Genomic DNA, 72,089 nt, shown 5'->3' on the forward strand with positions numbered 1-72,089 from the left:
CAGACAACATTTCGTAACATGGCATAACATGTGACAGTGAATATTACGTGACATGACATACATGTAACAAATAGCATACATAATGTGACCCACTTGCAACAGATAGTAACATGAGACAAAATATATTGTGCAACAGATAAATATTTCATGACAGAATAATTCGTGTAATAGATAAACATGTGATGACATGTGATGACGTGGAATATATAACAACATATGAACAGAAACTTTAGTTCCCTTACCCATCACACATACACATTAAACTGATAGTAAGTTAAAAGCTAACTTACCTCAATCGTCGCGTTCTACGAGAATAAAATGCGAAACACGAGAAATTGTAAGAGGGTATTCTAAAAGTTAAAAATTTAATTACTAACAATTAGAAAAGTGAAAATGAACAATTTAGAGTAAAATTACCATTTTACCCTCTACATGTGAAAAAATGATCATTTTACCTCTAACTTAAGGATTTCACATCCTAATTCAAAAAATTACCAAAATTCATATTCCTCATGTAAATTTTGTCCTAGACTTAAATATCAACTCAAAAAAATTTAAAACCATTCACAACTATGGAAAACTTATAATGATCGAAACATTCATAGGTCATTTCTCTTGATTTTGGTTGCAATATCTTTCGTCTTCAAAACCCATGATTAAAACAAAATTTTGTAACAAAGATCTTCCTATCCTACGTTTAAAAATACACTTAAAATATCCATTAAGAAAAATCCAGTCATCAACACCAAACTTTTTGTAAAATGACCCAAACGTTTTAACAAAAAGTAAACCTTTAAATCACAAGTTTTGACCTTAATAAAAATATCTCCAAGAATTCCAAAAAAATTAAATCTTACTTCTAACATATTTATAACATCATACTAAGATCAACCATGCTTTAAATCATCAAATAAAAGTACCAAAAATCACAAAACAACACTTGGAGTTTTTGGTTTTACACTTAGTCCAAAACAGAAACTTTTCTCTCAACTAACTGTGATCAATCTCTTGATCCATTGCTTAAAGACATGTGATCTTCAAACTAAAATATCTCATGGTTTAAAAATGTGTCCTAAAGAAGATCCACCCATCAATCTTAAAATCACATGGCTAAAACTTAATAAAACATGGATCTAACCCAGAAACGTTAAATCTTAGGCCTAACCGAAATCGTCTTACATAGAAAAATCACATCCTTAAAACTAATACTGAATATCTTCAAAATAACATCATAACATGTATGTAAGAGGCTTAGGATCATCATATAAAAATATCAATGCCTTGGGAATAAGATCAAACCACGAAATATTAAAACTTTCCCAAAACAAAAATTGTGTTTCCAATTCTAATTTTCAAGTTTCTAAATCCAAGGAAATCTATCATCAAAAGCTTTATACATGCAACAAAACCTCAATAAACATTCATAAACACATGCTAACAACACTCCATAAAAGTTTCAGACCAAGATATGTCCATTAACTTGGTCAAAAATTCCAAAACATAACATACTCTCCAGTTTCACTCCTAGAATGACCTTTCCATAGTTAAAAATATTTTTTACTAATAAAATGAGCATGGAATGAGACTAATAAGATATCCATGGAAACTAAACTCAAAGACCAACAACTTTCATGAATGAGTAATTGTGCGAAAATACTTACAAGGGGTTGAAACTTGCCACCAAAAACGAAGTGATGAATGTGAGTGAATTGTGTCTGAATTGTGTCTTGCATGACTTTAGACTTCTAGAGGGGGAAGTTATGGGCTTGAATGACCCTTGATTGGAGGTGGCTATATGACATAAAGTGGAGAATAGTGAGGGTTAAGGACTGCCTATAGCTGCTGTGAGAGATAGAGGTAAATGGGGTGGATTTCTCCTTCACATCAAGGCACTATTGGGTGCAGCCAATGACAGTAGATGGTCTGCCATGTGGGGGAGGAACTTCTTCAAGAAGCTTTGCCAAGGTGGCCAAATTCGTGGGCCTTGGTGGGCTCCAACCAAGTGGATTCAATTTGGGGTTTAAAAGGGGTTTGGTTAGGGTTTGAGATGCTATCAAGCCCAAAGCCAATTTTTCTTAACCCAATCAAATTTCTAAGATTTAAAAGGTTGGATAATGATATCATAATAAGGATTTGATTAATTAATAGTATGTGAAAGTGATTTAATCAAGTGATTAAACATAATGCTAGAAATCGGGTTAGAAAGGGTTTGGAGGCCAACTTTAGGGTTTCCGTTTTAACCAAACTTTTGGGGTTTCAATTGGATCCCAACCATTTAGGGTTTCGCTAGAATTGAAACCATCTTTGGTCTGGCATAAAGTGGTTGATCAGATGAAACAAAATTTTTCTTAGGTGGCATGATCTCACACCTTGACTTCCTTCACAAATCCATCTAATGGTTCTTCATGGTGTCAAGTGTTTAATACCATTCACTATGTTTACTATTCACTCCAAAAAAAGTATAGTAAACTTAGTATTGAAAAATTCTAAATATTCATATTAACCTATAGTGAAAATCGTTTATCGAAATTTAATCCCGAAGTGCCCCTAAAAATAATTTCACAATTTCGAACAGGCATTTCGTCTGGAATTATGAAAATTGGCTATTGCGCCATAAAATCATGAATAATCAAATGAGTCTAATGGTGTAGACCATAATGCATTCTGACACTTCTAACTACCTCAAATAATTAAACTCATAATTCTAGCACTATAGTGAGTGATAACACTGACTATGTTGACAAACTAAAACTTGTGCAATTGGTCGATTCGTAAAAACTTAGGGATTTTCACGAGGTTCCTAAAATCAATAGAAATTTCACCAGTGAATTTCTAACAGGTTGTTACATCCTTCTCTCCTAAAAAAAAGATTTCGTCCTTGAAATCAATGCAAGTATAAACATAAAACACGATCAAAAGAAGATGTTGCTTACCAACCTACTGTCTATCATCGGATGCCTCATCACTCTCATGGGGCAAGTAACGTTCTTCTTGAGGTAACGCCTTCCTCTCGTAGTCAACACTATTCTTACCTAGAACTATCACATGGTTACACAAAATAACTACCACTATAACATAAGAGTATAACACTCCCAAAGGTTATTGCCTAAACTTAATGACTTCTAGGCTGACATTCTAGGATACTGAATTCTTGCTTAAATGAAATCACTATTCTCCTTACTATTCAAAGAATTATCCACAACGTATATATATCTACCATTCTTAACTCTCTCTCTCTCAAATCATATCATTTTGTATTAGAATCCTTCCACAAAGTAGGTCAAGTCGTACCAGAATACTCTCTAAATCTAAAACTTCAAGTATTCACGTAGTTTAATTTGGAAGAATTTAATCCATACACAACATAATTCACTTTCTGTATTTCCTCAAGGAATTCTATCTGCCTAGGACTACCTTACTCCTTCATAATCACAACGAATCGTTCTTCCTCCTAGGTGGTATCTCGATAAGCGATCAGCTATTAACCTCAACTCAAGACTTTCTCTCTTATGATTGGCGTAGCTCTTCTGTCTACCATAAGGTGCCACTTATTCTGACTCTAATCAAAAGAATATGTTCCTACTGTTCACGTAAATCCTTAAGACCAAGATTTACTACCCATATAAAAGTCTCCAATATAATGGTGATCTACGTTTTCCACAAACACAATGCTTTGCCAAAAACAGTTAATGGTAGTTGGATAAAACTACCATCATAAGTGAATCCTACTACGGCTAAAGCATCTCCCAAACACTTTACTCTTCCGAACACAAATTCCTTTGGATCCTCAAAAACAAAACAACTCCAAATATGCGGAATACTAATTTATCAACCTTCAATATCCTTCCTCCAACTACTAAAGTGTATTCTATATCTACATTGATATGAACAATAATACTCTTAATGAGAATTGCTACTCTTACCACTTGGATAACAATTCGGCTTCCGAACTAAACTCTCGGATAATACCACAATCACTAAAAACAGGGACTCACTTGAATCAATAGCGTACAAGTTACAAACTTCAATGACTTGACATTCCCCAAAATAGCAATAATGCAACAAGACAATTAATTGCAATCAAATCAACCTTACATAAGCTTAACAATACCTAGGTCTTAGAAAAATACCAGTGACGGTGCTAGCTTCTTCAATTCCTGGGGCGTCAGCATCTGTGTCCCCCTCAGTGACAGCATACACTCTCATGGGCACGTGCTGCCTCGGCTTTGGTTTGTAGCCACTGATAAGAGAAATCCCCTTTCTTTCATTCCTCAAAGCAACACTAGGATAGTCTTTGATCATATGACCCAGTGGCCACACCTAAAACAAGTTCCCAATGCGATTCTGCACTTGCCTCCTTGGTGTTTACCACACTCTCTACAAGGTGGAAATGTAATCGACATTGAGCTCCCAGTCTCAATGCCTTTTCCTTTATCTAATCCAGTAAACATCTTCTTCATGTCTGAACTTTCTTTAGCAGCATATGATGAAGTCTTCTTTCTTTCCGAAATGATCAGGGTAGTCAACCCTTCTGCTCTGTCTCTGCTATCGCGGCCACGTTTACCAACTCTTGGCAATTCTCTATTTTTAGGCAAGCTACTTGGGTACGGATCCTTGGCTGAAGTCTTGCTTGAAACTTCTGCGCCTGCATCCTTTGAGTAGAAATCAAGTGTGGTGCAAACCTTCCAAATGCCATAAACTTAGCGGCATACTGTTCTATGGTCAAACTGCCTTGAGTTAAAGTTGCAAACTCCTACGCCTTCAGCTGTTTGACAGAATCTAGGAAAAATCTATTGTCGAACTCTTCCTTGAACCTCTCCCATGTCAAAGCAGCAAGGATTCCTAGTTCCTGTATCAAAAGCTGCCTTCGGGTATCCCACCATATTCCAGCTTCTCCTTGGAATAGGTATCCAACGTATAGAACCTTCTGGTCCTCAGTACATCCATAGATCTCGTAGGTCATTTCGAGATCCATAATCCATTTCCCGGCTCTTAGTGGCTCTTCATTACCAGAAAAATTCGGGTAATGATGGATCAAGAACTTCTCATACGTACAACCCTTGACTTTGGGTCGGGGCACATGCGCTTGTTGTTGTTGCTGTTGTCTAAGCACGCCAGTCAGCAGACGTACAATTTCAGCTAATCCTTTATCCATCGGGGAATTCAAATTCTCTTGATTTGTGGCTCCCTCAGGGTTTCGAGGTATCCTATTTTGAGTCATGTGTCACTTCCTGAAACACATGAGTACATGTATTACAACCACGTACTATCTCTCATACTTCAAAAAATTCAAGCCTAATGAAGACTAAAATTTCAAACCTAATATTTGGTGCATTTCCTAAGGACATGTGGATTTAAACTCAGAGACGTATTGCTATGATACCACCCTGTGATGCCCCCACATTCTGCTTGGGATCGGACGAACATCTGAAGCGTCGGGACATGCAACACAAGTTTACATGCCCCCGTTATGACATATAAGATGCAATGTTCCTAATATGCATATAGCATTATGCAATATTTGCAGCAGATAATTTTTTTTTTTAGCAATACTATGCACCAAATTTATAACATTCTAAATAGTTAAAACACAATTCATGCATACTTAACAAAATAAATATCCACGATTACAACACGAGTCTCAGAAGACTGTAATCTCAAAACAGCGGAAACCTGGCTTCATAATTACATTGCCAAAATACATTATAGGGCTAATTCATTAAGTAACTCGAGTAACTCGACAAACAATGCCGAAATACTATCCAAAGACCTAACTATAGAGGCTGCAAGCTCCGTTTTACGTCTACGGCGTCTAGTCAACCTCCTCCAGTCTACCAGTGTCTGCGTCCTACTCTGATCCTGTCACATCACCTATCATTCGGGAGAAACGGTAGTTGGGACTACCACGGTGAGGTTTGATTACAAATCTCAGCAAGTTAACAGAAAACCTCCACACAGGTTAATGATGCATGCATAGTAGTAAAAGCATGAATGCATAATCAAAGTCGTAAGTAAGCATACCAAAACTTGACATATAACATGGCATAAATGACATAACTTGAACTGAAATTGAAACTTAGCTTGACGGGACATGACATGTACGTGAACTCAAAACATAATATGGACTAGCAACATAGCATGAACGTGAACTCGAAACATAACATGCACTTGAAACATAGCATGAACGTGAACATACATAATTTGAACATAAACTTGAACATAACATGAACCTAAGCACAACATAACATAAACGTGAACTTGAAACATAACGTAAACGTGAACATGACATGACATAACATGAACGTGAACTTGAACATAATATGAACATGAACATAACATGACATAAACATGAACTTGAAACATATTTTTGTCTCATGAAGTCACCATGATTGAGTAATCTTATCTCATGGGGTTACCATGATTGCGTATTCTTATCTCATGGGGTTACCATGATTGAAATGAACTTGAAACTTGACATGAACGTAAACTTAAACATAACATAACTTGAACGTGCAATACATGAATTTGGAATCTTATTCAATAGACTTAATTAATAAAAGTGAGCATACGGATGCTACACGGGTTCCCTTGAGCCGTGTATCCCTGTCGATTACCGCATCACAACACATGTATCTATACCAGCTGTGAGTGCGTTCGTACGTACTCCACAGTTGCTGTGGCCCCACGTATTCTATGTGTCACAACAACTGTGTCTCACGTAGTGTATGCTCCACAGTTGTTGTGGCCCCATACTTCATGCTCCACAGTTGTTATGGGCTTGAATGACCCTTGATTGGAGGTAGCTATGTGACATAAAGTGGAGAATAGTGAGGGGCAAGGACTGCCTGTAGCAGCTCTGAGAGATGAAGGTTGATGGAGTGGATTTCTCGTTCACATCAAGGCACTATTGGGTGTAGCCAATGGCAGTGGATGGTCTGTCATGTGGGGGAGGAAACCTCTTCAAGAAATTTTACCAAGGTGGCTAAATTCGTGGATCTTGGTGGGCCCTAACCAAGTGGCTTCAATTTGTGGTTTAAATGGGGTTTGGTTAGAGTTTGAGATGCTATCAAGCCCAAAACTAATTTTTTTTGGTCCAATCAAATTTTCAAGGTTTGAAAGGTTGGATAATGATGTCATAACAAGGATTTGATTAATTAATAGCATGTGGAAGTGATTTAATCAAGTGATTAAAAACAATGCTAGAAATTGGGTTAGAAAGGGTTTGGAGGCCAACTTTAGGGTTTGGGAATCCGTTTAGGGTTTCCGTTTCATTCAAGTTTTTGGGATTTCAATTGGATCCCAACCATTTAGGGTTTCGCTAGGATTGAAACCTTCTTTGGTCTGGTACAAAGTGGTTGATCAGATGAAACAAAGCTTTGCTTAGGTGGCATGATCTCACACCTTGACTTCCTTCACAAATCCATCTAATAGTTCCTCACGGTCCCAAGTGTCTAATACCATTCACTATGTGTGGCTAAGATTTTGCCAAGTGTCTATATAAAACTTCTCTAACCTAATTTAGACATTCCACACTGTGATTTGAAAACATTACACTGGGTGCGCTTATTGAGGTTACTATTCACTCCAAAAAAAGTATAGTAAACTTAGTACTGAAAAATTCTAAATATTCATATTAACCTATAGTGAAAATCATTTACTAAAATTCAACCCCAAAGTACCCCTAAAAATAATTTCACAATTTCGAACAGGCATTTCGTCCGAAATTATGAAAATTGGCTATTGCGCCATAAAATCCTAAATAACCAACTGAGTCTAATGGCGTAGACCATAATGCATTCTGACACTTCTAACTACCTCAAATAATTAAATTCATAATTCTATCACTGTAGTGTGTGATAACACTGACTATGTTGACAAACTAAAACTTGTGCAATTGGTCGATTCGTAAAAACTTTGGAGTTTTCACGAGTTTTCTAAAGTTAATAGAAATTTCACTGGTGAATTTCTAACGGGCTATTATAGGTTCGGTCCTAAATTTTATCCAAAACTGGACCGGTTACACCCATACGTGTAACTATCTGCTTAATGATTGGAATGAGAATTGATCTTTTTCTTCTTTGGAGGTAGCCGGAGTTTGGTATTTTTTCTCCGCTGCAAAACAGAATTCCAACAACCCATGGTAAATGAGTCAATGCTTCTGAATATCCATACATTTCATACTTTTGTAATGAAGACCATCCGTGAATGACTATTTTCCAAAACAAGTTATCCTAAATGAAGATTTCATTGCATATTTTCGAGAAAAAGATAAAATAAAACCCATGAATGTTTGAAGATCCAAACCATGCATTACTATTTGGAACAATGAGAATGGGCGAAAAAGAAAAAAGACAAGCAACCATGTGGACTAGTTGTGACAAAAAGAAAATTAGGGGGCTATTAAACATTATTGATAGATGGTGATGACAAGAATATCAGTACTAGGAAAAAACACACAATAAATAGGAAAAGAAGTCATTATAATGATAATAATAACTGCGAGTATAATATTATTACTAATAATAATAGTAATAATAATGTATGATGATAATACTAATAATAATAATCGTAGAATACTAATGATGACAATATTAATAATAATTTTAGTGATAATATTACTAATAAATGCTATTGACGAGGAGGAGGAGATAATAATGATAATAATAACAAAAATAATAATAATTTTAAAAAGAATAATAATAAGAATAATTATGGTGATGAGAATAATAATGATTGTAAGGGGGTTTTTCCCCTGTTGGCCCTTAAAGCAAGCTCAAGAGGGACCACTGGGGAAGAAAGTTAGAAAGCCTAGCCAGGCCGGCAGAGTACTCAGCCCACGAGCAAAACCCACCCCCAAAGTAACCCAAGCACAGATAAAGCAGACGGTAGGGGCAGATGACGCTGGAGAGGCTTAACAGGAAATGCCTGTAAGGTAAAGTGAGTCAAAAAGTCACGCCGCATTAATGGCACCACTACTTGGACTCCACGACTGCATTAATGACGCTGCCCCAAAAGTCATGCTGCATTAAAGGATTCTGACAAATGAATCTTGAATAGAACATAAGTTCCTCAAAGTCAGGGACTGGGTGTCCCCACTCGAAACTTAGTATAAAAGTCGATCCCCGGGTTCGAAGAACTCTCTTTGATCTCTCTTAGCTTACGCACAAACTACTAAGGAGATATACTGACTTTGGCATCGGAGACTTCTCGGCCACCACCAAGGCCCATCTTTCTTCATGTTTGTTTAAGTGTGCAGGTGAAAGCCCGAAAACCCGAGTTGCTGGACAAGCGACTAAAGCCTAACGTCTTCGACAACACAACCCAGGTTTATAAATTTCGCACTCATAGATCAAGGATGAATTATACTAACTTATTTATTTTGTCCAGCGGTACATTAAACATCCCCACTCTCCCCACAACGAAGGGCATACCACATTCTTAGTCGTCCGGCAAACTACCTCCTCAGGGGAGCCAAAGGGGTGAGCTTGACCTAAGGCGTCCCGACCCCTCCCCTAGTTTCATTATTGCTTGAGATGCTTCAAGATTTTGCTTAAGCAGTGCTATGATTTGATGAGTTGTTTGATGCGGTGCCTGGTATGTAACTAGTGAGTTTAGGGGGGTTATACCCATATAGGGCTTCAAATGGGGAGAACTTAGATGAGATGTGGTAGGAGATGTTATACCACCCCTTGACCATGGGTAACCATTGGGCCCAACTCTTAGGGTTGGCCCTTGCACAACATCTCAAATACCCCTCCAGTGTTTTGTTGAGAGCCACAGTTTGTCCATCTATTTCTAGGTAGTAGGTTAAGCTATAGTTTAGAGTGTAACCTTGAAATTCAAATAGGGACATCCAGAATGAGCTGAGGAAAATGGGGTCTTGGTCTGAGACTATGACCTTAGGAAGACCATGGAATTTAAAGATTTGCCTTAAGAAAATTTAAGCCATCCCAACAGTTGTATACGGGTGAGATAGGGCCACAAAGTGACCATATTTGGTCAATCGGTCAACCACCACTAGTATCACATTGGCTCCCTGCGAGACTGGTAACCCTTCCACAAAATCAAGAGAAATCTCTTCCCAAGCTTGCCCCGGTATGGGAAGAGGCTGAAAAAGACCTGGCAATAAAATAGTTTCAGCCTTGGTAATCTAGCATATATCACACTCACACACTACCCTTTTATGTCTCTCTTCATTCCCTTAAAAAAAAAAAAAAATCTCTTTTTGCCCTTTGGTAGGTTTTAAGAAAACCTGAGTGCCCTACTTGAGGATTTTCGTGTATGAATTTAAGGACCTTATCCTTGAATGAAGACAGCGGATCCACCACAATTCAATCCCTTTTTAGAATTAGCTCTTGCTAAAGGGAAAAACCCTTTGGTACTTTCTGTTTGGCCTGAAACTTGTTCAAAATCTCCTGTAGCTCAAGTGAGGTGGCATAAGTATTCTTGAGCTCATCTATCCAAACTGAAGTGGGAAAAGTAATGACTGCTAGGAACCCTTTTGTGGACTGATCAAATTCGTTTTTTTTCTAGATAGTGCATCTACAACCTTGTTCTCCTTACCCCTTTTGTATTCAATACAAAATTCATAGCCCATGAGTTTAGTAAACCACTTTTGTTGGAAGACAACACCCACTTTCTGTTCCAGTAGGAACTTTAAGGCCTGCTGATTTGTTTTAACAGTGAAGGCTTGGCCCAATAAATAGGGCCTCCATTTTTGAACAGTTGTAACAAGAGCTAAGAGCTCTTTTTCGTATGTAGATAAATCAAGTGCCTTCCCCTTGAGAGCCTTACTTAAGAAGGCTATTGGCTGCCCCTATTGCATTAGGATAGCTTCTATGCCTCCACCACTTGTGTCACATTCTAGGGTGAAGGTATGTGAGAAATCCGGCAGTCTTAGTACTGGTGGCTTTGTCACTGTAGATTTCAGTTCACAAAATGCCTTAGCAGCCCTGTCAGTTCCGTAAGTGGTGTTGCAATAAGCCCATATCCCTTAATGAATTTACGGTAGACCCAAGAATCCCCTAAGAGATTTAGTACTTTTGGGCACTGGCCAGTCTAACATTGTTGCCACTTTCTTGGGGTCAGCTTTTGCTCCTTGTCCAGTCACAATATGCCCCAAGTACTCTACCTTAGGCACTCCAAAAAGGCACTTAAACCTCTTAGCATACAAACAATGATGGGGTGGAGTCTCCAACACTTGTTTTAAATGGCCCACATGTTCCTTCATGCTGTTGCTGCAGACAAGAATGTCATAAAAAAAAAAAAAAAAAAAAAAAAAAAAAAAAAAAAAGCTAACACTAATCTTTGCAAAAACGGCTTAAAAATTGTATTCATCAGCCTTTGGAGGCGCATTGGTAATGCCCTTTGGTAAGCCCAGAGGGCATTACCAAGAACTCGTAATGACCTTTATGGGTTCAAAATGTTGTCTTTGATACATCTTCAGGTACCACTCTGATTTGGTGATAGCTGGATCGTAAGTCCAGCTTGGAAAAAACTACTGAGCCATATAACTCTTCGAATAATTCATCAATTACTAGAATGAGAAATTTGTCCTTCACAGTTTCTTGATTAAAGGCCCAGTAATCTACGCATAAGTGCCAACTCCCATAATGTTTTTTGACTAACAATACGAGGGACAAAAAAGGGCTGGAGCTGGGTCGAATGACCCCAGCTGTGAGCAGCTCATAACATTTTTCTCTATCTTCATCTTTTGGTAATGGGGCTATCTATAGGGTCTAGTAGAAATAGGGCTAGTGCCTTCTTTCAGCACTATTTTGTAGTCATAAGACCTCTTAAGAGGTAACCCAAGAGGCTCTTGAAACACTTGTTTAAATCGTTTCAGTAGTTGAACAATTTTTGGGCAGCAAGGTAAATTAGGCTCATCATCATTAGTGGGGACTAAGTGTAAAATGAGCTCCTTCCCCTTGTTAAGTGTATTCCTCATCGATTTATCCATCCCATCAGCAAAAGTGGTCTCCCTCAACTGAATTCCCTTCGACCTCACCTTCTGACCCTTCCACTAGAAGGTCGTGTTTAAACTCGAAAAATCCCATGTAATAGGCCCAGTACTTTCAACCATTGTACTCCTAATACTACATCACAACCAACTAATGATAACACATAAAAGGAGGGACAAAAACGACTACCTTGTATTGTTGTGATCACATTGTGACAGATGCTCTTACTTTGCATGACTTCACCATTTGCCACTGTGACTTTGAGCTGTCCAGCCTCATCCATAGGTAAGTTATTTTTGGTCACAATTGAAGGATTAAGGAAATTGTGGGTACTTCCTTAATCCACCAAATAACCACCATAGTGTTACCAATTTTTTCACATAATCTCATTGTATTAGGGTAGGGAGTGCTAGTAAATGCATTAATTGAAATTTCAGGATTACCTTCAGTGACATTGTTAGGCCTTTTTTCTTCAAAATCAATCGAATCATAAAAACCTTAATTTCCTTTATCCTCTGATTTATCATCAGTGCCATGAAGAAAATAGATCTTAGGAGACTTACATATATGGGAGGGGTTTCACTTTTCCTCACAGTGGTAGCATAACCCTTTCTTCCTCTTTTCATCCATTTGCATTGAGTAATTTTTTTTTGTAGGAGCTACTGGTTTAGGAACTCGATTGAAGCCTTCAACAGAGTGTTCCCATTGACCACCATTAAATGATGATGTGCTGGCCTTGCCCCCCCCCCTCCCCCCCCCCCCCCCCCCCCCCCGCCCTCGGTTTAGTTTCTTTCCTTAAACTGATCAGGTACTCCTCTTGTATCCTTGCCAAGCCAAATGATGCATCAACCTCATTGGGTTCAGCAAGCAAAGGGGAAGCCTAATCTCATCCTTGAGGCCACTAAGGAAGCAGCTCAATTTGTGGGTGTCAGGGAGTCCCTTAAGTCTATTGGATAGAGCTTCAAACTGGCCCTTGTATATTGCTACTGTAGTGGTTTGTTTCAGCCGTGTGAGGGCTTCCATAGGGTCATCATACGCCGTGGGTCCAAATCTCATTTGGAGGGCTTTTGTGAAGGTCTGCCAGCATGTGAACTAGCACATATCCATTTCATCTTGGTACCAAATAAGGGCCTCACCATTCATGTGGTAAGAAGCCATGATTAACCTATAGGCAAGAGGTGTTTGATGAAAGTCAAAGTAGTGGGAAGCCTTGAAGATCCACTCAGCATGATGCTCTCCATCAAAGTGTGGAAAGTCAAGCTTAATTCCTCTATGCAATGGTCTCCGATTGTCTTGATGCTCTTGGTCCATGTCCCAATGTGGTTCTCAATGAAGAAATTGGTTCTGGGTAGCCATCATGGTGCACATCATGTCAGTCATCTGGCACATCTGATCACGTAGCTCCTGAATACTACGCTCATGGTGAGCAAGTGTACCTTGTTGGTGTTTGTTAGATCTTGTATTTTCAGACATTAGAATCGGTGACTCTAGATACCAATTGTAATGATACTGATCTGTGTGTAATGATGTAAATGGGATGGTTAGATGTACTGCTATGGAATGCTTGTAATAGAGAAGATGAATGGAATGAAAGGTGCTTGATAAAAAAAAAATGATATTAGGATTCTTCGTGTCAATAGTGTCAGTATTCCAGAATGTTTAGATTATTTCACTCAATGCCTTCTCTCCTTCATATCCACACAGGGATAACTGACTGGACTAATAAGCAAATAACACATGTAAAGCAAGTAACAGACTCTATGAAAATGAAATGCTACAAGGACTCAACGACAGGTAAATAAGGACTAAATGACAGGACTCAATCAACAACTAAACGAAGACCCAAACGCTACATCTCCTGCCAGTTTATTGAAACGTTGCACTGCATACTTGATCAAAGTGGTGCACTCCACAACATAATTACTTCCTCAATACGTTGCGTTTAGAGTTTCCTTCAACACATCTCCAGACCTTCACTTCCCTACTTCAACAGAACACTTTCCATCTTCCCATCTCCAAGTGCCTCCCCGTCACCTACCTTCTCCCACTTTCTCAAGAGGCCATAACAATCTCCTCATATACAATGTCATATAATTATATCCTATTTCATATTAATCCAAATTTATAAGTCAACTCAAAATTTAAATTGATTCAATATATATATATATATAAATAAAAGATATTATATTATGATAATATTCTCAAAATATATTATGAAAATATTCATTTTTTATTATTGTGAAATAATTATTATATTATATAATGTGTGCTGTTAAGTATGGATGTAGTGGGTTGCATCAGGAAGATCCTCTCTCCCCTACCTTTTCATTATTTTACAGAGGTTCTATCTAGACTGCTCAGCCATAGTGTGATGGAGAAGAGATTTGGACAGTTTTCACAGGCTGGAGGTACAACTCTCATTTCTCATCTTATGTATGCTAATGATGTGGTGATTTTTACAAATGGCAGCACGAGATCAATCCGAGAGCTTTTAACCATCTTGAATAAGTATGAGAATTGGCCAGGAAAGCAGATCAATAAAGACAAAACAACTATGTTGTTTTCTCAAAAAATTTCTCGGACTCGCAAGAGAGCTCTTAAACAATTGATGGGGTTTTCAAAAGGATCTTTTCCTTTCAAATATTTAGGGGCTCCTATTATATTGGGGAGACTAAAGCATGAGCATGTGGAGGAGATGGTAACAAAAGTCCATAATAAAATAAGTGGATGGAAGATGAAGCTCCTTTCGTCGGGAGGAAGACTCATTTTAGTAAGGCATGTTCTTTCGAGCATGCTTTGCATTTATTTGTTGTTTTACAAGTTCCTCAATCCATCATCAAATTTTTACATCGCCTGATGAGTACGCTTTTTTGGGGAGAGGCGAATGGCAAAGGGTAGAAAAAATGAGTGGCTTGGCATAACATTTGTGCACCGGTTGAGAAGGGCGGCTTGGGTTTGAGAAGCTTGGATGATATGTAACAGGCCCTACATACGAGGTTTGCTTGGAATTTAATTCTAGGTAATTCTTTATGGGCAAAATTTTTTAGGAGAAATATGTGGGTTCTAAGCCTTAGACTCTCATTGATATGAAAAAGGGTTCAAGTTTTGGAAAATGATTGTTAGAAGTCTTCATGTTGTTCTTAATAATTCAAAGTGGCTTGTTAAGGAGGGGAATATTTTCTTTTGGTATGATAAATGGAGGGATCATGGACCATTAATTGATGATCTTCCACTAGTGGGTCAACCTTTGCTTAGAGTAAAAGATTGCAAGTTGTCTAATAGTTGGGATGTGGATCTACTAGTTAGGTTCGTGGGGCAAGAAAATGTGGATGATATTTTAGAGACTTTAGCAATTTGCAAGGAGGGGTCGGATGTGTTGATTTGGACAAAAAATGAGAATGGATGCTTTTCCACAAAATCAGCTTGGGACTGTATTTGTATTAGGGGCGCAAGTTTTGAATGACATTCATGGTTTTGGCACAAGTTACTTCCGCTGAAAATTTCTATTTCAATGTGGAAGACATGGAATATAGCTTTGAGTGTTGATGATCGCGTTCACAGAATTGGTGTCTCCATTGTCTCTCGGTGTGACTGTTGTGATGAGGGTAATTATGAAGATCAAAACCATGTTCTCTTTGCAGGGTCTTTTGCTACTAAGGTATGGACATTTTGTGGTGCATTATTTGGTTTTCCCCTTGGTCGCAACTGGAAGGAGACAGTTACTATATGGTTTCGTCGTGCATCTAACTACTCTCAAGTGGGAATACTTGTGGGGATTTTACCTATAATAATTACCTGGCGCCTTTGGAGTAGAAGATGTGTTGCCCATATGCAGGGTCGTGTTGAATCATTTGATAATTTTTGGCACTCTATTCAATATTGGACGGGGCGGTTGAGTAATGATATTTATAAGGTTTTAAAATTAACTAACTTTGATATATAGGTTCTTCAGTTGTTGCACCTCAGGCCCATGGCCCTTGCACCTCGCCACTGCAAATTTGTTGCCTAGAAAAAACCAACGCACGAATGGAGTAAACTAAACATAGATGGTAGCAGTCTCGGCAATCCAGGTCCCTCCGGTGTTGGTGGTATTATTAGAGATGATCATGGAAATTTGTTACATGCTTTTGCATCTTCCATAGGTGTTGGATCAATTAACAAAGCGGAATTGCTAGCTGTTTTGCAGGGTCTAAAGGCTTGTCAAAGGCTGAGGATTATTTTTGTGGAGATTGAATTAGATCTTTGGTGGTGGTATCATGGTGGAAGAGTAGGCACTGTGGGGTGTGGTACTTGGAGGATTTTTTGGAGGAAATCATTGCCATCATGGATACTATGGTGTGTTCGGTGCAACATACTTTTAGAGAGGGAAATAAGGTGGCTGATTGGCTGGCTAAGAGTGGTGCAGTTGGTCTTAATATGACTTGGTATCGATGTGTAGAAGTGCCGCAGGTGATGAGGGGCTTAATTCGTATGGATAAGTTGGGTATGCCTTCATTGCGTATTAAATAGAGTTTGATCTTGTAGCTTTGTTTTATTTTAGCCTGCTTGAGTCTTATTTGGTTTTCTTTCCTTATTCTTATAGTCTAATGTAGTGTCATTTTTTTACAGTGAGGCCAAGAATTTTTTGGATGCCTGGGTTTGGTTTTTTTGTTCATTTGTATCCATCAGGTGTCGTCTTGTAACCATGATTTTCATTCACCACAAGTGAGTGTTTTTTAATAAAATTAGGGTACCGTCCTATTTGCTAAAAAAAAAAAAAGTAAGGATGTATGTTATTTAACTTTAGTAAACTTCAATAAATATATAGCCAAATTAAAAAGCTATGACAATTGAATGCGCAGATGAAAATCATGAAAAGAAAATTAATTTTTTAATAATGGATCCCACTCTTTTTCGAAATGACTGCACGGCGCTTGCGCATTCCACAACTATATGTAGCATTACTCTTTCCCAAGACAAAAAGCGTTCTAACTTGGTTGGAGTATCCCAAGTCCAAGATAATGTACCTATTAAGGCTTACTTAAATAGCTTTGAGCACTCAAATCCCAACAGACTTAAAGTTCAACATAGCCTAAAATAGGTGATCTTACATTCCACGCCATAATTTTGAAGGTCGGATCTTAAAGCTGGCAGTGTAAACCCATGCCATAATATATCAGTGTTGATGATTCGAGGTAAAAAATATGAAACATCTGTGTTTGGTAGTGGAAAGTGCATTGTTTCCTAAATTAAAACATGATATATTACTTGAGCCCTGTGATCTAAGTACCGAGTGAACACCCTTCATCACGGATGCCTGCATATCTAAACAATGAGAACACCATGCTTTCTATCCATGAAGCACCTACTGAATTTTGGGGTATATGTTTTCACCTGTATTTTTTTTTTCATTTTCAGGTTTTTTCTTGACGAAACAAATTAAGGGCACAACAGCTACTCAAGCAATGAGAACGCCATGATTATGCAATTCCATATATACATAATAGCAGTACAATGCGTTTCCATATTTTGGACACTTCATAAGATACCAAATACAAGTACAAGTCACCACCAAAATGCAATTTATTAGACTCAAGCAATTGAAACTCACCTAAAGCACCCATTTTTCCACAGAAGGCCAAATTCCAAACTCTGCATACCCATCTTCAGTAGCAGAAGCTCGATACATGCCTGTCGTATTAAAAGGCATTGTGACTTCTCCTTTTGCAGACACAGCAACCAAGCCAACATTGTCTCTTGGTACACGTTCCTCAACAACACAAGCTGCAGCATCCTTGAGAGAGAGACCTTTGAATTCCATGAGGGCGGCCACATCTCTTGCAACAGTGCCCCGCATTACTGCTTCGCCTCTCCCTGTGGCAGAAACTGCACAAAGATTGTTGGCATATGTCCCTGCCCCAATGATGGGCGTGTCCCCAATCCTACCAACCATCTTGTTGACAAATCCACCAGTAGAAGTTGCAGCAGCTAAGTTTCCGTCATTATCAACAGCCACACATCCAACTGTACCGATTTGGCTATCACCATCGCCAGTTGGTGTTTCTTTCTTCACATCTTTCTCAACCGGTTGTGCATAATCAATCTGTAGATTGATCACGGTAAGTTGCCAGCTTCTGATCAAAATATATTCGAGGCATAGTGGAAGTTAATACAGGTTATAGATATACAAACTTTAGACACTTGCACAATTCCCCACTTCAAATTAATTGCTAGCTTGCTCTACGTACAAAACAGTCAGAATGTTTATAGGTCCTTGACAGTAACAAGCGATAGCCAGCAATTTGCAAGTTATAGTGGTAGTGAAAAGCACTATGCAAGTGATTGAGGAAATACCATTTCACAATTCAAGAGAGACTCAAAGCACAAAATTCAGGATACTTCTCATCTACAGCCCCAAAAAGGAGGCAAAATACCTGAACTCTATTGGCTTCTTTGAATTGCTTTAGCCCCTCAATGTTTGCCGGAGTTATAAAATGGCTTGGATCTACGGTTTCAAGACCCTGGACAAATTAAGAAGTCATCATTACATAAATACTTGATGAACATAAACCATACTTTGAGTCAATCAAATTCTAATAATAAGGATAACAACAATTAAAATATCTTTTTTTTTTTCCTTTTTTTTTTCTTTTTTTAAAAAAAACCAACAATGATACTTATATTATTATTGTTGGTGTTCTTGCTATCAGTATTACTAGTGTAGACTTGCACAATATGCGGGAATAATTCAAGTAGAATAGTTAGGAGTTCAAGAAACAAAATGGGTAAACAACGATGAGTCAATAGCTACATAGATGAATAGCCTTTTTTTTTATTGGAAAAGTAATAATAAAATGATAGAAGAGTTAAGTGTATGAAAGTGGAAGAGACATGTAACGAGAAATCAATAACTACCATAAGATGAAAAGTTCGTTTTTCCTCTCTATTGAATTAGTAATCATGAATGGAAGGAAACTTTTTGTCTTCAAACTTCTCTTTTAATCTTAATGTCATAAAATGGAGAGGGTTTATTGCGGATATAAAGACAATACAATGAAAGGCCTTTTTAGCACTTAAAGGGTTGAGATAGGTCAATAAAGTAAAACAAAAGATAAAATAAATTGATGAGGTGGCTTAATAGAATACAAAGAACATGCTTCAAAAATTACTTAGGTAATAGATTGTTAGAATAATGGTAAAGTGACTCAATTCTACCTTACATTTGAAAAAGTTCAAAAATCATATAGGTTGAGCCTCACTTAGTGAGAGGGTGTCTGGGATAACAAATGATAAGGAGCATTAAAATAATGCTTCAGTGATTAAATTCACCATTTCAACTAACTTAAACTTTTAAGATGACTAGTGTTTTAACAACTAGGATAATCATCATTAATATTATTATTTATCACTTCAGATTTCAGTCAAGATAATAATCCCAAAGAAATACCAGTTTTCCTTTCATCTGAATTCAAAACTGTAAATGGATCTGAGCAGGTTTTGAGTCTTGGCCTTTCCTAGCATTTATTTGGCAGACCTACCCTCGTAATGAAACCCAAATTACACGAGGTTGAACTTGATGAGATGTACACATTCATACTGATCTACAAATGGTTCACTTACCTTCACTTACCATTTTCCTATACACTGATACAAATGTTGATAGCATGCTAAACACTGACTTCAGCATTCATATTCTCTTTGCCCCTCAGTCCCTCTTGGTTAGGCCTGAAGTCAAGGCCTTGAATTGAGCTGTTAATTCTTGTATGATCGAGTATAAGAAAAATCCAAATACTAACAAGAGTTTGAGGCCAAATTACAATGAATGTGTTATTTATGGTTCAAAGGAGGTGTTAGTGGACATCTTATGTCACCTCTAGGTCATGACCATATAGGGCTAAGACTTTTCAAAACGAGGATTTGAAGTAGGATGATATCCAGTATTGTTAGTGGCCACTTTTGGCAACAAAGAGTGATAATTGGGTTTCCTTCAAAATCAAGAGCTTGCAAAGCTTAAAAGCCAGTTTAGTTGGATATCTTGAGGGACTCTCTAGGGTCCCTAGATGAGTTGCAAAATGGTGGTGTTTAGAAGCCAGGACAAGGAGGGGTTAAGGTTTTCGGAATTGACTGCTCTGTTTAGGGTCAGGATCCCCCATATTTCTAATGTAACTTAATGGATAGATTTTATGTAAATCCCAATCACTTCTTTCAAATCCAATGGTAGGAATTTTCCCACATCAACATTGATCATTAAAATCCTGAACCATTAATGTTTGCACATAAAAAAGGATGAACCATTAATTTTCCCACATCAAAATTCATTATTAAAATCCTGAACCATTAATGGTATTAATGTTTGCACATCAACTTTCCTTTATTTTTCCTTTTTCACAACCCAAATTCGGGGTGAAAATAAGGATGTTGACTGTAGTAACAGTACAGCAACTAAATTGGGTTCTTACAATCAGTGGAAACAGAAGACTCAAAATGCATGTCATACTCAATTGTCTTGAAAACCAAGAACACACACAGAGAGAGAGAGAGAGGGACAAAAGATGGATTCAGTGCATGCCAGTGTTGTAATGAACTGTGGCCAAGCACACAGAATAGATGCTGTAAGAACAGCAGATTCTACATTTTTTGGAAGTAATATCTGTCAGCACGATGCATTATTATTTTTTCTGGATAAGAAAATCATAAAATCCATAGACATTTCAGTCACAAACATGTCTAAGGAAACTTACAGAAATTTGATTTCAATTCGAAATGAAAAGTAGAGTTACAATATAATATGCTCAAGAATAATAAATATGATCAGTAGTATGATTTTCACTCACTTGTTCCCGTGCAAATTTTTCTGCTCCATCAAAAGCAAGGTATATATGAGGAGTCTTCTCCATGACCACTCGTGCTAAAGATATGGCATTAACAACAGTAGTGAGCCCAGAGACAGCCCCACATTTTTTTGTCTTACCATCCATGATACAAGCTTCCATTTCAACCGTGCCTTCTGTTGTTAAGACAGAGCCCTTACCTGCATTGAAGTTCGGATTGTTTTCTAGTTCACGAACCTACACATGGAAAATCATCAAAAGTACAATAGTCAGTGAAATAATCGTGAACAAATTGTCCAAATCATTCACCAAGAACAGAAATAGCAAGGCAAGCATTTATCCATAGATTCTCCACTTCAACGAGCTTCCTTGAAGACAAAAAAATGGGAACTCTTCCTCAGAATCAACACAAAGTACAGATCCGAAGGGTTATATGCCCATGCAAAAGTGATCATAGCACTCTGTAATATAATTATGAACTGACAGTTGCATTTTAGATGTTCATTTATAACCAATCTCTCTCTCTCTCTCTCTCTCTCTATATATATATATATATATGTATCTTTTAACATTCTCTTCTACATCTGGTTCATTCATCACCTGATACAGCGACATTGTATCAGAAAAACTAGATTTGGGTCCACCTCAGTGTACTGAGTATTTGATTGTCTTAAAAAAAGGGTTCCCCGGAGCATCATTTGAGGCAATTCCTCGAATAGGGTCAAAGAGGACCATCGTTACATTTCTAATCAACAACAGAACCATTTAATTTAACATAGAACTAGTATAAGGTAGATAAAAACGACCTATCAAAAAAAAATAAGGTAGATAAAAACGAAAGAAATTGCCAACATCGGACACTATAGTGAGCTAATCGAAGTAAATGGATAACCGAGTTACATAGTAACATAAATCCAACCACTGATATAGTTAAACAAACAGAGAAAAACGAGAACACAACATGTTCCAAACAAACGCACAAGTATTACTTGAACTGAGATGTATATAAAAGTTTGAAAAGTGGAGTGGGGTCATGTTGGGTACGTACCACAAGTTCGACGACGTCGAGGGGGGACTTTTTGGCCTTGAGAGCATCAACTCCGATCTGAAGGCAGTGTCGCAGGGCGGCTTCACGGGGTTGGCGACGCTCCGGCGGAATTTCAGGTGCGATGTCGCCGGCGCCCCCGTGTAGAGCTATAGCCCAGCCCATTTCCACCCACTGTCTGTCACACTCTTCAACTCGGGGAAGGGTGGAGGAAGAACTTGAAGTAGTAAGTAGCTTCTCAGTCTTAAGGCAGTGTCTTCTTCTTCCCCTTATTTACAGCGGAGAGACAGTTGGATTGAGCTTCGTCTGCAGTAGTGAAGTGTAAAGTGCTCGCTGGCCAGCATCAATCTGGAACCATGCTTTATTTCGACCTGTCCTAGGAAGTACTGCATTTTTATACCAACTGCATATACGTACATCGAATCCTATAAAATATACGTTTTTCAAACGGGTTTAAAAATACGGCAAGCTACTATGTCACCCAGTATTTATCTACTTTTTGATTTTTTTTTTATATTTTTTAAATATTTTTTAATATTTTTAAAAAATAAAAAAAATATATAAATACATTTAAAATCACTTCCTTAATCACTAAGTAAAAAAAAAAAAATTGACCGGCTGTCAACTAGGACGGTACAATTGTGAGGCTAGAGTAGTATTTTCCCTAAAGAAAAAATGTTATTTTAAGCTTCTACGTAGGGGTGTATTTGGTCCGATCTGATCCAGTTTTTTATCAAATTTAGAACTAAATTAGTATGTTCTAGTTTTACATTTTCGAAAATCGATTACGCACTAATTACCCTTCTAAATCAGTACCTCTGGTTTTACTAGTTCCGATCTAATTCAATCTGATTTTTTGATTTTAATAGTATTAATATAGGGTATAAAAAGTAATTAATATATTAATAAATATTAGTATACTAATTAATTAAAGTGAAATGTAATTAATAATTAATATATATTAGTATTACTAATATATTATGTATTTATCAAAATGAATATATCGAGAATTTATCAGATTATTAAATGTTATTAATATATATTTTATGTTTAAAACATTCGATCAAATAAATTTTCATGTTTAAGATTAAAATTTTATGTTATAAATTATAATAGCATTATCTTATATATAATTTATAATTTATAATTTATATTATTATATATATTATATAAAAAATTATATATAATATTAAAAAAAAATTAAAATATATAATATAATGAAGAGTTCCGGTCAAGTCCAAAAAAGTATAAAACTTGAACCGAACTGGTACGGCCAGTTTTGAAATTAAGAGAATTGGCTCCGGACCGGTGGAACCGGTCAAAGTAGATTTTTCGATTTTTTAATAAATTTTTACACCCTACTTCTACGTCGTTTGTAACATTTAAAATTTATTTTTAAATTAAATTATTCATTAACTAAAGGTAATGATACACATATAATATTTTTATAATTTTTATGTAATCATATTTTAAATTGAGGATATTTCTTCAAAATGATTTTATTTTTATAAATTATTTTATAAAAATATATTTTATTTAAAATCAAATTATATAAAAAATTATGAAAATGATTCTGTATATAATTTTTCTTTAATAAGAATTTAAGAAAAAAAGGGGAATCCCGATAAACACCTGTCACCCATAAATTTATTATTTATACAACCTCAATAAATTGATTTCTATGATAAAAGGAGGAGTCGTCATTTATGTTTTTACTTTTTAGTACAATTAAACTTGTTTACGTTCGGATATTAAAATTATTTGAATTAATTTTCAATTAATTATTGATAAAATTTATTATTTTTTTAATTTTTTAATAAAAAATTAAATTAAGCTCAACATATTTTATATATTCAAATACATATTTTAATTTATTTATATTCAAAAAGATCTCAATAAAACTCATAAAATATTATTATTTATATATCAATACAGATCATCTAAAATCAACTTAGCATTTAAACCCAACGTAAATTGCCATGATCAAGAGCCGCGGGGATTGGAGGGGTGTCGCGTTTTATTATTTTTGAGTTAATTGATGGAAATTTCTACTTTCTCTTCTTAATTTGTTGATTAGAAAAGCGAAAACGACTCTTAAGTAATGGCCGACAGCCAAATACAAGTGGGTGTGGGGAGTATGGGTAGATGGTGACGTGTGTGTGTGTGAGAGAGAGCACGCACGGATGGATATATATTGTTCAATACAAAAGTTGAAGAGACAACGAATATTTAATAAAAAAATAATCTTCTCGTCGGTAAATATTATTTATCATGAATAATATTGTAGACAATTATAGAATACGTAAATATCATACAGTCATTTTAAAAAAAAAAAAATTACTATTAAAAAATTAATTTTTTTCATACGGTCTCGCTTTTATTCATTTTTTTCTAAGTGATTGTACAATGCTTACATACTTACGACTGCAACTATCATTTCTCATGTATTACTCAACATCTCGTATTTTATGAAAAATACCCTTACATTCTATGAAAAATACTCCCACATTTTATGAAAAAATATATAAATATAAAATATAAAAATAAATAATGACTGATTCATAAAATTCTTCACAACTAAATTATGCAATATCAGTGTTTTATTTGCACCAGGATATATTGTGTTGTACAGTATTCGATTTATTTAATCTTATAAACTACCCGCCAGCACATAATTTTTTTTTGTTTTTTTGAAAAATCATACTTCATTCCATTCATCAAATGAAGTTAGTGATACAAGAGGGAATACAGACTACATCTAAAGAAGAGGTAGATGTTTCAAGTGCGTTTCTGGCAAGCTCATGTGCTGCCTTGTTTCCCTCTCTACGTATATGGATTGCTGACCAACTTTCAAGAGTGCTAAGCTAGCACTTTACATCATCAATAATCATCCCAGTTGAAGACCAATTTTCGCCCCTTCCATTGATAGCTTGAATTACTTGAAGGGAATCCTCTTCCAGGATGATTTTGGTGAGGCCCAAGTGGTTGCAAAGCCGGGAGGCTTCCAAAGCACCTATTGCTTCTGCTAGGAATGGGTCAGGATAAAGTGATCTGTTTAGTCTTGAGGACGCCACCACTAGCCCTGAATGATCTCTCACTATAATCCCTATCCCCACTTTGCATTTCATTTTATCGATTGCTACATCCCAGTTGATCTTGGAAGTATGGAGAGGGGGTGGGGACCAGGTATCATTTTGTTGTTTCGGCCTTTGTTGTTTTGCTGACGTTTGAGTTAGCATATTACTCATGTCCCTTATGGCAGATTTTGCCAGTTCTGCTATAGAGTTTGGGTCCTTAAATTCCTGTTTGAACACAAAAGAATTTCTTCTCAACCATATTCTTTTGGCAACCACAGCTAACTCCTCCATAAGATCCTGCTGGCCAGTTGAATCGAGTGAGACCATAAGTTCATGAATAGAGTGCCACTTGGAATTTAACTTCTGGAGTTTACGGGAGCAATTGTACCAAACGTCTTGGGTAGCGGGACAGGACCATAAGGCATGGAGGACTGTCTCTTCCTCTTGCAAACATATGGGATAGAGGGGTTTGTCGAGAATCTTCTTCTTGAATAGATTAAGGTTGGTAGGTAAGGCCTCATTGCATATCCTCCACAGAAAATTCTTTTCAGCAGGATTTATCTTTAATTTCCACAGCCTTTTCCAGAACAGATCACTATGAGAGTTATTCGACCCTTGGCCTTTCTCCAATTCATCCAGCTCCCTCTAGCAAATGATATGCACTTTTTTACAGAATAAGTGCCTTGAGAGGTTCCAGTCCAGATCAGTCTATCCTCAGTTAGAAATACTGCGAGGAATCTGTTGGATAATTTCAGCCTCTTCTTGAGATAATAGTTGATTCACTAGTTGAGAATTCTACTGTCTCGAGGTCTGGTTAATGAGAGAGCTGACATTAGCCTCAGTGCTTATGCTGGTCAAGGGGAATTGAACTCTGAAAGTAGTAGGCCTCGGGATCCATTTATCTTGGAGAATGTTAATGCTTGCGCCATTGCCAACTCTCCATCTAGTCCCTTTTTCTATCAAACCTCTAGCTGCCATAATGCTTCTCCAGATATAAGAGGGTTTATAACCTAGTTTGGCTTTCAAGAACTGACCGTGAGGGAAATATTTTGCTTTTAGGACTTTGGAAACAAGGGCTTGAGGATATTGGATTAACCTTCATCCTTGTTTAGCTAGCATGGCAAGGTTGAAGCTATGAAGTTCTCGAAAACCCATTCCCCCTATTGCTTTTGCCCTGCCCATGTTCTTTCATGAGATCCAATGGATATTTTTTTCGTTTTCAACCTGCCCCCACCAAAAATTCCTCATCAGCTTGTTTATTTCCTTTAGAAGTGTCCCTGGGAGGTTAAAAACTGCCATACTATAAGTTGGCATAGCTTGGACTACTGATTTAATGAAAACCTCCTTGCTTGCCTGTGAGAGCAATCGAACTTTGTGACTGCTGAGCTTCATTCTAATCCTGTCCAGGATTGACTTGAAAGATTTAGTTCTTGATCTGCCATTAACGCTGGAAGGCCTAAGTATCTTTCATATGTTTGAGTTGAATTTACCCCTGCTATACTCAAAATCAGCTCCTTATTTTCTTGGGAGGTGTTTCTGCTGAAGTGGATTGAAGTTTTATCTTTGTTGAGTCGTTGGCCAGAAGCTTTTTCATAGGTATTGAGGACGTGCAGCATCCTGCTCCATTCCAGAGAATTTGACTTGCAAAATAAGATGCTGTCATCCGCGAACAACAGATGGTTAATGGTAATTCTCCTTCGAGCAATTGGAATCCCTGTTATGGCCTTGGTTTTTTCAGCATTCTCAAGCAAAGATTAACACTTCAGCACATAAAATAAAAAGGTAGGGAGACAACGGGTCTCCCTGCCTAATGCCTCTAGTTGGTTCAAAGGGTTCCTGAGGAGAGCCATTCAGAAGGATTGAGTAAGACACTGTCTCCACACAGTTCATCACCAGCTGCACCCATTCTATTGCAAAACCCATCTTGAGCATAACTTCTTTCAGGAACTGCCACTCAATTCTATCATATGCCTTGCTCATGTCAAGCTTTAGGGCCATGAAACCCTCCTTACCTCCTAACATGTTGTGCATTGTGTGTAAAGCCTCAAAAGCAACAATGAGATTATCTGATATCAGCCTATCCGGGACAAAAGCCGATTGTGTGATTGAAATGATGTCTGGCAAAATAGACTTCAGTCTACTAGCAATTGTCTTGGACACCATTTTGTAAATGACATTACAGAGGCTAATGGGGCGATAATCTGAAACTGTTATGGGGTTTTTCTTCTTAGGAATCAATACAATTTGAGTTGCATTGATTGAATCAACCTTGCCACCAGAGTTTAAAATATATAGAACAGCTTCGCTTACCTCGTTTCCCACATGGGACCAGTGGTTTTGATAGAAAGCCGGGGGGAATCCATCTGGTCCAGGCGAGCTAAATGGATTCATGTTGAAAATTGCCTCTTCCACTTCTTGTTTTGTAAAACTTCTCCTCAGTTTTGTGTTCATTTCCTCTGTTACCGTAGGTTTGAGATGCTGCAGTGACTCTGATAAGCCTTGAGGATTTGAGGTAGAGAACAGATTCTTAAAGAAGCAATTAAATTTTTCACTAACTCCTTCAGGTGTAGAAGCTGTGGAGCCAAATTCGTCTGCTACTTTCTTGATTGTATTCTTCTTCATTCTCTGAGTTGCACACTGGTGAAAGAACCTGGTGTTTCTATCTCCCTCTAAGAGCCATTTTTGCTTGGCCCTTTGTCTCCAATGAGTATCTTCCTCTTCAAGGAGCTGATTAATCTCTCTTTTAGTGGCCTGAATCTCCTCTCTGAGGTCCCTTTTATTTGCTTTTTGGAGGGCTTGTAGCTTCTGGAACTTGTTATGGATTAACTTTGTGTCGGGTTGCACTGATTTTTTGCTCCACCTACTCAGTTTTTCTCTACTCCTCTTTAGGTTTTCTGTAACCACCATCAATTTGTTGGACATTATGTTATTTCTGTTCCAAGACTCCTCAATGACTTTTTTGCATTCCTCCTTTAAAGCCCAATTGACCTCATATCTGAAGGGTTTCTCAACTCTGGTAGCAAGCTGTTCAATAGTAGAAATCGACACCACCAGTGGGCTGTGATCTGAAATGCTAGCAGTTGCTATAGTAACTGAGGAATATCCAAATAAAATCTGCCAAGGGGAATTTGCACATGCTCTATCAAGTCTCTCTTTTGTAAATTGGAGGCCTTCCCTATTATTGCACCAAGTGAATTGGTCACCCTTATGGCCTAAGTCATGAAGGCCAGTATCCAATAGGGCTATTATGAAATCCTCCATTTGAGAGAAAGGCCTTTGACGACCCCCGAATTTTTCCCCATAGTGCAAGATTTCATTAAAGTCTCCTAAGCAAAGCCATGGGTGATTCTCAGCTGGTTGCAAGGCTCGAAGGAGGCCCCAACTTAACTTCCTCTTTCCAGGAACATGATCACCATAGAATCCAATGAGTGTCCAAGTCTGTTTATCATTTTCTAGGCTCACATTAAGGGAGATATGGTGTTGTGAATAGTTGAGCAAATTCACACTAACTGAGTCGTTCCAAATGACAGCCAGACCTCCACTAGCCCTGCTACTATCCACCACAAAGCTGTGTGCCATTCCCAGTTTTTTCTTAACTAGCTCAATCTTGTTTCTATTACATTTAGTCTCCATAAGGAAAATGAGACTAGGGAACTTGGATTTCACCAAAAGGTAAAGCTCTCGAACTATCCGAGGGTTCCCAAGCCCTCAGTAGTTCCAACTTAAACAAATCATAGTTATTGGTGGGGCTGCCTTGCAGCCTCCACCATTTCTTCTTGCTTAATAACCACTGCTTGTAACTCATCTTTTTTCTTTTTTTTTTAATGTCTGCACTGAATTGATGACAATCCCCCCTTCTTTTCAAAGGTAACTCATCACTACTCATAACTAGGTCCTCCTTCTCGTTTTCTCTTACATTTTGAGTCTGCTCTCTTGCTCTTCTTTTCCAAGTGGTCTTGTTAGGGGTATTAAGAATTTTAATCTGTGACTCTAGGAAAAGGTTAAGAGAACTAACCTGATTAGCAATGGATGGGTCTGGTCTAATAAGAGGGGCTGGGACCTACTGGGCCTTGACTTGTTGGGTCTTTGTTTTTCTGTTTCTCCCCTCTTCCACAACAATATATCCACTGCCCTTAGCAAAGCCTGGGACATCGGGGTTAGCCTGTTGCCGAGTTTCAGCAGAGTTCTATGCCTGCTTGTTTTCCAGGGTAGAGTCGAACTCCTTGGGTAGGGTAGCCTTAAAAGTAAACCCTTTTTGGTCCTGATTTAAGTCACCACTCTTTTCATGAGCAGTGTCCTTGGTACTCGTTCTATCTGCTCCCTGATTTGAGAGATTGTGTCCCTCGTGACTATGACCCGAAATAGTAACTTCTAGAGGGCTTTTTCCTCGCCAAAATGTTTCTGCCTCTCCCCTTCCTCCTCCCTCGTAACGCTTCATGGTTAAGCTATCAGGTTTTGGAGTGTTGGCCCAGAGCCAATTGCCATATTCAATTTTGTGGGAGTTATGGCTACGTCTTGCTAAGCTTGTGCATCCTTTCTTCTTGTGTTTTATGACGCCACAGTGAAAGCAAAAGGCTGGTAGTCTCTCATACCTGAATGGGAGCCAAAGAGTTTTATCTTCCATCTTCATTCCTCATAACTTCCAGCTCCATGTGGATATATCTACTAGACACAAATTAATAAGGCGTGAGTGTGAAGCTTGGCTTTGGTGGGAGATGTACTCGATCGTATAGGGTGCAAGCGCGAAGTTCTGCTTTGGCGGGAGATGTACTTGACAGCGTACGCTGCGAGCGCTGAGCTTGACTTTGGCGGGAGAGGTACTTGACCGCGTAAGGTGCAAGCGCGAAGTCCAGCTTTGGCCAGAGATGTACTTGACTGTATAAGGTGCTAGAGTGAAGCCCGGCTTTGGCGGGAGATGTACTCTACTGTATAAGGCGCGAGCATGGAGCTTGGCTTTTATGCGCTCAAGGGTGGTTGGGTAGTCAAGTGACTTGCCTGCCTATTCGGGCGCATAGGAGGCCGGGCGGTCCCTAACCTTTCCCGTCTGTTGACTCATTATGAAAGTGGTGATAAGCCGAGCAACTGAAAGATTGGACCCGTCTCCTTAGCCCTCATAGACGCGAGGGAGGTTGGGCAATTCGTAAGAATGAACTTGCCTTGTTGACCCTCATAGAAGTGAGGGGAGTCAAGCAGTTCGTTTGTATGAATGTTTATCGTTGTCAAAAAACATATATTCATTCGACGTTTTTGTTTTCGAACGCTTTGGTGAGTTTTCTTTTCCGATGTGAACTGTTGTTAACGTTTCTATTTTGCTGTTAGCGTTAGCGTTTGCTTCTAGTAACCCACACAAAGTGGTCAAGGAGCCCGTCGACCCCCTGGGCCCACCCACCTTAGGCGGTTGCCTAGCCGATCGACTAGTTCCCAAAGGTAACCAGTGCAAGCCGGTGGTGGAGCTCGGAGGCACGTTAACTTCGAAGGCTCATTCCCGAAGGTAACCTGCTGGCACAAGTGCGGACACCCGGCGCTTGCTAGTGGAGATGTTGTTTTGGGAGTAACGTCGGGCAGTACGTAAGACTGAACCCGCTTTGTTAACATGGCAGAGGTCGAGTAGTTCGTAAGACTGGACTCACCTCGTTGACCTTCGTAGACGTGAGGTAACTCAAGCAGAGATCGAGCAGTTCGTAAGACTAGACTCACCTCATTAACCCTCGTAGAAGTGAGGAAATTCAGGTGGAGGTCGAGCAATTCGTAAGAATGGACTTGCCTCATTGACCCTTGTAGATGTGAGGGAACCCAGGCGAAACTCGAGCAATTCGTAAGACTGGGCTTGCCTCATTGACCCTCATAGATGTGAGGGAGGTAAGTAGTTGGGGCGCTTGACCTTGCTATAGAAGCCAAACCGATTAGTGTAGATAATTTTCAATCACAAGCGTGAGATTCACGCACCTGAATCATCCCATTGGAGTGTGACAAAGGTTTGAGGCGTGTCAGCGAGACCCATGAGCAGTCATGTTTCGACAATGATTGAGGCTCGGGGTGCCTGCATGCATGTTAATGCCAAGAAATCGATTCCAATGGAGACATATTGGGACGTTTGAGCAGTGCCTGAGTGAGGCTATGTATCCAATGTTTCGCGCCACATTAACCAATTTTGTTAGTACAAATGGAATTTACATAAATTTAGAGAGACAAATCGAGGTGTTTTAGCTGCTGTAGCTAATTTTTGCTTGACTGAAAATTGCTTGCTACTAGTTGTTTCTTTTCTTCCTTGCTCTTTTTTTCTCATTTTTCTTTAATACTTTTATTTATTTTAAGCACTGGGGGAGTTTTCTACCTTTGAACACTTCAGTTGTGGGTCGAGCAAGCTGCGACGACCGAAGGCTTTGTTTGTTTCTGAGTAACCCCATTGTTGTGGGGTTGTTGGCCGAGAAACCTGTGTGGTCCCAGGACTTTCCTGGTTGAGTGGTGCGGATAGAAGACCCATGGCCGAGTGACCAACTCTGGCCAGGGAGAGTGGTGGCCTGAGCAACTCCAAGCTCAGGCCGAGATGCATGCATCTAAAGTGCATGTTGGACTGCATGGCCGAGATGTGTTGGCCATTTGCATGGAGTCGGCTGCCGACTTGCATATGGCGTAGCCATAACTCCTTTTCCTTCTCTCTTTGCTTTCTTTTCCTAGCATTTGACAAAATAAAAAGGCTTTTTTTTTTACTTTTTATTTATTTTTTTCCCTCGCTTTATTTTTTGAGCTATCATACATACTCCAACCCATGAGAGCCATCCAAAAAAGCTTCTACCAGGATTTTTCTTCAATTTTTTACTTCCAAAGTCACTTCTACAATTCTACTTGTGATGCATCTATCGGTGTTCTTACAGTTATCTTTCTTCCTATTCCCATCAGATTAACACGCAACCGGGCAAAATGATTAACCCCCCAAAAGCTCAAAATGTATTAGTCTAAATTCTACTTCCAATTGTCCACGTTTCTTGCCCTCACTACCTTTTGTCCATCAAAACATTCAAGAAGCAAGCATATATACATTTTGAGCTTGCATATGGCCGAGATGTAGTCCATGATGCACATGCAAGGTGGGACGGGATGCATGTCCAGGACGAGATGAATGGTTGGGATGCTGGCTACCAACTATTTGTATGTGGCCGAGCAGTCGTTGAGGAGTCGAGCAATTGCTCTTGTCGAGCACTTGAGTGAGTTAGCCGTGGGTGGCTCATGGAAGTGACACCAAGTGACTTGGCCAAGTTGTTGACAGTGGCTGAGGGGTCTCGTGGCTGGCCAGCTTGTCACAGGACCGAGGCCGAGCAACTAGGGGGTCTAAGAGAGGTGGTGCCAGCGAGTTTGCCCGCGTGCATGGCCGCGTGAGGTGATGCTTGTCACAGGTGCACAGCGAGATGGTTCCTTGCTTGTGCCCGAGGAGCTCACTAAGTCGTGGAGCACCTCGCTGGCAGTCCTGGTGGAGGCTGACGTGGCTCGCCAGCCCACAGAGGCCACTAGAAAGGAGGGTCTCCCCTTCAGGTGCACGGGGCAACGTGCACCCATTGCCCACTGTGAACGATGTGGATGACCTTCATCTTCAGGGACCACCATGGTCGCGGCAGAAAATGCTAGTGGCCCTTATGGTGGCTGCCCTTTGTTCCGTTGGGCCTACGGATAATGGGAGAGTGGTATCTCGAGTGCATGGGGCGATGCCCACTCGTTGTCCACTGTGCATGGTGTGCATGACCTTCATCCCCAGGGACAACCATGGCCGCGGCAGAAAATGCCGGCAGCCGTCATGGTTGTCGCCGTTCTCTTCCACTGGAACAAGAGATAGTGAGCGAGGAGTCACCATGCACCCGCTGGTCGTCGTTTGCTCAACCTCCTAGGTCAGAGTCTTGCACGGTGGGGACAAAAGGTGTCGGCGGTCCAAGTGGTGGCCACAGGCGTCTCAGTAGGGCCTATAGTCGGTGGGGGAAGTACCCAGGGTACGTGGTGGCATGCACCCTTCCTATCGTGCATGTCACTTTGCATGCCATGCACAATCATGTTTCCTTGGTGCACAGTAGCACTTAAGTGTATAGTGCACACTTGGTCTGTGCCCTTGTGCATATTCTGAGTCCTTATTGTAAGTGCACAATGCACATCCGAGTACTGGTTATCATCCCACTCGATGTGCTCAGGCCACTTACAGCTCAAGTGCTCAAGTGATTAATCTGCCCGACTCATTAGGTGTGTGTTTTACGCACTGTGCACTAAAGTGCACTGTACCGTTAACAACATGGGTGAAGAAGTGTTCACTAACCCGATTTTTTTTTACAGTGTTAATAAAAATAAGAGTGGAGAAGCTGAGAATTCTTATTTGGAGAAAAATTTATTTGCTCAATCTAAAATGATTTAGCATACCGGAAAATCGTCCTTATTTCACTTCCTTTCTAGAAAGTAAATAAGATCCTACAAATGGCACAAACTGTTAACGTCTAGAAATAGCACAATATCTCGAAAGGAGAGAAAGAGTCATTCCCAGCCTGCTGAGATTGTTCAGGTCTCAATCAGTGTGGTTTGGAGCCCTCGATGCTGCTGTACAGTATCCGTGCATACATCATTGACATTGAATGAAAAATATATGCAGGAAAAATAAAAAAGAGGGACATACTCATATTTACATTGTTCAGCATAATACCTACGTCCACGTGGAGTTTGGGGATGAAAATCCACTATAATATGCTTATTTTACAGTTTTTCATAGTCACTCGTCCTCATTGTACAATGGAGATAGAAGATCTATGTTCTGGGGGAGATGCTATCGCCGGAGTCCTTATCGTGAGGTTGGAGAAGCTGAAGCCATAGTACCGCCCAAAAGCCATTTGGAAGAAACCCTCCAAAAGTCCCACTCAAATCGTTTGGTATTTTCCCTTTTTCTTCTGCCCATTCCATTCTTTACGTCACATCTCCTTTCCTTCATGTCATATCTCCTCCTTTCCCTCCTGACACTTTTTCTTTTCTCAGTCTTTTGTCCTCTCCTTCATTCTCTCTTTCTTCCCTCTTGATGAGACCCCCACCTTAGGCTGGGCTTGGAAACACAGAGGTTGAGTCACAACCTCTTTCAATCGATGAAAATCTACTTGGGCCTCTTCACTCCACACCAAATTATGTTTTTTCAACATTCTAGTCAGGGGCGTTGCAATCTCTCCACAACCCCCTAATAAATCTGTGGCAGTACCCCATTCAACCCAAAAATACCCATAAGGCCTTTAAAGAACTTGGAAATAGCCACTCCTTCATAGTCGTCAGCTTTTCAAGATTTATCCGGACTCCTTCAGCCAAGATTAGTGTCCCAAATAGGCTATCTCACTGCATCCAAAGAAGAATTTGGAATGCTTTGCATATAGCTTGTGCTGCTTTAGGATCCCAAAGGTCTTTTGCAAGTGGGTTTCATGCTCCAAAAATATCTTGCTGTAAATCAAGGTATTGTCAAAGAAAACTAAAATGAACTTTCTCAAGTGAGGGTAAAATACCTCATCCATTAGGTTTTGGAACGTGGAGGGGGCATTAGTCAGCCCAAACAGCATTACTAGGAACTCATAGTGCCCCTCATGAGTCCTAAATGTTGTCTTAGGTACATTCACCGGCTTAACTCGAATTTGGTGGTAGCCGGATCTCAAATCCACCTTAGAGAATATAGTGGCCCCATGCAACTCGTACACCAACTCTTCCACCACAAGTATGGGAAATTTGTCTTAATTGTGACATTGTTCAACCCTCGGTAGTCCACACACAGCCTCCAAGTCTCATCCGCCTTTCTGACCACCTTTCTAACCAGCAACATAGGTGAGGAGTACAGGCTTTGACTAGGTTGTATGACTCTCTATTTCATCTTTTTTATAGAAGGGGTAGCAATAAGGTCTCATGGATATTGGTTTTGTCTTAGGAATGAGGTTAGTGGCATGGTCGTGAGTTCTTGGTGAGGGCAACCCTTTGGGTTTAGAAAATAGTCTTGTTAATGGAATGAGGTTAATGGCATCACTGTATTGGTGTAAAAGAGGTTGTAAGGTCAAGGGTACATCATGCCCAATCTTGTGCACATAGTCTGGTTCTCCTTGTAGCATTTGCAGAATAATCCCTTTATTTTCCAGCCCATGAAATTTGTTTACAGATCCCCTCTTCAATCAACTGAGCAGCAACTAAGCCTTTAATTTCAACTATTTTATTTCCATAAGGGAACCTTAGAGAAAGTTTCTCAAAATTCTACAAGATGGATCCCAAATTCCTTAACCATTGAACTCCTAGTACCATGTCACAGCCTGCCAATATTAGAAGCCTTAGATCCACATTGAACATTGTTCCTTGAACTTGACCCCACTGCATTTTCCCTCACTAGGGATTAATTCTCCATTGGCCAACCTCACATGAACACTGTTCGCTTGATCAAGTGGTAATTGAGCATTTCTACTAATTGTTGGGTCCAAGAAATTGTGAGTTGAACCCGAGTCAAGGCATGTAGTGTAATTTTAGGTTGTGGTGGTTGTATGGCTGGTTCATTAGCTCTTGTTTCCTCTTCCTGTCCCCTGACTCTTCCCTTGTACCTCCCATGCCTCATTTTCCAGCATCACTTCTTTAAGGAGATAAAGTCTTGACTTTTGGCATTTATGCCCAGAAACCCGTTTAGTATCACAATAATAACAAAGGCCCTAATCCCTTCTCTCCTTCATTTAGGTTTGGTTTATTTTTTGGATGGGCAATGATGGTTTTGGGGTGGCTTTTGGTTTGTCAAACAGGTGGGTGCTTGGGCATTTTAGTATTCTTGGGTCTGGTGAATATGATAAATTATTTCTATAGCTTTTCTTGGACAGGTTAAAGTTCTCTTCCATTATTTTTGCTAGGCTATAGGCAGAGGCAAGGGTGTTTGGGTTAAAAATTCTAATAGACAGTCAGATTTCATCTCGTAACCCACTTAAAAACAACTTAATTTATAATTATCCGACAATCCCCTAAACCCTATTAGACAAGGTTACAAACCTTGCTTTATACTCCTCTACTATATTGGTTTGTCTCAGCCTAGTAAGAGCCTCCTTGGGGTCGTCATGTGCATTGGGACCAAACCTAACCAATAAGGCTTTTGTAAAGAAATCTCAGTCATGGATCTATCCACTTTCCTCTAGATCCTGGAACCAAATGAGGGCTCGTCCCTCCATGTGGAAAGAGGCTAGCCTCAATTTGTGATTCGGTAGTGTATTGTGAAAATTGAAAAACTGATGGACTTTATAAACCCACCTTGCAAGGTCTTCATCATGGAAAACTGGGAAGTTTAACCTCACAGTTTTAGCGTGCAATTCATCCATATTCTACTGCTGCTGGGATAGATAGCGACATCTCTGTTCTGCACGGCATTCGAGGACTCAGCATTGCTGTCATGCTGGTGCTTTTTCTGCAGTTCCACTGTTAAAGCTACAAGCTGCATGACTATTGACTCACTTTGTTTTTTTAATGCTAGCATCTCAATTTCTAGGGTTTGATATTGTGATTCTAGTTTCTGATCTTGTGAATCAGTAGACTTATTTAGGGCATTGAGCCCATATTGCAGCTGATTTAATCTTTGTACTTTTTGTCATTACTTGTAAAAGACAATACAGAGATCGGTGTCTCTCTGATACCACTTTGTAAGACACTCACTAGAACAGAAAGGAATAGAAGAAAAGGGGTTACTCACTTCGAGGGGAGCGCCTCCAAAGAAAAAATAGGCCAAGGAAAAAAGTAGGGATTTTGCTATTCGATTTCCAGATGCTTTACAGATTATTCCTTGTTCCCAATATACTACTGATTCGTCTATGCTAGGCCCTGGGCCAAATAAACTACTGACTAAGGAAGCCCATAAAGCAAATAAAGAAATAAACGACACCATACTGGGCTATTAAAAGTCTAGCCCATTACAAGACTCAACCCAATTAAAAAAAACAAACTCAAGACTCCAAACCACTAACCGACTCAATTGAAGGCCCATGGTCCCTTAACAAACTAAATACACTGAAGTAAAAGACTTAACTAATTGACTTTGAAGTACTTCATGGAAGTTTCTGGTCTCCCTCCCGATCTCCATGTCCTCTCTGTTCTTCTTGTCGAAACCCTAGGCCATCTCCATACACAACCCAGCTTCCAACATGTTACATATTAAAACGAAGAAGACCCATTTTAAACTACCTTTGAGCCCTAGGTTTGGGGATCCAGTCTTCTAAATGTGGAGAGAGAGAGAGAGAGAGAGAGAGAGAGAGAGAGAGAGAGAGACGGGAATCAGGACACAGAGAGTGAGAAGTCAAGCCACAATTTTCGCCCGTTAAACATCGGGTTGGATGATGTCCAACCTATAGGAAAGTTTAACTCGTTCTTCTCGAGTGGGTCGGATCGAGCCTATCAAGCAGGTCGGGCCCTTCTGCACAGGCCTACTTAATTCAAGCACCATAACCAGAATTTTAAAGAGTTGGACTATGACATTGACCCGACCCGGTTTCATAGGCCATATGTAAACATAGACAATATCCCTAGACACTACTTCTCTATAAGCAAAGACTTCCCAAACTCCAACTCAGGAGCTCAAAATAAAGATATTGTTAAGCTGCGATTGAGTATCCAAATGTCAAACAGTAAAGTTGAATCAACTTACTACTAGGAAGGGCCACTCTCCATCGCAGAATTATCGATCTGTCTACATAAACACACATCATTTATCGTTATTCGTGTAGATCTCCTAAACATAATTAAATGTTCAATTTATATTGTAAAACTTATTTCTCTCTCTCTCTTCTATTCTAAACCTTAGTGTTCAGCCAAAAATTCTAGGGAACATAAATAGTATTAAATAAATAAAAAAAGGATCCAAATGGGTTGGCTCTAAATATCTACAATATTGCCCACCCTGTTCTGTTCAATCCAAGGTAGAAAATGGGGCTCAATTAGCTAGCTTATTCAGGCAAACTCTGCTCCTTTCTTTTTATAAAAGAAACTCTCCCACCTACACGAACACTTGGGATTCCATTGTGTGCGTGTGATGTAAAGGCCAAGGCCACTGTCTTGGAATACATTTCCCCAAGAAAGAATCTTACAGCTCCTCAACTGGGAAAGGGGCCCTTCATTTTATTAATATCCAACTTCTGTAAATCAGCTACCCAATAATCCTTCAAAATTTCAGAACGTAAAAAAAAATGCAAGAAAAACAAAGCAAAAGAAAAAGGACTTTCAAGTGCAGCCTAATGGATCATAATCATGGAATCAACAAACCAATGGCAGACTGAAATTAAGAATGGCCCTTTCATCAAGGCCAATGCTTTCTACACAGAAAAAAGAAAGAAGAGAAATTGAATGGTTTGAGGGTACAAACATATCAAACACTTTGGAAATGCTCATCAGCAACATCAACTTGAGAAAAGTCGGTGGAATCCCCAAAATATGATTTCTCTGCATCGAGAACACCCTGAAAAGACAGCAAATCTGGTTAAGGTCGCAATGGAAATAAAAATAGCAGGAGAGATTTGGCACTGTGAGTTTTAAGTCAGAACCTTAATGATCATAATGGCTGCATCCTTGTGTAAGACTTCATTATACTCGTGACAAGCAAAACTCTGCAACGTGCAAATAGATTTAAAAATTATTTTTAGATTGAGAAACAGAGAAAGTAAAGAGAAGAGAAAAAAGAGCCAGACCTGAACACAATTAGGGCAACCGGCATCTCCTGAGCAGTAGCAAGATGTAAGCAGTTGAAGAGCAGCGATTAACAACTCTGTGAAAAGGGGTTGAACCTGTCACAAGTTCAAACATATTATTTATATAAAAATGGAGCATAACAAGTTTGTTGCCAACAATTTTCAGCTATCCGTCCAAATAAATTGAAGTATCTTCCATCACCCCTGCAGATGATGGATATCTCTCAAAGGTTTTATATGCCATAGGACTTAGAGCAGCTCTTTTCAATCTAAGTTTGGAGTCTGCCTTATATCAGGGAACAGATAGAAACTAAAGATTAGGATTAAAACTTACTCAACAAACCTGACATCACTTTAGATAAGTGCAAAATGTCACAATTCATTATTTGTTTCTCACCTGAACTGATAGCCCGATTCCTCCAGGATGCTGATCATACAATAAAATTCTTTCGGGATAATAGCGGCTATCATGAGGATTTGGACACTCTGGAGCCATGTCAGATAAGTTGCAAATTATACGTCTACGCACCAAAACATCATAATGTAGTCAGAGGCCTCATAATAACAAATAATGACATGCTTGAATTCTTATTATCAATCCTCAACCATTTTGCAAATTAGCAAGCATAATTGTAAAGAATGTATAAAAATATATTAACCTTCCAAATACAACTGTCAGCAATTAGTATATAGGAGACTTACAAAGGCACTACATTAAGAACAGCATGTGAAGCAGCATGCAAGCCTCCACGAAAATCAAAGTTTTTCTTATTGACGGCTGCTTTTATTGATTGTGGAACTGGAATCCAAACTGCCTGTTTAGATGTAAGAACAAAATAAGCATTATTCAGAGTTCAGAAGAAAAGGAAACATTCGTATATATGCATGTATCTGTGTATTTATTATGTATATATATAACATGATCCAGAACAATGATGCCATATGAGAATAACTAAAACTTTTAGAGGATTTAAGAATGTCAATATTTTATTGAAGTGTACCTGTGAGTTATATGAATAACTAGGAAGTGAAAGTTCAACTGTATCAAAGATTTGATTGCTTCCTCTCCAGATTCGATAGAAACCAAACCAATTAGTTGTTACTTTGCAAGTATTTGCTTTGGCAGTTGTTTTCGAAAGTTGAATGTTGGAAACCCTCACTGGATAGGCCTAAAAATATAGCAAGTCATGCAGCTGTCAGCAATTAGTATATAGTATATAAACATTATTAGTATATAGCAATTCATGCAAGTATAAAATTGCTGCCCGCTTGTATACTTCCTGTATACTTGGGCTATGCCTATTTACTTGTCTTAATAAAACTTCTTATTACTTATCTAAAAAAACAATCTTGAGGAAGCAAAACCTCCAAATGCTTTAAAAGAATATAAAGAAATCTGTAACCAATTGACGATAATATCTGTAGACACAAATCACAATGGCATATACATATATTTTGCTTATTTACTCTTCTTTGTTCATATCGTACAATAGTAAACCTAAAATCCTCTGCAAAAAAAAAAAAGAAAAAAGGAAAAAACAAAGGGAAGAAACTAAGGGATAAGGCCGCAAAAATTAGATACATTTTATACATACCAAGCCGTGCCTATTCTTAACATACAACTATTTTAGAATACAGAAAATGCATAGTAATTAGTATATACCTGACAAATGTCCATATAAATGCTAAAAAATATTTCTGCCAAGCAAATGGGATGCCAAGCAAACTTTTCCTATCTCCCCCAAGTGGGAAATAGGCAATATATCTTAACCCTCCTTATCCCCAGTTCTCCTTTGTAGCTACGAGTGTCATCGAGTAGATCAGGGAGTTACAAAGAAAACTTCTTTAAGTAATGCGGATGTAACAATTATGTCTCATGCCTCAATAAAATAAAAAATGTGGATCATGCTTCACTACACGCATCCATCCACCCACCCAGCAGCCACAAACAAAAATATGAAGACGGAGCTGCCTTCTAGGGAGATTAGTGCCATTGCTGGCTAGCCTTCTCAATCTCCTCTCCTTCCTTGAAAGCATATGTATGTACATGCATATGTATTGAGAAAGCATACATACACAGTTCTATCATTCGGGGTATTACAATGATAGCCAACATGAATCGAGCATAAAAATTCAGAAACTACATTTAAGCTATTCCTGAGAACTCAATTTCAACAAGTGAAATATAAAAGCATCCCATGTCCAAGTACTAGACTAAGTTATGCAAGTTATAAGAAGCCACTTAAAGAACATCAGCTCAGAAAGTTGGCCTGACGTACAATATCACCACCATTGACATGAACATCCGTGTAATCTCGAGTTCTTGTGTAATACTTCAAATCAGCTTCTTCGCAGATAGCAGTCTTATTAGATAAATCTAACTTTTTAACCAGATAGGTCTTCCCTTGGTGCATATAAACAGCACCCTCATATACCTGGATCACACAAGAGATGATAAAATATAGACCAATCAACAACAATTTCATCAAGAAAAAAATCAATATGTGATAATCAGGGTGAAAGTCTGATTAATGTACAAAGGACTTCATAAATTTACAAGTAGCCAACCTGAAAGAAAGCCTTGCTTTCTTCAATCTCTTCAAGCACTTCATCCCTACACTGATCTGTTACTTCATATCTCACATTTTCTATTGCCCGGATACTAACTGAATGTGTAGGCATTTTCTACAACATAATGCATGGCCAAAGGTAAATTTAAAAAAGAAAAGAGCCTACAACTCCTGTAGGATTTGCTCATAGGAAATCATACTCTTAAAGTAACAAAGAAATTAACTAACCAACGGTACCGTGTAAAACAGACCACAGAACAGATAACCTACCTCATGCCCAATATAGTTCCATACTTTAGCAGAAGAATCAAATGATTGATCTGAACTCAAGTATCCTCTGGTTTTCAGAGACAGAAGGGTACCACTTAAACCAGAACCAAAATATTTTTCATCGTAAAGCAAACTCAATGGGTGTTCGTGAGCGGCACATACCAAATGCTGTTCAAGAACCTTCATGGAATAAGGCAACAAGAAAAATGAGCATTAAGTTCTGCCAATTTGTCAAACCTGGAAACATAAATCAATAAACAAAATAGTAACGATAGAAAAGTCAAAACCTGCCGGTTTTGAGCATCAATATGACAGCACTCAATTGGGCTTCCAAAGAGTTTCTTAGGATGATTCATAAAATATTGATCAAGAGGTCCTTCAAATGCGACATAAACAGCAAGAGATGATCTTTCTCTTCTGCCGGCCCTGCCAGCTTGTTGCCACAAGCTAAAAATATGCATATAAAGGAGGAAAAAATTCACTGATAAAAACAATTTAAGCTTGTAGTTAAATGTTGAAGCTAAGATGACTGGACAACCTACCTAGCAATACTACCAGGAAAGCCTAAATGCAGAGTTACATCAATATGTCCAACATCAATACCCAATTCAAGGGCATTCGTTGCAGCAATACCACGAAGCTTCCCATCAAAAAAATCTCTCTCTATTCTCCTCCTATCCTGTTCCATCATTTAGCCCATGTCAAACCCACCAAAAAATGTTGGCCAAAGTAAAATATGCTCAGAAGTTTAGCCAGTCCACAAGATGAGAAATGCATTGGAATGCAGGAGTATACAGACAGAAGACCAAGCAGCTCAGAATTACTGTGGGATAAAAGATGCTATGACATACATAAAAATGAAAACAGTAAATGATAAAAGTTGAAATCTGGGCATATAATAGATAAGTAATGCAATCTTTTACTAAGGAAATATTTAGGCACAAGTGGAAAAAATTAATAAGAATATGTTTCCCCTTTTTTTTGGGTCCAACCCAAAAAGTGAGAAATAATTTGCAAATTGATTTCTTTTCTTCCACCATTTTCTTGATTCTTGCAATGTAGTTTCACAAGTCGTCTGGCAGACTGGGGTTAAAAAACAAACAGGAATCAAGAACCAAACCGCAAAGCAATTGGTTCAGTCTCTGACCTACAATTCTTTCATCTAGAAGAAGCTGAAAAAAATTCAATCATAATAGAAAAAAGGGCTACCTCTCTCACTCAAAACCTAGATTTTCTTTCTGTAGCTCCGAAAGTCTACCACAAACAACCAACTTATCCAGGCCCAAACAAACACCAAGAATAGATCCAAGGAGTAAAACCCAGGAGATGCCATCATAAAGGCTACATCCTTTTTCTTTTCCCTTTTAATCTACGGACGGTGACAAAATTGGTGCCATGGATGGAGTTGGTCCTCCAATAGATTGCTTATCAAGTCTTTCATCACAATCAAAAGAGAAGACTTACCAAATGCTACCCAAAGCATTACAAGAGCTGATGCTCCTGCAGTAAAAATAACAAAAACAAAAAGCAAAAAATAGTAGAACCCATACTTTTCTGCCACATCTGAATTTTGGGAGTAAGGATTCTCTTCCACATTGAGCAGAAGAAAATGTAATTAATTACAAAACATGATATAATGGGGACAGCACACAACCATTTATATTAGAAAAAAAGCAATGAAGAAAAACAGTACTGACCACTGCAACATAGCCAGCACGGTAAGCACATATGGAATCCACCAAATGGGGTGCTGTATCCTGAAGAATCTCACGCCTATCATGATTTAGCAATTTAACTGAGTCTTCATCCAAGAATAAAATACACATTAAACTTTAAGCTAAACAAATACCAGGAAAAATCATTAAGAAAAAACCCAGAAGATCATAAATCATGTAATATAGCAATGATATACTGAAATCCATGATAATGATGTGACATACGTATAGCTTAAAACAACTTCACAAAGTTTACGCGATTTACAGAAAGCTATGCAACGAAGTCCATGCTGAACCATTTCCGCAAAGAGGCACGAAACATTGAAAATTGGGCTGCAAAAGTAAATAAATCATTAGGCACTAAAGTACTGATTTCACATATATAGTAATACAAAATTCATTTGCAGAGATGACTACAGGAGATTTAGTAAAACCCACATTAAAATTTAAATGTCCTTACAGTGTACAAAATAAAGGATTTTCAAACTTAGCAGATTTAGGCTGAAATCTTTCAACAATGTCTTCATTCAGATGGAAACTATTCTAAAGCATCCTCAAGAAGAGCATTAGTCCATTGAAAGTGGAAAAGAAAACCTGGGGGTGGGGGGGAAGGGAGTAATCCCACTTGTATTTAGGCCTGGCCTTACATTCTCACTGGAGGCAGGCCAACTTCTCATTGTGATGGTAACCAAGCTACGTTGACAGCAACAGAGGCTCAAAACCTCGCCTCCAGCAGATATGGGTTTTTTCTTTTTTCTTTTTTCTTTTTTAAAAAAAGGCAGGATACTGTGTATGGCATGCAAACATCTAGCCAAAGTCCCCCCGTCTCCATTTCTACAACTGTGAGAAATTGTTACCTTGAATGTCTGAAATTAGCATTTTTAACTGTAGATTCACTAGCATCCATACTACTCTGAGTTGCCTTCAACAATTGTAATTAAGTAGCGTTAGAAAGTAAATAAATATTTTTCGACCACAAGTTCTTCAAGTAGAGCACATACAGTGTTTGGAAATGCTATAGGATTCCATAGGATGAAAAGCTTTCTAGCAGAGGGACTGCCATCATTCTGAATCAGCTCCAAGGTTCGTAGATTTGCAAGTTCCTGAAGCATCAGAATTCATTTTTCAAGTCCATATATCCAAACTAATTTGTCAAAATGCCTAAAATTATTCATGAAACCTAATGCCACCAATTTTATGTCTAAATAATGAATAAATATAACATGCATTAAAAAACTCGTCAATATATATATTTTATATGCCTAAGCCCAGCCCAAAACTTATATATATAAAAAGAAATTTCGTTTCCAAGACTACGTTGTTTTGATAACGAAATTCTTTTTTTGTTTTTAAATGAATGCCGAAACAGCGTCCTTTTTTTTGTTGGGGGGGGGGGGGGGTTAACCCTATATCCCCCCCCCCCCCGGCAGAATCTCTCTCTCTCTCTCCCCTCTGTGGCCGCCACCCCCTCTCACAGTCACTGTCCTCTGCTACTAATCCTCCTCCTTAGCTCCTCCTCCTCGGTTCCTCCTCCTCTCCAAGTCCGTGAGTTTCTTTTTAGTAGTTTAGGTTTCTTTTTGTTGTTTCCAATTCAAATCATTGATTTTTTATTTTGTTTATTGTTGTGTATTGTATTGTGTGGTGGATTTGATGTGTATTGTTTATTGTTGTGGTTTTTTTGTGTTATTTTATCTTTAGTTTGAATTTTTTTTCCATTCCGGAGGTGGATGGGGGGCGGACAAACCAGGGGTGTCCTAGGATATGGTGGCGGATTCCGGGGGCAAAGCCCCCCCAAGGGCGGGGTGTGGGAAGGGGGAAATCCCCCGCTAGGGTGCGGGTAGCACCCCTACTACTAATTAAGAAAAAAGTTCAAACGAGAAACTGAATTGAAGTATAACTAAACAGAAAATCCCATAACCCAAGACCATAAATGAGCTAGCCTATGTACAGTGCTTATAAGCTACATATGTCAAGTATTCACGCCAAGTCAGCCAGTCAAAAAAGGAAGCCTCCCCCAAGCTGTTGGTTTATTTCACTCATTAAGAGTTGGGCTGATATGTTCTCGTCTCCACTCACTTTCATAAATCCTGGGCAACATGTAACCCTACAAAATCTAAGCTAGTCTACATTTCTAAAAACATTACATGTGGTGTCTGACATGATTCCTCAATCAAGCTCCTGTATCCATCTCTGGCTCCTAACTTGTAACTAGGTGTTCTATTATGTATACTTCCTGTGTACTTGGGCAGTGAACACCTAGTTACAATTTATGAACTAGAAAAAGATGCAAGAAAATCATGTACGATAGTCCCATTGAATATACAATAGCTGAAGCCCATAGAAATAAGGTGTGGAAAAAGAAACATATAATTTTGTCCAAAGAGCATTCTCCATCTTCAAAGCTTCTGCCGTTCCTTTCAAGCCAACTGCACCACATGAGACAAAAATTTCATATAGCAGCAACATGAGAGTTACCCCAAAGACCTCTGCAACAAGCAAAAAGAATCCACAACCCTCCTAGGCATCACCCATGCCAATCCATACCTTCTAAAATCTTCATCCCATAACATCCTTGCCACCTTACAATCAAGTAATGAATGATCCCCCAATTCACCACATTTTTTACACATATAACACCAATCCATAACAATAAGTTCACACTTCCTTGGGTTGTCAACTTGTACATGGATCTAAACATAAACTTCCTGTTCCTGGAGGGAATCCAAATCATCTTATCTGTCTCAACCCTGCCAATACATGTAGCACACAGCAAGCTGAACAGATCAGAAATAGCACCAATCTCCCAATCCTGCGTGATTCTAAGAATACACAGTCCACAGTGGAGATCCACATGAGATATCGGAAATATCTGCCACCGAAGCATCCTGATAATGGGTAATCTGATAGAAAGTAGGTAATGAAACCTTAAGGGTTGTATTACCACACGAGTAATGCGAGAGGCTGACTCTGGAGCCCTCACCAGTCACAAAACTAACATGACTGCCAAAATCTCCCCAACCACTCTAAATATAATTCCACAGCCCCATAACATGTACACCTCTCGCTTTTCATTAGAGAACCAACCCCTCCTAGCACTCTTATATTTGCAAACAACCACAGTCCTCCATAAAGTCTCCCTTTATAGACGGCACTGCCGTAACCATTTCCCAAGAAGGGCTATATTAAAATTCCTCAACTTGTGTACCCCAACCCTCCACAAGAAATAGGGGAACAGACCTTGTCCCAACTAACCAGATAGAACTTGACCTCCACTAGAAATAGGAAAGTGCGAAATATCATATTAATCCGATAAGCCACTCTGAAAGGTAAGGGAAAAAGGGATAGAAATATGTGGAGAGGTTGGAGAGAATGCTCTTGATAAGAGTTATTCTTCCCCCTTTTGTCAGATAAATTCTTTTTCAGCCAGGCAATCTTCTTTCAATCTTTTCAATCACCCTGTCCCATATAGCTTTTGACTTAAAAACGGCCCCCAAGGGAAGGCCAAGTATTTCATTGGCAAAGAAGATACCTTGCATCCGAAATTATGTGCCAAACTTCTAATATTGCTCACAGAATCCTTTTGGGGACTGGGTGGGGGAATGAGCCAAATGAAATTCTTGAAAACAAAGAACAGCATGAAAACTAAGAAATAGCATATAAAACATAAAGTATGCAACTATATTATAGAAATCTTTACCATACAATGCTCAAGGGGATTTGCAGAAGTTGCAGTAGAAAATACAAAAGAAGGATCACTTCCATATACTGCACATGGAAACAAACAACTGTCTGATGTCTCAATATCAACAGAAAGCTTTGAATTGTAAAAGAAGTCCTTTAAACTTTTGTGAAATATACTGGAAAAAACTTACCATGTGAACACAGTCGTCTAAGTCTCCTTATTATAAGAGCAGTATGACATCCAAATGCTCCCTTATAAGCATGAGCTTCGTCGATGACCACAAATCTAATTAATAGGAATATAACCAAATCCCCATCATAATATAATTTGTTTATCAGGGGAAAAGAAACATATAAACGAGCATCTCAATGATGCTTATAATTATCAACATAAAAAAACTTCAAAAAATTATCAAAACCACCAATTAAGGCAGAACATAAATCAACGTGGTGGGAAGAAGGGAAAAATATAATTAGTCACTTGGTAGTGGGAAGAGAGATGACAGTTCAACAAAAATACCTAAGATTTGATAAAATCCGCCTAAATCTTTCATGGTGTGGCAAGATTGATATGTGTAACATATCTGGATTTGTGATCAACTGCATGCAAGCAGACAAGAATTCCAGCATAAATTTAGGTGAGGCCAGCCAGCCCAAGAAAACTGTCCTTTAAAACCATAACTTACTAAATTACCAGCCTAGCATTATCGCGCAGCCACGTTCTGTCCTTCTGAGAAGTGTCACCATCATATATACCAATATTTAAGCTAGCATCAAATCCTTTCGTCATGTCTAACAAAGCTCTAAGTTGATCTTGAGCTAAGGCCTGCATGCATGAAATATTTCATCATCTAGTTACCAGCTAGAAGAAAAAGCAAGATGATGAATTCTGCCAGAGCATGTAGATTAATAGAGATATACAAATTGAAAAAAACCTTTGTTGGAAATAAATACAGAGCACATGATGACAAATTCTGGGACAAGACTTCAAGAACAGTGAGATTATAGCAAAGAGATTTCCCACTGGATGTCATTGTGGCAACAACAATATTCTTCCCAGCAAGGGAGGATTGTATAGATTCAGCCTGGGGATATCAAAACAGCCGAAAAACATTCAGGAAATGTTGTCTATCTGAAGGATGAAAACATAGGAAACATCCATACCTGGTGACTATACAATTTAGTAATTCCTATAGATTTAAGCGCACATCTCATGTTTTCTGAGAGTTGATTTGGGATTTCCACATACGTGGCTTTCCGGGCCTCAACATCTTCAACATGCACCATCTGCAATTAGACATGCCCACAGACATAACCAACTAGGCTAAATGGCCCGACTGATGAACAAAGCCAAAGATGAAAATAAGAAATAACACCGCCTTCATGTATATCAACATGTTAGGGTGCCAGGTCCAAAGAAGCCTGGGTGGATGGCATGTTAACATACTTCTCTTTCCACCCAAAAACAATTGTAAAATAATTATACAAGAAACCTGTCCTCTAGATCCAACTCCCCTTCGAAGATGTTCAACCATTTCCACTGGTAAAAATGGATTCGTTTCCTGTTAAGCAAAGATGTTAGAATGGTGTAGATGTCTTTGATGGGACATCCAAATTCCTCAACTTCAAAAGAAATACTGCATCATGAAGCTCCACTGAATATTAATAACAATTCACTATCTTACTTTATGAGGAGTAATGGAACCTTCTATACTAATTATACCCCCTTCACTCATCATAAAATAACTATTATCCCTAATAAGTAGTCATTCATATCATGCAAAACACAAAATAAATTGAGCGTTATGAAAAAGCACATAAAAAAGAATCATGGCGCTATGTTAGATCAATAGCATTCATTGTATTACTAACCAAATTTCAAGGACATACTAGAGCATAAACCAAGCAATTTTTTTAATTTTTTTTCTTTATCCTTTAATGTGGAGTCTGTACTTGCACCTAAATAGACGAAACAGAATAATCAAGGAAAAAAAATATCAGAGTGAAGACCTACACGACATTTTATGGGGTCTGAATCAGAACTTGAGGCCGCCCAGCTTCTCCTTGTCCTCTTTGCTTCACTTCCACTTGCAGCTGTACCATGGTCCTTCATTAATAAGAGCAAGTCCTCCAATGAAAACTCTGTGATCATCTCAACTCCATTTTTGGACTGCAAAATAAATCTCATATTATTCAATAGCCCCAAACTGTTGTTAATACTCAGCTATAGAAGTGTGTTTGCCGATTTACTATCATAATCCCAGGCAGTCTGGCTAGAAATTCTGAGTCACTAACAGCAGCAAAGAATTTATATTGTCATATAGAATATCCTTTAAAAGAGATACGTGTTTTTTCTAGAAGGGAAACAGCCAAAATCTCAGCAGAAAATGAAAGTTGCAACATAGATGTGGATTTTTTATGCATCATGACTGTGAACAACACAAGAATTCTATACCAATAAAATCGCCAGGTGATTAGAAAGAAAACAATATGAATATGCCCTTGTTCCAGTCTAAACCTGTGATATACCTTCTACAGGTTCAGATACTTACACTTCTATCATAATAATACTGACTAGTCAGTGGTAGGTGCCATGGTGCCAACTAGCTTCATCAATTACAGTTAAAAGCAGGCAGAAAATATCTCTAAACAGGAATAAATGTGTGTACATCATATGCAAAATGGTTAAGTAATGGAAGGGTATCAATAGGAAATATATCAAGAGCTACAAGTTAAATACACATACCACAAAAAACTCAACAGCCCTCAACATATTAGTTTTGAAAGCAGTTTCCCGTCTCTTCAATGCACTCACAATCTTTGGTACATACAACCGCTTACGAGCTATTGGACAGAAATATTTCACCAATGCAATCAAATTATCCAATTAAAAGCCTATAAAATTTTTAATCAAATACAAAAAGGAAAGAAAAAATATGCATATCCACAAAATTACCCTTTTTGGGATTATCATCAACTTGATCTTTCTGCTGCGTTGGACAATTGATGATAACAAGGGTATCACCCAAACTTGCCTCATCCATTTCATTTTCTGAAAAACGCACGACCTGAGAAACAAACTTAGGCTTAAAGCAGAAAATGAAACAAAATGCTGGAATTCAATGACGTGGTTCTAAGTCCTTCCAGAAATACAGCCTACTACCTTGGGACAAAGAACGGAAAGATGTTCTATGTCCTTCATACTAAGTTTGATTCCAGATTTTCCCAGTTGATTAAGCGTTTCTTCCAAATGCGTAGTGGTTATTTTCTTCTGCTGCAACTGAAGAAATGCAGAAAAAATGTTTAAGAAAGCAAATGCTTTCATGATCATCTTCAACCATTCTGGACACAAACAAGAACTACCATCCTTAGGTCCCACTCCCATGGCACCGCCGCAAAAGTTGGCTTTCCTCAGTAATAAGCAGAGCTCAAAACCTGGCGCTGATAAACAACTCACCGACTTCAAAACCTTAACAAACACTTCACGATTATGATCTTCAAGCACATCCTTGCCACGAAACTGCAATGTGCTCAGTATATGATCATATGGGAGTCCCATCCGATTATCAAAATCAAAATCCCTTTTCCGTTTAGCCTCAAAGGAACAAGAACTTGACGTTCCCGCCACAGTTTCTTTCGTATCTCCAAAACTAAAATCCCCTCCCACTGTTTCTGTTCTATCTCCAAGACTAAAAGTCCCCACCTTTTGAGTAGTTAGAGTTGCATTATCCTGTGTCGCGCGCAAATACGACAAATCTTGCATCACATTGGACCACACCGAATCGGCAAACTTAGAAATTGAGCTATTATTGAGACTGGTCGAGGAAGTCTTGTATTGTTCATAATTCTGGGTCCTACTGGGATCCTTCTTAGTAAACGGAACGAGCACAAGAAATTCACCGCGCTCAATCCGGTGAGCACTTATCCGACTCTGCAATCTCAATTTAACGCCCTGGCACACGAATTCCGTAAAAAGATGCGATACAAGTAAGAAAATGTAATCACATAAAGCCAAACAAAATCACACATTCGCAAAATCGCAAGCCAAGGTTCAAACCGCCTATGACAAACTTAAAAGCGAAAGAGCACGGCTACAATCAGTTGCTTCAAGAATGAAAAGGGATATTAAATTAATGAGTCATCGGAAAGCATTAGCTTGTCATCAATATAGAACATACGATACAAAAAGACTTAACTTCCTTGAGTTTCATCGAGAGCAAGAATCATAATGGGAACGGAAAGGTTAAAAATAGAAGCAGAGAGAGACAGAGAAAGGGGGCATGTGAGTGCTTGCCTTGAAGAAAAGGTGGAAATTGGGGGAGTTAGAGGCGGGAGGGAAAGATTGCTTGAGGAGGAGCTTGAGGTCTTCAATGGTGGTAATATGAGTCGGGACCGAGACGGAAGTGGATTCGCCAGTTATTGTACGCACTTGGATTACTCTCGGATCGCAATCTTCCATTGTTTTGTACCTTCTGAGGGTTAGTTCGTGTACTCACTCGTTGATGCTTTTAAACACAGAACAAAAACAGAAACAGGAACATGGAAAACAACAGGAATGCGTTCTATATTTTCTGTTTCAATTCTACTCTATAGAAACCTCCGTTTGGCGGTTCGCCTTTTTTTCTTTTGCATTGCAAGTTTTTATTTTCTCCTCTTTTTTTTTTTTTTTTTTTGTTTGAAGAAAAATGCTATATCGCACCACAATTATAAAATTCGAAAGGTACAAAATATGAAATGTCCAATTTATCCTCTTTTAAAACAGAATCTAATGCGATCCTTTTTTTTTTTCCTCTCTCCAGTCTCCTCCTCTGTGTTTCCGTTCTCTCTTTATTAATTTACAATGCAATGGAAGAATTTTCAGACTAAGATAAAGACTAAAATGTTTCATTTGTTGAAAATATTCATTGGTCTAAACTAGTATCCCTAATTCTGAATGTAATACCAGCAGTATACTACATATACAACACGTTAAACTCTAGCCAACAAAAAAAATAAAAGGTTGTTTGGTTGAATGACGTGAACAAATTATAAAAACATATACTACTCATCAAAGTAGAAGGAAGTTGAAAAATTGGTATAGAATCTGTGTACTCTAACCTGCCAGTGCCCCAATAGTGCAGTCAATTCATATCAGTTATGGATGGATTAACGCTTCCTTTAGATCTATAACTCCTCTCAACTCATCATTATAATTTTTTCAAATCTCAATATAAAATATAATAAATAATTCATCTCAACTCAACTCAACTCATTTCAACATCCAAACACAACCTAAATGAGCGTTTCTAGAAAAATGTCAGAAATCTATACATTGTCTGACTAAAATGAAACAATAGTCAAGAAAGATTGAGAGACCTAAGAAAAATTTGCAGAAACTATTTAAATAATTTTTCAATACAAATCCAATTCTTAAAACACATCAAATAACAAGCTTTTTATCGTTCAATAGAAATTCTAGTCAGAAAACCAAAACCATCCGAGCGATAAAAAAGAAACACTACAAATCTTGGCCATGGCTGCTACTCTGTAATTTTTTTTCAAATTTTTTAAGTTGTAGAAGGCTTAAAGTATATACATACAAATAAAAATAAAATGTTTACTATCAATTTAGTTAAAAATCTCAGTATGCATACAAATGAAGATAAAATATAAAGAGAGTAATCTTGGATTGTGTAAAAACAAATGTTTACGGATCATTTACACTTTCATTATAAATTCGTGCGTTTCGTGTTGCAAAATGGACTTCCCAGTAGCAGCTTTTCTGAAAAGAACAAATCATCACTTTCATTGCAGTATGTTAGCCTCCACTCGATTGCAAAGTGCCAACTCCTCGAGAGAGAATTTATTTAAAAATCTATTTTTAATACATTCAGCACGCTGATGTAAAAACTTTCTAAATCAACAATACTTAAAAATGATTAGTGTCTTATTTTTTAAAAGTTAAATGGAACTCACTTTAAGAGCACTCTCAATAGATTAGTCAAAAGTAAATGACATTTTTTTATAAATGTAAGAAAAATTTAACTTTTGACTATTTCATTCACATAAATTTCTTCATTGGAATAACTATTTTTTCATTATATAACAATAAAATAATATAAGATGAATTTGATTTTGGTTATTCACATCAAATCTCTACATTGGATTATCCATTTATTCATTATATAGTAATGAATAACTAATAATTTTAAAAATATTTAATTTTTTAATTATTAATTTATTTTATTTTATCATATTTTACTATTCTACCTATTATATATTAATTAATAATCATATTCTTATTAAATTAATATATCACTAACTCAAATTAATATATCAATTGTGATAAAACATGTGATAGACAGAAATGGAGAGAAAAATAATTAATAAAATATATATTTGATGTATGTACAGTAACCTTTAAATTTGAAAATTTTTTTAAAAATCACTGTAACTAAATTTCAAATTTAGCTAATCTATTGTGAGTATATTTTACTCTTTAACAATTAAATACTCAATGGATTTAACTTTTAGCTAATCCATTGAGGATGCTATAAATGTGCACCCGATTTCTATTTAGCAAAACTTATAAATAATTTCACAATTATCTTATTTTTATTGTATTATATTGGAGTGACATTATCAATTAATTTTTAAATTTTTTTAAATAAAGAAATGATTGAAAGATGTTAATAATATTACATTTTATCTAATAAGATAAAAGTAGAATAACATTATATTTTTTAGTGTTGTGTGGCCTTATAAAAAGGGCCCAACCCTTATAAGAATTGGTGAGCTTGGAAGCCCTATCAGCCCACAATCTTAAGTGGGGAGTAGCCCGTTAGCCCACATCCTTAAGTGAGGTCTAGCCCACGTCCTCATTGGACTTGATGTTTTGGATCTGCATTGCTGCAAAAACCATATGCATCTCCCAATTAACAGCATTCTTCAGTTACAACATTTAAGCGAGCTTGGGATTGGTGGTTGTACAAATCTAGTAAAGAAGATGGGGGGTGATGGAAAATCCATTCTAGCTATTGAGTCTCCAACAATGGAAAACGAGTGTGAGGGGAGTAATCCCCTAGACCTAGGCTGGACCGGATGAGCTGGCCCAAGTCGCTTGAGTAATATGAGTCAGGCCAACCCAAAAGGCCCATAGTGGGAAGGGGTAGCGCCTTGTGTGGGGCCCGGTCAGAAGTATGGATTGGTCCTAACCATCCACGATCAAGGCGCTAGGGTCAAATCGAGGCGTCAGGGAGGATACTGACACCCAAGCACTGAAAGCAACACAAACAAAAGCGCCGACAACTCAAGAGCAGTGTGTCAAAGACAACCCCTTACGCTTGAGTACTGATGGCGAGCTCACCTAACCATGGCCACGCCACATTAAATGGAAGACAACACCAAGCACAACGTGGTCTAGACTGAAGTGTCAGTGGTCGCCACGATCAGGCGCGGGGCCCTGCCATCTGATGAAAGGCTAACACGAAACGCGACAGGAGAGGATGTGGGCAACACCCCCACTACTTGGCTGACAGGTACGAACGACACCTTCTCGAATCCCTTTATCAGAAGATGACATTGTCCAGGTATATAAATACTCCTGCACACCCTTTAGGAGGTCTCTCTCGCATTACATCTAAATGCCTCAAGTCAGTGAGGGGATCGACCAACAAATGCGATCTAAGTTGAAGCACACCAGCCCCATAACTATAACAAAAAAGCACGATCCCTAACGCCACGAGTTGATGCAAGCTGAGGATGAAGGCGGACAACTTCCTTTCTCGTAGCCACCAAGTCAGACTCTAACGTCTTCACTAGCTGTGTCTTTTTCCTTCAGTCGTTTATCCTTGTTAATGAGCATCTCATTAAGCTTCCTCTGTTGTACGTCTGTGTCGGCGCGAACTTTCTTGTACTCTTTGTGTCGTTTGGTCAACTCTTCTAGAGCGTCGCACGCCTCAAAGAGGTCAAGATTAACTAGCCGCTTGCCCTCCTCTAAGGCCGACAATTGCTCCTCAAGTTCAGTGCAACGTCATTGAGAACTTGATAACTTTAGGCGGATAGACTTGAGTTCCTCCTAAAGCGCAAAGAATTCAAAGCGAGCATTACCCCACTTTGACTCTAACTCCCCCCAAGCAAGGGAAAGCAAGGCTTTAGCAGAATCACCCTTTAACTCTAACAGTCCTGATGAGAAGTTATGTCGGACCCTCACCTCCGTCGCATGACGAAGTTAATCATGAAGGTTAAAAACCACGTCGTGAAGAATGTCCAAGTCACCTGCTAGAGAGTGTGCATAGCCATCCGCTTGCTCAAGTAGGATCTCCAACTCTGCCCTCTCACCTTTCCATCTCTCAAATTCTTTCTTGGCATAATCAGCACGATCCGCCATAATCCAGGCCACCAAGTCAACACCTTACCAAGATAAAACCCAAGAATGTTAAACGATTGTCTTGGAAAAATGGCAGAGAGAAATGAGAGAAGTAGAGTCGGAGTTACCCCAGAAAGAAAATTCATTAGCCGATTAGCCATGCTATTGATGGCCTCATCTCTAGCAGGACTAGAGGAGGTGGAAGTACCTCCCTGTACCTCCTCATCGTGTAACACCCCATATTTTAATATATTTTTATTAAATGATTATTTTTATTAATTCAAAAATTTATTTTCTTGTTTTAAAATTGTTGAATATTTTTAAATGGTTTATTTTATGATCTTTAAATTGTAAAAATTAATTTGAGATGTTTTCTTAATATTTATTATGGTGATGCATTTAAATTGTTCTTTATTTTAAATTAATTTATTATTGGATTAAATTATTTTATTTTCATTGTATCATTACGTTTAAAATATTTTAATTGACTTGTTGTTTTGAAATAACTTTTGTTGGATCATTTTGTGACCCAAGATGTGAGGATTAGATCTCATTTCTTTTTCTCACTTTTTCTTTTTTCCTTTTTCTTTTTCTTTCCCTTCTTTCTTTTTCTCTTTATTTCTCCCTGCTTCTCTTCCCGCGCGCGACATTTTCCTTCCTCTTCCTTTCTGTTTTCTTCTTCCACCGCCAGCGCCGCCGTGCGCCTCTCGTGCCCGACACCGCCCAGCCCACCAGCTCCCCCACCCTCAGGCGATCTTACCCTTTCAATCTCAGCCTCTATCGCGCCACGAAATTCCCCACGTGTTGCTTCAAGCTACACGGCTTTTGGTGCTCGCCCGTCACCGTCGCGCCTCCTCCAACCACCATTTCTTCACCACTTCATCCTCGACGTCATAGCAACCCAAAGCACCCATCCTTAGCTCCGATCTGCCACCAGTGAAGCACATCCATCAACATCTCCGTTTGGGACATTTTTTGCCTAAAACCACCCTCTACGCCGCCACCCACGGTAAACCACCACCACCATTAGCTTCACTGACACCTCTAAGCTCTACCCTATCAATTTTGAGCCTTGATTTGTCTCCATTCAAAAGTGGGGTTTTGAGACCCCCGGCCACAGTGTATTTTATACTGTTTCGTTGCTGAGTCACCACTTCTTGCACCTCTAGGATCCTTCGAACATTATTATATAGCACTGTAAGTATTTTTCCAAAAAACTTTCGTAATTTAAATGTATTTTTGCATTAACTCATTTTATCTGTGAAATGGTTGGCTATGCCGGATTGAGTCTGAGGAATTTGGGGGTCGGATGGATTGTGGACAGAGTTGTTGTGTGTTTGGTTTGCATTGTTGGTTATTGTTATGGCGTTGTTCATGTACATGACATATTGCACGCATGATCATGTTTGTAAATGAAACTGAGTTTTCGTGTACATACATTCATGTTCATGTGTTTATTGAAAACTGAATTTTCATGTGTTTGTTTGAAAATTAGATTTTCATGTGAAATGATTCTGAGTGTGTTTGAAACGACTGGATTGACTGGTTTGAAAAAGGAACAAGAGACTGTAGGGATGGTGATAAGCAAAGATAGTGGTAGAGTCCCGCCTGCGATTCCCGCTTACGGTGCACGCAGTAGGGATGGTGGTTGTGTCCCGCTTGTGATTCCCGCCTACGGTGCACGCGTAGGGATGGTGGTAAGCAGGGATGGTGGTTTAGTCCCACCTGTGATTCCCACCTACAGTGCTCTGATAAGTATTCATTGTGTGTGATAAGTATTCATTGTGTGGAAATGAACTATAGGGATGGTGGTAAGCAGGGATGGTGGTAGATTTCTGCCTGTGATTCTCTCCTACGGTGCATGCGGTAGGGATGGTGGTTGTGTCCCACTTATGATTCCCGCCTATGGTGCATGCGGTAGGGATGGTGGTAAGCAGGGATGGTAGTATAGTCCCGCCTGTGATTCCCACCTACAGTGTCTGATAAATGGTTGATTTTTGTGTGAATAATTTTCTGGGAAAATGACGGATTATATTTTTGAGCCAAATTGAGATTTTGACGTGTGTTGGAAAATAATCATTTTCGAAGAAAATGAGGTTTTGAGATCTATTTGTTGGTTACATTAATGCGTTTTTATCCCGAGAGTTATTTGAATTATTACTTACCTGTGGTACCATTTTATAGTATTGCAGCTTTTGATGCAGATGTAGATGACGAGACTTAGCTTGGCTCCGTTGGAGGAGTCATCTAAGATCGCTCCCGTATATCAAGATTTGTTTTATCAATTATTTATGTATTTACCTTTGTAATATATTTGGTATGACTGTATAACTTTTTAAAGATAATTTATTTTGAATATTTGTATTTAAATTTCTGGTATTTAGTTGACTTGTTTATATTATCCGCTGTGATTTTTACTGTGCACCTTTGTATGTTGCACACACTTGAGCACATTTCGTTGGGATGCGTGACCGTGTTGTCATCATCCTGACGTCACGATTCCCGTATTTTTGTACGTGGGAGTCGAGGCGTCACACATCGTGCCTCACATTAGACCTATAGTAAGCACCAAGGGGGAAAGCCTAAGGAGGCACCCCCTGTGAGTCTACTCCAACCTTAGGGGCCTTAGCTAAATCTCTCATCGGGAAAACATTGTGGGTATAAACAAGTTCAACCTCCCCATGATTGATGTCCTCACTCGCGAGACCACCCAAAGGAACACCTTCCTCTAAGGGAGAAGACCTGACGTCATCTCCAAAAGAGGAAGGAGAGGAAGAGGGAATAGAAACGTGGTCGTCACCAACCCCCAAGTCAAATGGAGGGGTCTCTCCTCCCGAGATAGTAGTAGGCAAAGAGTGTGGTGTTGAACCTTTGCCTTCACTTTTTTCCTCCACTTCTTCACAAACAAGAACGCGCTGCTCTTCTCGCCGCCCTGGAATCCATGGTCACCTAGGGCACCATCTCCATTACCCTGACTTCCCTCAAGGGTCACCTGGTCGGCAAGACTCAATGAGAAGGCGACATTTATATCAATGTTGACCTCATCGCCTTCCCTAGGCAAATCAGAGGCTCTAAATGTAGGGAATTTGAAGGTGGGGCTAGACTATGAATAAAACTGTTGGGAGGAAAGATCAAAGTCAAACGCAGTCGCCAAGTCAGAAAGGGCTTGATCTATCAAACCCTTGACGTTATCAAGACCTGGAGAAGGCGTGCGTGTAGGTGAGCAATGGGGGGCAGAAAGAGAAGTACCTTGAGGTCGGTTAGACACGAGGGAGGCACCGTTGTCTGTGCATGCAGCCCCCCTATTTTCTACGACAGAAGGTGTATCCGAAATAGGCTGGCAGGAATGTTTCCTCAAAGCCTTTGGAGTAGACTTTGAGGCAGACTTTGTGGGGAGAGATGGCGCCATGACCTTGCTTTGGAAAAGGCGACTATTGACCTTTGAGTAGTCAAGCATCACCAAGAAACTGCCAATATTTGCAGGCGTCAAGAGATACTCAGTCCAAAGGGTTTCTTCATGTTTATTCGCCCAGGTGGCGACCATGTTGACATGGGATTGTTCCCATTCAGATAAGGGTTCCAAAGATTCCATTAGGCCTTTGTCGTTAGGAATTTTACCCCAGGTAGCCCTAATTGGAAATTCCCGACGCATAGCCTCTGAGTTGGAAAATTCTCCACCGGTGCCTAAGACCAAGAAAAACGTTCTGTTTGGCGTTTGAGCGACAACTTTCAAAATGAGCCAACTGCTATTTCCTAATCCGAAAGCTGCAAATGTTACCTAGAGAGCTTCTCAAAGAATAAAATGCCAAGAACCATTGGATAGTTAAATCTGGGTATTCTTCCCTAGTATGTTCCAAAACCAAGCGAAACACAATACAAGAACAAAGAAGACCCCATCACGGACGAGAATGAAGCTGCGCAGGGGCTAGCCTAAGAAGATCAAGAACATCGTGTATTGGATGACAGAAAGGAAATCGCAAACCGTGGGTTAGGGCACAGACGGGAAGGGCAACCTTCTCGAGGAACCCTTCTTCGTTGACGCATTTGCGGCGAGGGAGTTCCAGGAGTATGGAGTCTGGGATCCCGTAGATGTTGCGCAGATTCGACAAGTCTCTGGCAGTGAGGATGATGCTCCACTCGAAACCTTCGAAGTACAGAACGTCTTTAGCGGAAGAAGATTCTGGGATAGCAAGGGTTCAGGATGTATTTTGTTGGGCCATGAGGGTAGAAAAGAAGCAAAAGGAAAGGGAAAATGGGGAAGATTGGGGTCGCAGGTAAAGAAGTCAAGACAATGGAGTTTCAAGAACGTAAAGAAGAATGGAAGAAATTGGAAGGAAGATAAAGAATAAGAACGAGTAGTGAAATGAAGGAAATAAATGTAAATCATCATTACCTGACTAAGCGAAGTGATTGAGGAACATGGCAACGGTTACTAGGTATCGTATGTAACCGTCGCCATGTTCCCTCAAGTTTAAAATTCTCGCCTCTTGATAAGTTGAAACGACAAGTAAAATAATAAATGGGCCAGTAAGGTAGCCCATAGGTTGTCCCAAATCTCTAGTAGAGTGGTCTAGGGTCTCAAGCGTCCTCAACTGAGTGAAGCAAGATATTTATAATTCCTTTATTATTAATTCCCCACGCTTACATGCAAGATGAATTAGTGAGATAACTGGAGGAGTTAATATTGGTTTGGCCCAAACTGGGGGCCCAAGGCCCATCACCCATAAAGGGCTCAAAGGAGTCATGTGACTTAATGAACACCTAGTCGCCGACCTATTAGGAAGGGATAAATCTTAAGTTATGGATAGAGACCATGTGTGATTAGGTGATTCCGATACATTAGGGATAAATCTTATAATGGGTGAATATAGTTCAAAGTTAATCAGTTTATGCTACTCATCCTATATTCTCTATGCCTATATATATAAGCAACATGTAACTTTTGATCTCTCTAATTTTATGCATTATCAAATTATTACTTCTCATTGCGGACTTAAGTATCGAAGAGGTCACAGGCACACCGTGCCGCCCACTCAACGATTTGCAAGTGAGCGATCACAACCAGTGGTAGGACACATCCTTTACACCTATATATATGTATAATTATAGGGTAAAGAGCATGGACAATACCTATATATTTCTAAGAAATAGCTATCAAATATATATATATATATATATATATATATATATATATAAAGTTTGGCTAGGGTTTTTAATGAGGAATAGTTATATGAGAAATACCTATTTCTTTTCTTTAGAAAAAAAAAAAAGGAGAGAGAGAGAGAGGAATGACTATTAATCTATAAAGGTAATGAATGTGATTGATTTAAAAAACCAAATTTCAAACTTATAAAGTCTTTAAATTTTTTTTTTAAAGTTTTTTGGAGGTGGTAAATCACCCACCCTATATATATATATATATATATATATATATATATATATATATATATTATAAGGCTGTACGTTAGGGAGGAAAACACCACCCTCGCAGGCTTTGGAGGACGGTCGGACCGTCCCTCAAAAAAGGAGACTAATTGTAAAGATAATGAATGTGCATGATTGGTTCAAGAAACAAACTTTAGAATTAAAATCATTAAAAATAATTCTTCAAACAAAAGGAAATGAATGGACAATCTTATTCTTATTTATTTGAAAAAAACTACTTGAATCGATAAAAGTGACTAATAAAAATGATCGATTGAATTTTTTATTATTATTATTTTTTATTTAAAGATTAATGAAGCGACTATTATAAGTGAATTGGTATTTTTTTTTATTTTTTAAAAATATTTAAAAATATATAAAAAATGATTGAAATAAAAGAAATTTTTTTTAAAAAAAAATACATTTACACTTATGGTCAAACTTCATCGGTTCATCAAAGGTTTCGTACGAAACATTACCCTATTTCTTTAGTAATGGGAATACAAATTAATTAGGAAGTGACGTCAGTTGATCATTGAGAAAATATTTCTCGAGTTATGGATCAAAACATTACCAAGGAGGTGCTGAATTACTGGGGAGTAAGAGAATAGAATAACTAGGTTGTCCCTAATTTGTGGAGTAATAAAGTAATTAACAACCATACATATGCAAGAACGGGTTCATGTTCAAATCATATCCATGCATCCATTGGCAGGCCTGTTCAAATCATATATATCCGCTAACTATCCTGCCGTAATACTTTGCAACTTTCGAGAATATTCCCTGAATAGCAACTCCATCATTTCCTTAATTAATCCCTATATATAATCAATTCCCTTCGGGTCAATTTCTGTTCATTAATCCAACTTGTCTTGCACTTTTCTCGCCGGCCCTAGCCTTTTCTTGTCACATTCTGACATTCTTAACCACTCTTGTTCCTCAACCTGCCTGCAGATCAGCTTTTGCATTTTTCTGATCTTTCTTCTAATCTTCCTTTTTGTTTCCTCTCACAACTGCGGGCCGGCAAGATGAGAAAAGGGGCGGCGTTAGTTCTGTTTCCTTTCTGGGTTGTGGTCTTTATATGTTGCATGCAACTTCAAGCTGGCGATGGGAAAGTACTACAACAAGTACCTTGTTATTTCATTTTTGGAGACTCACTTGCAGATAATGGCAATAATAACTTCCTTTCAACAACAGCTAAAGTTAATCACCGACCGTATGGCATTGACTTTCCTAGTGGACCAACTGGAAGGTTCTGCAATGGCCGAACCACCGTTGATATAATAGGTTTTACCCCCTTTCTCTCAGCATCTATTCGTAACTCTCTTTGTTTCTTTTGTTTAGGTTCATTTAGGCTCTGAAAGTGTATCATCTTATCATTACAACTTTTTTAAATTTCTACACAAAATATAATAAACAATTCAATTTTTTTAAATTTCAATTCAACTTTTTCAAATATCAAAATAATAATAATATTAAAAAATAATATTTTTTTAAACTTTATTTTTCATTTAAAATAATCACATCTCATCTCTGAATCCAAACTAATCATTATGTATTTATAATCCATGTTTTTATTTGTTGCCAAAAGTGTTTCAATGCATGATAATTGCGCTCGCTTTCTTTAAATTTATGCCTCGTTTTTCAAAATATATGTATTGATATTTTTTTTCTATGTATTTTCTCACAACAGCTGAACTTTTGGGATTCAATAACTATATTCCACCCTTTGCAACTGCTAAGGGACGAAAGATCCTTAGTGGGGTGAATTATGCATCTGGCTCTGCCGGGATTCTTAATGAAACTGGGCGACACATGGTAATAAATCCACTAACTTTTCAATATTTGCATGTGTTCGTAAACTTTTCAGGATCCATATATGGATGACGATCCAGTTCTGCATACGTTAGAATTCATGATGCTTCATGCACATCATGCATACGTATGTATAATTTCTCCTTGTATGCATGCAGGGTGTTCATATAAGCATGGATGGACAGTTGAAGAACCACCAAATTACCATCTCACGCATTGCTAAAATATTAGGAACTAATCGGTCAGCAGCTGCAAAATACCTAAACAAGTGTTTATATTCAGTTGGGATGGGGAGTAATGATTTCATTAACAACTACTTCGAGACCAAATATTATCCGACAAGCCGCCGATATACTCCAGAGCAATACGCAAAAGTTCTTGCAGTACAATATTTTAAACAATTAAAGGTTTGTACGTGCGTAGTAGTACTACTGCTGTGCATGCATGGCTTTAATCTATCTTTTTCACGTCCATGTGATTATCACTGAGACATTTCCCTCCCTCAATCCCCGTCTTTGTTCTAGACTTTGTACAGTTATGGAGCAAGGAAGATTGCATTGTTCGGAGTTGGACTCATTGGCTGTGCTCCGAACTCCTTATCTTTGCATGGCGCCACAAATGGCTCGACGTGCGTAGATGCAATGAACAATGCAGCCCAAATCTTTAATCAGAATCTGAAATTAATTGTCAATCGTCTGAATAAAACCAAAACTGATGCAGATTTTGTATATGTGGATGGGATGGCGCACGCTGCTGAGGCATTATCTTATGGTAGGGTTCCATGCATGCACTCATGACTACTTAATTTATTACTTGGTTTCCTTTCTCCTTTTTTGGCAATCAATATCCTTTTCTGACATAATAATGTGTGCTATGCTATGCTATTTTGGTGTATATTTCAGGTTTCAAGGTTTTAGATGCTGGGTGTTGTCAAGTAGGAAGTTCTGGACAATGCATTCCTTTCAAAACTCCTTGCCAGAATCGGTCTGAATACGTGTTTTGGGACGCTTTTCATCCTACCGAAGCTGTAAATCGAATTACTGCCCGATTATCATACAATGTTTTGTTCCCATCTAAGACTGATCTTCATCGAGATCATCATGGTCATGGTAGTCACCCAATTGAGCTTTAGGCATAGAGCTCTACATTTTTCTTTCTATATACAGGTGTTGTAATTCTGTCTTGCTTTGTAGTGCCAAGATCAGAAACTTATTATGCCAAGAACTTGTTTAAAGCTTGTTAATAGAATGCAGTAAACAAATGAAAAACACAAGAATTACGTGGTTTGATCCTTGGATCTACATCCACAGCATATATAGAGATTTTATCATTAATGATCAATAACCACAGCCTTTTTGAGATACAAGATCACACACACTCAGCCTCTCTTTTACAAAGCTCTCAGAAAAACTCTGTCGATCTCTCTGTTCTCTTCCGTGAAATTTAGAAAATTGTAGTAGTATTCCCTTTGCCACCAACTCATGCTTATATACAGGTGTAGGAGCATATGAGAACAGAAAATGCCCCCCTCGATAAATCTGGTATACTTGTCATCCTAATATTGGCTGCAAGGTCCTTTTTTTTTTTTTTAAATTTTACATGTGTCTTCTTTTAAATGGTTGACTCCACTTTATAACAACATGAATTTTTGTATTTTAAGTTCAGGTTATTGAGATAAAAATATATCTGTACCTATTATTGCTCACGATCGTGTTGTGTATGGAATTTTTCAAAATTGTTCGATCAACTTCAGGACATTAATTCAGGTTTATCGACCCAAATTATCGGGTAATTGAGATTGTAGATATATGAGTGGTTTGGATTTAGAAATGAGTTGAGATTGTTTATGAATAGTAAAATAAAAGTTGAATTGTTTATTATATTTTGTGTAGAAATTTAAGAAAATTGTAATGATGAGATCACGAGATGAGTTGACATGAATTGAGATGAGTTTTAAATTCAAACGAGGCAATAGGCCAGATATGAGTACTGTCTTATTAGAGATAATATTTCATAAAATATCATAGCTGTCAAATAAAACAAGCTGCAGCAAGTAACATTTAAGATCATTTATGTTGGTTCTGCCAATTCCTACGTTTCACAATGGTTGAACATCGTAATTATAATGTACGTGAAGAATCTAGATCGAATATATATATCTCTATGCCCTACAAAATGTATATATTTCACAAGTCTTAAGACCGACTAGCGCACTCAATCGCATCTCTCTCTTCTGAGGCATGAATAACCTTAATTTCCTATCCAATCTGACCTAGCTGGCGAGCGATCCCAGTTCGCAGCAGAGAACAAGATCATATTGACAAATGAAGTATGTAAAAACGAGGAAAGGGTGCCTTTGGTGTGTGTTTCCCTCCATGTCCAAGGTACATCGACTATGCATGTCGGATTGGTGAGCATTGCTTGACAATTAATTAAGAGGTGGAGTTTGTTGTAGATTCTCATGCTTCGGACAAGAATGTTCACATTCCACTTGAGATGGGATAGTATTTCATTCGCAGTGTAATATATATACATACATACATACATATATATATATATATATATAAATATTGGATGCTTTTATAATCAATCTAATTACTTTAAGCACAAACTGTAAAATATATATTTTACACTACATGGAATGGGTACTATTTTTAATTGAGAAATTCTATTTGCAGTCCCCACTTGGAGATTGTATGTGCAGGCACTTTATTAAAGGAGAAAAAATATCATTTTAAGAGTGATATTTCTGTAATTTTAAAAAAAATTTAAAAAAAATTGCTTAGCCTTACATTGCAGTCTCCAAAATAGGGATTATACGTAGCATTGCTCTTTTTAATTCTCATACAAGTGTGAATTAAATGCGTATAATAAGGACAATTATATAGTGGGTACGGTTGTAAAAAACAAAAGGGAAAAAACAGACCAAACCACATCTGGTTCGGTTTGGTTCTCAACTGGTTCGGTTGGTTTAGGTTCTTAGAAAATTGGTTCAGTCCCATTAATTTTTGTGTTTTGAACACCAATTTGAACCAAACTGATATATATTTATATATATATATATATATATATATATATATTAAGATATATATCTTATATATTAAGATATTATAAAATTAGTATAACATGAAATTTTAATCTTAATATTTATATTTTCTTGATATAAACGTGCTTTTAAACATGAATATGAATAATACATAATTAATATGTTATTATTTATCCTTATATATTAAGTTACATACTTACATATATAATATGGTATTAGTATAATAATACACTTTGATATGTGTGTGTGTGTGTGTGTGTATATATATATATCTCAAGGATTTGATAAGTACATAATACATTTGTATACACTTTTTATACAATGTTTTTCATTTGGGTCAGAAAATTTAGCTAATCCAACCAAATAGTCTAAATTCAAATCACACCGATAAGACCGAACTGAACTAGCTGGTTCGGTTTGGTTCTCAACTAGTTCAGTCGGTTTTGATTCTTAAAATATCAGTTCAATCCCAATTATTCTATATGTTTTGAACACCAATTTGAACCAAACTGAAGCGAAATATATATATTAAGATATATATATATATATATGTATGGGCAGGTCTTCCGAGGTACATAAGCATACTCTTAAACATGAATATGAATAATAAGTAATTAAATGTTATTATTTATCCTTATATATTAAGTTAAATATTTACATATATAATATGGTATAAGTATAATAATACACTTTGATATATATAAATATATATAATATTAAGTTAATGAAAGTAAAATAACAATATAACAATAAAATATAATAATATAACAATATAATCACTAATAGCTCTGATATCAAAGGCGTAAATCCCAGGTAATAAATAGATACTAATAATTATTTAATGATAATAATAGGTAGTATAACCAGTCATATGCATGAAAGCAGGTAAAACAGGTAATATAACCGACCACATGCATGAGAAAGTAAATAATATAGAAAAGATATACAAAATTAACTTTATTAAAGACATAATACTTACAAGTAGACTGATTCTCAGAAGAGTTGGAAGCAGGATATATGAAGAAATAAAGGTTTACAAATGATAGATTTTAGAGAGTGAGGATGACTTGAGTGAGGAAGACCAGAGATTTGGACAAGAGAAGAAGCGGCTTTCGATGAGAGTTTCTAAATGCCCTTCTTTCTTTACGGAATCTTTTATATAGAAACTAGAACAGTACAAAACCATAATCCTAATAATACATGAACAGTATCAACCAACACTAGAATAGTACAGAACAGTAATTCTAATAATACATGAACAATATCAACACGTGATCTAGAATAATATATACAAAGTCATTTTTCGTTTTCCTGGATAATTTTGGGCAGCGACAATAATTTGACATGAATAATATAGACGAAGTTCTTTGTCTTCATTCTTTTGAGGAGATAATATTTCTGACAACTTCTATCTGTCATGCTAACTAATTGAGAAAGTAGTAATCTTCTGAAATCACATAATCTGGAGGTCATAATTTGCTAATTACAAATCGAACGGGTTTTGAAAATCCATTAGATGTACTGGATGATAGGGTGAGTAATCTTGAGAAGGAAAGGCAGCTAAGTTACCTTGAAAATGAGAGGCCTGTAGAGAAGGAGAGGCTTGATGGACCGGGATAATGCAGGTTGCTGTAATGGAGATAATCTGGCTAGATGCTATGCTTCTTCTTCATCATCGCTATCTGAAACTTGTGACATCACTTCGGCTAATTTTTTTCAAGTCTTTCTTGTTGGTAATAGATGTTAATTGTGCCTGAAATCTGCTCCGTTGGACTAGAACTCTAGACTTTTGGTAATTTTTAAAAACATTTTTAAGACATGATCATAATTGTATTTCTCCCACTATTTGACAGAAATTTGAAAGGCTAAAAACATAATGGTTTTGAGAGAGAGATGATGTTTAATAACATATTTCCATTTCATAATCCAATTTAGTTTTGTTTTGAAGAAGAAAAGAAGAAGTAGTGAACAATGGCTTAATAATGGTGGGCTGTTATCTTGTGAAGTAAAAATCTGAAGACTTTCTTGGAGTGGGAGAGGAAGGAGAAGATGTTCAGGTCCATAATAGTCCCATCATAGTTAAAACCATTTTGGGAGTGTGTTGATTTCTTGTAATTTGTCAAAATGAAGGAACCACGAATGACGCAAATTTTTATTTTGTTTTAAGAACATTTTTGTCAATGTCTACTGGTAATCATAATACTCATAATGCGACGGATCATAAGGATGAGAAAACTTTCTTGTCAAATAAGGATTTTTTCTCCATTGTTCCAAAGTGAGAAGCCGTTTAATGGTAACTTTATGAAAAACAATAATTGGAGATGCATGTAGAGAAGGTTGAGTTTGAAGAGAATAAGAAATTTTAGATAGAATAATTGAGTTGGTGTCTACTAATATAAATTCATAAAAATGTTAGATTTTTTAATGTTTGTGGAACATAATGTCAATCTGGTAAAAGAAAGGTATTAAGTAATTTTTGAGGGTCAGACATGTGTTGAATTTCAAATTCGATGAGGAAGATTGGGTGCCAATGAGATTTAATGATAATAGGAGATTTAGAATGTTGAGATAGTAATAGAGGATTAATAATTTGAGAAGGAGAAGAGGAATAAGAGGAAACAACTTTAGAGTATGTTGGTAATTTTGGAGAAGCTAATGGTGAGAATGAATTACAAGAAAGTCTAATATTTTATGGTAATGACCCCAATACCGTATACGGTCATGGAGTTGCAGAAGGATGAGATGAAGGATAGGGAGGAGATGGTGGCCGTGCGTAAGAAGATTTAGACTTTAATTTAGACTTTGATGATAACATGATTTTCCCTGTAAGAATTCTCGGGATAGAAAATCAGGAAGAGAATTAGATTATCCTTTAATATGTTCAATATAAAAAAAAATACTTAATATAGGTTGCCATCTAGTAAATATTTGTTTAGCAGCTAGATTTTTCACATATTTGATCAAAACTTCGTTGGCTAATTTACAATCTATTCTAAGTAAAAACTTTTGGTTCAACAAATCATCTTAAAATTTATAAATACATAATACAATAGCTAAAAGTTCTTTTTTAATAGTACTATAATTCTTTTGGGCAGTATTCCAACATCTTGAATGGAATCGAACAATCTGTTCCGAATCTGTTGATAATTTTTGTTTCATAATTCCTCCATAACCAAGATCAGAGGCATATGTATGATGAAATGAGAGTACTAAGAATGATAATTTCTTAATGTGAGCCTTAATTTGTTTTATAATATTTGTATATTTTTCTGTCCATGGAGGTGGATTCTTTTATAATTTTTTAAATATTGATTTATATAATGGCCTAAGAGATTGATAAAAATCTGCAACATAATTGAAACTTCCTAAAAATCTTTGTAGTTGTTGCTTATCTTTTATTTCATTTAAAAAATTTATCAGCAAATTCTATTGCTCTGCTAATTGGTGTAATAGTTCATTGATAGATTTCATGTTCAAGAAATCTAATTTTGCCTTGAAATAATTTTATTTTTGGTAACGAAACGACTAATCCATTTTATTTAATAATTTGGACAAAAGTATTTATATGTTTTCAATGTTGTTCAATAGATGAGGAAAATACTAATATCTATATAAACTATCGAAAAATGAGCAAAATGAGTAAATATTTCATTCATAATATTTTAAAATTCACTAGGAGTATTTTTTAACCCGAAGGGTGTAACACCCCATATTTTAGTTTATTTTTATTGAATGATTATTTTTATTAATTCAAAAATTTATTCTCTTGTTTTAAAATTATCGAATATTTTAAATGGTTTATTTTATGATCTTTAAATTGTGAAAATTAATTTGTTATGTTTTCTTAATATTTATTATTGTGATGCATTTAAATTGTTCTTTATTTTAAATTAATTGATTGTTGGATTTAATTATTTTATCTTCATTTTATCATTACGTTTAAATTATTTTATTTAACTTACTGTTTTGAAATTATTTTCGTTGGATCATTTTTGTGACCCAAGATGTGAGGATTGGACCTCATTTCTTTCCCTTCACTTTTCTTTTTCCCATTTTTCTTTCCTTTTTCTTTTCTCTCTTCATTTCTTTTTCTTCTTTCTCTCTCCCCGCCAACGCACGCAACTTGCTCTCTTCTCTCCCCCGTCTGTTTTCTCCTCCACCCACAGCGCCACCGTACGCCACTTGTGTCCGTCACCGCCCCTACCGTTCGCTTCCCCATCGGCCGGCGACCCAACCTCCCAAATTCCAGCTCCTCTCGTTCCGTCGTTCTTCTCCACGCACGACTCAAAGCCGCGACATTCCTTGCGCCGTTGCGCCGCCGACGGGCCACCTCCGGCCACCATTTCTGCACCATTTCATCCTCGACCTCATAGCAACCCAATGCACACATTCCTAGCTCCGATCTACCACCGGTGAAGCCTATCTATCTCCATCTCCGATTTGGACATTTTTTACCTAAAACCGCCTCCTACGCCGCCACCCACGGCAAACCACCACAACCACTAGTTTCACCGACATCCCTAAGCCCTACCTTATCAATTTCGGGTCTTGGTTTGTCCCCTTTCAAAAGTGGGTTTTTGAGACCCACGGTCACAGTGTATTTTACACTGTTACGTTGCTGTGTCGCCACCTTTTGCACCTCCGTGATCCTTCGGAAATTATAATATAGCACTGTAAGTATTTTTTCAAAGAACTTTCGTGATTTAAATGTATTTTTGCACTAACTCATTTTATCTGTGAACTGGTTTGTTATGTAGGACTGAGTCCGAGGAGTTCGGGGGTCGGATGGATTGTGAACGGAGTTGTTGTGTATTTGGTTTGCATTGTTGGTTGTTGTTATGGCATTGTTCATGTATATGGCATATTTGCACGCATGTTCATGTTTGTAACTGAAAACTTGGTTTTCGCATGATTGCATACATGTTCATGTGTTTATTTGAAAATTAAATTTTCTTGTGAAATGATTCTGAGTGTGTTTGAAACGACTAGATTGACTGATTTGAGAAAAAGAAAAAGAGACTATATGGATGGTGGTAAGTAGGAATGGTAGTAGAGTCCCGCCTGCGATTCCTGCCTACGGTGCACGCGGTAGGAATCGTGGTAAATAGGGATGGTGGTTGTGTCTCGCCTGTAATTTCCGCCTACTGTGCACGCGGTAGGGATGGTGGTAAGTAGAGATGTTGGTATAGTCTCGCCTGTGAGTCCCACTTACAATGCTCTGATAAGAATTCATTGTGTGGAAAAGAACTCTAGGGATGGTGGTAAGCAGGGGTGGTGGTAGAGTCCCGCCTGCAATTCCCACCTACGGTGCACGCAGTAGGGATGGTGGTAAGCAGGGATGGTGGTTGTGTCCCGCCTGTGATTTCCGCCTACGGTGCACGCGGTACAAATGGTGGTAAGAAGGGATGGTGCTATAGTCCCACCTGCGATTCCCGCCTATAGTGTCCAATAAATGGTTGATTTTTGTGTAAATCATTTTCTGGAAAAATGATGGATTATATTTTTGGGCCAATTGGAATTTTGGCGTGTGTTGGAAAATAATCATTTTCGGGGAAAATGAGGTTTTGGAATCTGTTTGTTGGTTGCATTAATGCGTTTTTATCCCGAGAGTTATTTGGATTATTACTTACCTGCAGTACCGTTCTATGGTAACGCAGATTTTGATGCAGAGGAGGATGAGGGTGAGCCTGAGGATTCGGCTCTGCCCGAGGAGTGATTGGGATCACTCGTATTCTGGTTTGAGACTTGTATTTGCCTTTATAATATATTTTGGGATGAATGTATAACTTTTTAAAGATGATATGATTTGAATATTTGTATTTAAACTTCTGGTACTTAGATGACTTATTTATATTATCCGTTGCGATTTTTATTGTACACTTTTGCATGTTGCACACACTTGAGCACATTTCGTTGGGATGCGTGACCCGTGTTGTTATCATCCTGACGTCACGATTCTCGTATTTTTGTACGTGAGAGTCGGGGCGTCATAGGTGGTATCAGAGGAGTTCGGCTCTGGGTAAGTCCACATGTCCCTTAGGTGAAGTACCAGAAAATTTTAAATTGTGATTTGAAATTATTTTGTTGAAAGTATATTATTTTAATTGCTTTATTTATTTTATTTTATTGTATATTACTTTCTTTGTTTATTTATTTTATTTTATTTTATGTTACTTTATTTTGTTTAACTATATTATTTTATGGTAGGCTATTTTATTTGTCTCTATTATTTATTTGTGTACTACTCATGTCCCTTAGGTGAAGTATCAGAAAATTTTAAATTGTGATTTGAAATTATTTTGTTGAAAGTATATTATTTTAATTGCTTTATTTATTTTATTTTATTGTATATTACTTTCTTTGTTTATTTTATTTTATTTTATTTTATGTTACTTTATTTTGTTTAACTATATTATTTTATGGTAGGCTATTTTATTTGTCTCTATTATTTATTTGTGTACTACTTTAATTGTTTTATTATTTTGTCTTATGATATTTTATTGTTGGTTTTATTCTATTTTATTTTATTTTGTATTGTCGTATTTTAATTTATTTTGCTATAGTTGTATTTTAATTTGCTTGAGTTGAAAGTGAGGTTAAGGGTTACGCTATGACAGGAAGATGATGCGATCGATAATGCTATT

General features: G+C 37.8%; 3 protein-coding genes across 5 annotated transcripts; 1 reads left to right on the plus strand and 2 right to left on the minus strand.

Moving 5' to 3' along the window:
- Positions 1-17,405: 17,405 nt before the first annotated feature.
- On the minus strand, positions 17,406-22,196 carry LOC121243591 (isoaspartyl peptidase/L-asparaginase 1-like). Its single transcript, XM_041141722.1, has 4 exons — positions 21,819-22,196; positions 20,774-21,007; positions 18,374-18,460; positions 17,406-18,042 (listed from the first exon to the last, which is right to left on the minus strand). Exons 1-4 carry the CDS (start codon positions 21,978-21,980, stop codon positions 17,551-17,553), a joined length of 975 nt encoding a protein of 324 aa, XP_040997656.1. The 5' UTR covers positions 21,981-22,196; the 3' UTR covers positions 17,406-17,550.
- Positions 22,197-37,973: 15,777 nt separating this feature from the next.
- Positions 37,974-51,370, minus strand: LOC121243595 (uncharacterized ATP-dependent helicase YprA). 3 transcript variants are annotated; one of them, XM_041141726.1, is made up of 27 exons: positions 51,108-51,370; positions 49,977-50,765; positions 49,770-49,881; positions 49,560-49,657; positions 48,828-48,983; positions 48,307-48,375; positions 47,978-48,100; positions 47,749-47,898; positions 47,508-47,639; positions 47,334-47,413; positions 47,005-47,099; positions 46,830-46,897; positions 44,134-44,235; positions 43,990-44,045; positions 43,358-43,465; positions 43,115-43,190; positions 41,960-42,096; positions 41,705-41,864; positions 41,418-41,597; positions 41,146-41,262; positions 40,857-41,012; positions 39,579-39,746; positions 39,280-39,392; positions 38,975-39,098; positions 38,578-38,673; positions 38,434-38,496; positions 37,974-38,348 (listed from the first exon to the last, which is right to left on the minus strand). In XM_041141726.1, exons 1-27 carry the CDS (start codon positions 51,270-51,272, stop codon positions 38,259-38,261), a joined length of 3,783 nt encoding a protein of 1,260 aa, XP_040997660.1. In that variant the 5' UTR covers positions 51,273-51,370; the 3' UTR covers positions 37,974-38,258. The 3 variants fall into 3 exon arrangements, with proteins under 3 accessions (XP_040997660.1, XP_040997661.1, XP_040997659.1); XM_041141725.1 differs by having other exon boundaries at positions 37,975-38,348; positions 43,990-44,054; XM_041141727.1 differs by lacking the exon at positions 43,990-44,045 and having other exon boundaries at positions 43,398-43,465.
- Positions 51,371-61,431: 10,061 nt separating this feature from the next.
- LOC121243596 (GDSL esterase/lipase At1g29670-like) lies at positions 61,432-63,564 on the plus strand. The gene is made up of 5 exons (XM_041141728.1): positions 61,432-61,871; positions 62,278-62,402; positions 62,558-62,806; positions 62,924-63,170; positions 63,302-63,564. The coding sequence occupies exons 1-5, from the start codon at positions 61,613-61,615 to the stop codon at positions 63,529-63,531; spliced, it is 1,110 nt and encodes a 369-aa protein (XP_040997662.1). The 5' UTR covers positions 61,432-61,612; the 3' UTR covers positions 63,532-63,564.
- Positions 63,565-72,089: the final 8,525 nt, after the last annotated feature.

The sequence above is a fragment of the Juglans microcarpa x Juglans regia genome, chromosome 8D (genome assembly GCF_004785595.1).
Source record: "Juglans microcarpa x Juglans regia isolate MS1-56 chromosome 8D, Jm3101_v1.0, whole genome shotgun sequence".
Taxonomy (NCBI): Eukaryota; Viridiplantae; Streptophyta; class Magnoliopsida; order Fagales; family Juglandaceae; genus Juglans; species Juglans microcarpa x Juglans regia.

Excerpts from the sequence above, each read along its gene's own strand:
- LOC121243595 (XM_041141725.1), bottom strand. The coding sequence starts at position 51,272 with ATGGAAGATTGCGATCCGAGAGTAATCCAAGTGCGTACAATAACTGGC. Across the intron at positions 49,658-49,769 it reads TGATGATAATCCCAAAAAGG|CTCGTAAGCGGTTGTATGTA; the intron begins GTAATTTTGTGG and ends TCTGTCCAATAG. Across the intron at positions 39,099-39,279 it reads GTTCTTAATGTAGTGCCTTT|ACGTATAATTTGCAACTTAT; the intron begins GTAAGTCTCCTA and ends TTTGGTGCGTAG.
- LOC121243596 (XM_041141728.1), top strand. The coding sequence starts at position 61,613 with ATGAGAAAAGGGGCGGCGTTAGTTCTGTTTCCTTTCTGGGTTGTGGTC. Across the intron at positions 62,807-62,923 it reads AATATTTTAAACAATTAAAG|ACTTTGTACAGTTATGGAGC; the intron begins GTTTGTACGTGC and ends TCTTTGTTCTAG. Across the intron at positions 63,171-63,301 it reads TGCTGAGGCATTATCTTATG|GTTTCAAGGTTTTAGATGCT; the intron begins GTAGGGTTCCAT and ends TGTATATTTCAG.
- LOC121243591 (XM_041141722.1), bottom strand. The coding sequence starts at position 21,980 with ATGGGCTGGGCTATAGCTCTACACGGGGGCGCCGGCGACATCGCACCT. Across the intron at positions 21,008-21,818 it reads TCGACGTCGTCGAACTTGTG|GTTCGTGAACTAGAAAACAA; the intron begins GTACGTACCCAA and ends TTCCATGTGTAG. Across the intron at positions 18,043-18,373 it reads AAGAAGCCAATAGAGTTCAG|ATTGATTATGCACAACCGGT; the intron begins GTATTTTGCCTC and ends ATCAATCTACAG.